Source organism: Triticum aestivum, chromosome 4A, assembly GCF_018294505.1.
Source record: "Triticum aestivum cultivar Chinese Spring chromosome 4A, IWGSC CS RefSeq v2.1, whole genome shotgun sequence".
Lineage (NCBI taxonomy): Eukaryota > Viridiplantae > Streptophyta > Magnoliopsida > Poales > Poaceae > Triticum > Triticum aestivum.
The window spans coordinates 95,763,157-95,835,245 of NC_057803.1; positions in this window are offsets into that span (position 1 = coordinate 95,763,157).

Sequence of the window (72,089 nt, forward strand, 5' to 3'; positions counted from 1 at the left end):
AAATAAGAACAGAGGATATCTCTATGATACGGTGGTCAAAACCTTGGGAAGTATATATTACACGACAAGTAAATGGAAGAAAAAAGGAGTCGCAAAGTCCACAAGGGGGCCAAAAGCCTGGGGGGCACACCCAGGGGTGGGTCGCGCCCCTAGGGCTTGTCGCTCCCTCGTACACATTTTGGACTGTTTATTATTTTCCTAATTTTTTAAATATTCCAAAACAGACAGAAAGTACTTTTACGGAACTTTTCGAGTCGGTTTACTTACCGTACCACATACCTACCCCTTTTTCAGGTCTCTGGAGCATCCCAGAAGGTTTCCCTTATGTGTTCCTCTAGTGTCAGAGTTTGGACAATATTAGTTTCAACATTAATGGGCGTACCTGATACGTCCATTTTGCATCATGTTTTTACGTTGATATTTATTGCACTTTGGGCTATTGTTACACTTTAAGATACAATTATTGTGCCTTTTTCTCTCTTATTTTACAAGGTTTACATGAATAGGGAGAATGCCGACAGCTGGAATTCTGGACCTGGAAGGAGAAAATCTGAGATAAGTATTCTGCACAACTCCAAATGTCCTGAAACTTTATGGAGAATTGTTTTGGAATAAATAAAAAATATTGGGTGCGAAAACAACAAAAGGGGACCCACTAGGTGGCCACAAGCCTGGGGAGCGCACCCTACCCCCAGGGCACGCCTCCCGAGCTTGTAGGCCCCCTAGTCAGCCCCCGATGTCCATCATCTACTATATGGAGGGTTTTGACCAAGAAAAAATCACAAGGAGGCTTCAGGACGAAGCACCGCCGTCTTGAGGCGGAACCTGGGTAGAAGAAATCTAGGGCTCTGACATAGTGATTCTGCGAGGGAAACTTTCCTCCATGAGGGGGAAATCGAAGCCATTGTCATCACCAATGATCCTCTCATCATGGGAGGGTCAATCTTCATCAACGTCTTCACGAGCACCATCTCCTCTGAAACCCTAGTTCATCTCTTGTAATCAATCTTTGCCTCAAAACCTTAGATTGGTACCTATGGGTTGCTAGTAGTGTTGATTACTCCTTGTAGTTTATGCTAGTTGATTTATTTGGTGGAAGATCATATGTTCAGATCCTTAATGATATTTGTTAACCCTCTAATCTTGAACATGAACATGTTTTGTGAGTATTTACTTTTTTCCTGAGGACATGGGAGAAGTCATCATGTGAATTTGGTATTCGTTCGATATTTTGATGAGATGTATGTTGTCTTTCCTCTAGTGGTGTTATGTGAACGTCAACTACATGACACTTCACCATGATTTGGGCCTATGTGAAGGCATTGGGAAGTAATAAATAGATGATGTGTTGCTAGAGTGACAAAAGCTTAAACCCTAGTTTATGTATTGCTTTGTAAGGGGCTGGTTTGGATCCACACGTTTCATGCTATGGTTAGTTTTATCTTAATTCTTATTTTGTAGTTGCGGATGCTTGCGAGAGGGGTTAATAATAAGTGGGAGGCTTGTCCAAGTAAGGACATCACCCAAGCACTGGCCCACCTACATATCAAATTATCAAAGTAACGAACACAAATCATATGAGCATGATGAAAACTAGCTTGACGATAATTCCCATGTGTCCTCGGGAGAACTTTGCTTTATATAAGAGTTCGTCTAGGCTTGTCCTTTGCTATAAAAGGGATTGGGCAACCTTTCTGCACCTTTGTTACACTTGTTACTTGTTACTTGTGACGAATTATCTTATTACCAAACTATCTTTTACTGATAATTTCAGTGCCTGCAGAAAATACCTTGTTGAAAACCGCTTGTCATTTCCTTCTGCTCCTCGCTGGGTTCGACACTCTTACTTATCGAAAGGACTACGATTGATCCCCTATACTTGTGGGTCATCAAGACTCTTTTCTGGCGGCGTTACCGGGGAGTGAAGTGCCTTTAGTGAGTGGAATTTGGTAAGGAAACATTTATATTATGTGTTGAAATTTATTGTTACTTGTCACTATGGAAAATAATCCTTTGAGGGGCTTGTTCGGGGTATATTCACCTCGATCGGAAGCTCAAAGAGTTGCTCCTCAACCTACTGCACCTACTGAAAATATTTATTATGAGATTCCTTTGGGTATGATAGAGAAACTACTAGTTAATCCTTATGCAGGAGATGGAACACTACATCTTAATATGCATCTAATCTATGTGGATGAAGTTTGTGGATTATTTAAGCTTGCAGGTTCACCCGAAGATGAAGTCAAGAAGAAGGTCTTCCCTTTATCTTTGAAGGGAAAGGCATTGACATGGTATAGGCTATGTGATGATATTGGAGCTTGGAATTACAACCGATTAAAATTGGAATTTGATCATAAGTTTTATGCTATGCATTTGGTTCATCGGATCGGAATTATATATATCATTTTTGGCCTCGTGAAAGAGAAAGTATCGCTCAAGCTTGGGGGAGGCTTAAGTCAATGTTATATTCATGCCCCAATCATGAGCTCTCAATAGACATTATTATACAGAGTTTTTATGCTTGGCTTTCTCGTAATGATCAATCCATGCTCGATACATCTTGTACTATTTCTTTCATGAAGAAAACTATTGAATTCAAATGGGATCTCTTGGAAAGAATTAAACGCAACTCTGAAGATTGGGAGCTCAATGAAGGTAAGGAGTCAGGTATAAAGCTTTAGTTTCATTGTGTTAAAACTTTTATGGATACCCACACTTTTCATAATTTTAGCACTAAAGATGGATCTGACTCCGAGATAGTAGCTCCTTTTTGTGAACAATTTGCTACTCATATTGATCTCCCTAAGGAGAAGTGGTTTAAATATAATCCTCCCATTGAAGTAAAAATAGTAGACCCCCTTGAATCTAGAGAAGAAACTACTACTTCTAATGTTAATCCAGTTATTCCTACTGCTTACATTGAGAAACCACCTTTTCTTGTTAGGATAAAATAACATGCTAAAGCTTTAGCTGTGGTTCGCAAAAGTTATACAAGAACATCTACACCCTCTGAACAAATTAAAGTTAAACCTAATGTTGCTATGGTTAAAGATTTCTTTGTAACTTCCCAAATTTTCAATTTGGAATGTTATACATTAGATCATCATTGCATATCATAATTTATTTGCTTTTGGTTTTGATCCTAGAAATTCTACGCAATTCAAGGACCCACGGAGAGAGTTGGGGATTTCGTTATTTTCATAATTGAGTTTTCTCAAATTTTGAGAATAGGATCATTTGATTTTAATTATTTTATCATCAATTATTTCTATTACAAAAATATGAGAGAGGGAATAAAATGACTTTACCAAAATAAAGAAATATTGAGGATTTAATAATAAAATCAAATAAGATTTTATTTCGATGTTTTTCGATATTTTATTTGAATTTAGGAAAAATGTGCGTTTTTCGAAATTGCATTTAGGCCCCAAATAAATGTTCACATTGTGCGGCTTGATTTTAGAAGCCGGGGAAAATTTATTTCGGGATTTTTGGAGTCCGTTTAGTATTTCTTTTATTTGTTTTTCTGCACAGAATAATTAAAAAAAACGCAACCGACCTACGGGCCGTGTCCGACCCGGATACTAGGCCCGTCCAGGCTTTATAAGCCGGGGAGCCCAGCCCGGGGCCTCCAAACCCTAGCGCCCGACCGCCGCCGCCCCAGCGCTGCCGCCGGATCCGTCGCCGGAGTTGCCGGGGTAGTTTTTTTTAGTCGCCGGTTTTTTTCCCGAAAAACCGTTTGGTTTTTCCAACGGTTTTGTTCGTTTTTTTAGTTTTGTTTTTTAAATAGATCGGTTTTTCCGATTTATTTAAATAGCGAGCGTTCGTTCGTTCGTTCGTTCGTTCTAGCGAACGTTCGTCGTTTTTCTCTTTTCTCGGATAAATCCGCGATTTTCCTGATCGCGATTCCTGATCCGATTTTCATTTTAGTATAACTTTTCGCTCGTTTATAGGAATCAGGCGATTCAAGCGCCTGGAGTTTCGTCCCGAAACCCTCTATCCGTTTAACCAACTTAAACAGGTTTTTGCCACTGTAAAAATTGCCCTAGATCCAGAATAGTAAACAAAGTCTATTTCTTTTCCCGTTTGACTTTCGTTGCTTCGTTTGATTTGATTCTTTTTGCAAACCAGAGTTCTTAAGTTGAACTTTCTGGTTAGATCTCTTATTTGAGTTTTACCTGTGCATTAGATGAATACTTATTAAATGCTTGTTTGTTTGTCTGCGATAGAATACCCGGAGTGCGCCGCCTGTTACTTCGAATCTCTAGGTGTCGTGGATCATCACCAAGGCAAGTAACACTTTGATCATACCTCCTACTACTCAGTTTTGTTGCATTAGATCAATCCTCAAACATTGCATGATTAGAATCTAATTAAATTGTGGGATGGGAAGTAGTTGAGGTAGTACCTATTACTTGTTGTATTATCAAACCTTTGGGAGTTACTTTTACGTTTGCCTATTATGCCATGCTATGCTAGTAGACGTGGATTGGGTGAGTGATATCATGACAGATGTGAGTTTGTTAATTAATGGTTTATCTAAGGTGGCAACTTAAACACACATCTGGGTGGATTGAGGTACCTGGGTATTCTAGGATTGCCTGTTTTTCTTTATGAACCGCCACCCAGGCCCAAAGGGATCATGTGATTTTTCATACTAGAAACTTCCGTGTGCAGCCACAAGCTATTATGGGCTCTAGCATAGTTGATTAAGTCGTGCGAACTCTTACAGGGTGGACTAGCAGATGTAGGGGAAAGTAGGTGTAACAGTCTATCCATCGTAAGGTGCTAGCGCTTCTGAAAGACTATGTCTCGGTCATCCGTTTCTCAAACACCGTGTAGTGCGAGAAACCAAACGGAGGCGATCGAGTCTTGTGGGGAAAAGTGCGCAAACCTCTGCAGAGTGTATAAACTAATGATGGTTAGCCGTGTCCCCGGTTATGGACATCTTGAGTATCTAGTACTTGGATTATCATGTGAATCTCAACATGTTACTCTAAAATTTAATTTTGATGGGTTTTGTTTAATGATGATGCTTAATTGGGATTGAGAATGTTGTCAACCATTCTCAATGTTTAACAACTACCATGATAGTTAAATAAAATTTATTCCTTTGCAGTAGGGAAAAATTAGCTTTACGCAAAATTGTAACCATAGAGCTTTCCACCAGCCAAATATGCATATAGTATAGCTGTTTCATTCCATTACTCTCTATGTGTTATTTTGCCAGCATATTCCATGTGCTGACCCATTTCGGGCTGTAACGTTAATGTTGCAGACTTTTCAGACGACGATTAAGGAGTTTTAGGTCGTGGTTCTATACTTAGTGATGCCGTTGGAGTTGACGGACTCATTTATCTTCTAAGCCTTCCGCTGTTATCGTTATTAGATGGCCTTAAGCCATATTTATTGTAATAAGTTCTCTATTGAGACGCTCGATGTAATGAGTGTGTGATTGCTACTCTGTTATAAATCCTTCAAGTATTGTGTGGTGTCAGCATTACTGATCCAGGGATGACACATGAGCATAGAGATCAGACTGTTTGAGGTCTGGTCGCTACAAAGATGGTATCAGAGCATACGCTGACTGTAGGACACGACCACTAAGCTAAAGACCTAGATCACTATTCACTCTCTTCTCTTCTGACCTCTCATCTTTTCTACTCTTTAGGATGGCGGATGCAAGGAACAAGTTCACGCAACCGGATGAAGATACATCCTTTGGACGTCACCTGAAGGAAGTCACTAGATACCTGAACATAGGAGTACCAAGCTTCATCGGAACCTACAACGCCACCTTACCTGAAGAAGAATGCTGGATGATTCAAGTTCAAGTTCCAGGAAGGACGTTCATGCCAGTCACTGAGCCCATAGAGTTTTCTTTTGATGCACCAACTTGGAGTCTAGGAAAGAGCATGGCAGCTCACATCGCCATGGGACGCATTGGAGAAGTCTACCGCAATGATCTCAAGGATACTATCTACCAGATTTGTGGGCGCCAAGACGAGCATTGGGAGATGATCAGCACCAGAAAGGATAGATCAATTGCAGCTTTTATCCAGGAATTAAACCAGCACATTCGACGTCAGGAGAACCAGATGTGCGCCGACATGATAGACCTGAAGAAGGCAAGGACAAGAATCAAGGAACTGGAGGAAGAACTCAAGGCTACACGTGAAGATTATGAAGAAGAAATTGAAGTATTAGTGGATAAGAATGCCGACCTAACAATGAAGATCGGGATATTTATGGGAGGCCCTACACTAGTAGATGAAGACAAAGAACCCAAGGAGATTCGCCCGGAATACTACATCATCATCGACGACACTGACTCGGACCCAGATGATAGCGATGATGACTATGTTGATGAAGACGGAGCAGATATCATGGAGTCTACAACCAAAGAATATTTCTAGTAGACCACCTCATCAGTAGTAGTAGTCCACCATGTAAATACAGTAATCCGAGCACTTTTGCGATAGTTAGATCGATTGTATGCCCTTGTTTGATTGAATGAAGTGAATTGTTTGCTTTTGCCTCATGTGCATATGGGTAGTGTTTTCTCTTTAGACCCCCTCTATTCTTAAATCTCATATTTTCTAAACCCTCAGATGCCTCCGAGACATGACCTCGGATTTACCTTTCCACTGGAGCTCACCCAGTTGATCCAGCAGCAGAACACATTAATGCAGTTGCTAGTCCAGAATCAGAATCAGGGGAACAACAACAACAACCCACCACCACCACCACCACTTGTTGATCACTTAGCCCATTTTCTTAGGCTGAATCCACCGGTGTTTTCCAGTAGCACCGAGCCGATAGTAGCAGATGATTGGCTCCGCAAGACAGCTAGAGAGTTGACCACAACAGGATGCACAGATGCGGAGAAGGTGAAGTTTGCCGCACATCAGCTTGAAGGACCCGCAACATCATGGTGGGAAAATTTCACAGCCACTTTCCCTGTCGACACTGTCACATGGGACCAGTTTCAGCAAGCTTTTCGAACTGCCCATGTTTCAGCAGGAGCTATGGCCTTGAAGAAGCGAGAGTTTCTCAACTTGCGCCAAGGAGGATGGACAGTTGGCCAGTATGTGGAGGACTTTAGTAAATTAGCACGTTATGCCCCAGATGACGTTGCTACGGATGCAGCTAAGTAGGAGAAGTTTCTAGAAGGACTGAATGATGAGTTGAGCATGCAGTTGATGGTAGAAACCTTCAACAACTACCAGGAGTTGGTAGATCGTGCTCTTATGATTTAAGGGAAGCGGCAGCAAATTGAAAATCGCAAGAGGAAGTATGCACAAGGAAAGTACAATTAAGGAGCTCAGCAGAAGCCACGATTTACCCCTAGATCGGGAGGACATTTTCAGCATACCCATGGAGGAGGTACCTCGTACAATCACAATGGCACCAAGAATGGTAATGGTAATGGAGGAAGCAACAACCAGAACCGTACCAACCCATCAACCCTAGCCAAGAAAGACCTGAGCCAAGTCACTTGCTTTAAGTGTCAGAAGACCGGACATTATGCTAATGAATGTCCTGAAGGCCAGAATGGCAATGGAAGCTCTGGGAAGAAGCCAAACCCTTTCAACAGGGGACAGGTGAACCACGTTAATGTGGAGGAGGTTGAAGAGCAGCCGGATGCAGTAATCGGTAAGTTTTTGGTTAAGTCATTTACTGCACTCGTTCTTTTTGATACTGGTGCATCGCATTCATACATATCAAGGGTATTTGTGGATAAGTATAACTTGCCCACTAAGGTTCTTAGAACACCTATGCTAGTAAGCTCACCAGGAGCGGAGTATATGGCCAGTCAAGGATGTTTCCAAGTGCCATTAAGTATAGGAAGGCATATTTTCCCAATGGATTTAATTATTCTGGAATCCCAAGGTTTGGATGTAATTCTCGGTATGGATTGGCTGTCGATGTATGGGTGAAACATCGATTGCGCCAGTAAGACAATTTTGCTTATGACGCTAGAAGGAAGAAGGATCAAGTATGTATCCCGGCATGCGCCAAATAGGACACAAGTAAATTCCTTATCAGGAGTTGTGTAGGAGGAAGTACCAGTGGTAAGGGATTTCCCTGACGTATTTCCCGAAGAGTTGCCAGGCATGCCATCGGATAGAGATATTGAGTTTTTGATTGAGCTATTGCCAGGCACAGGGCCAATATCAAAGACACCATACAGGATGCTCGCAAAGGATTTGGTGGAGATTAAGAAGCAGATTAAGGAGTTACTGGATAAAGGTTACATTCGCCCAAGTTTGTTGCCTTGGGGATCACCAGTACTTCTAGTGGAGAAAAAGGATGGATCGTTAAGGATGGTTGTTGACTATCGTGGGTTGAATGAAGTAACGATCAATAACAAGTACCCACTACCAATGATCAATGATCTGTTTGATCAATTGCAAGGAGCTAAGGTATTTTCCAAGATTGATCTGCGATCAGGATACCACCAGTTGAAGATTCGAGAACAGGATATACCTAAGACAGCTTTTACCACCAGGTATGGGCTGTATGAGTATACCGTTATGTCATTTGGTCTGACTAATGCACCTGCCTATTTTATGAACATGATGAACAAAGTATTTATGGAGTTCTTGGATAAGTTCGTCATGGTGTTCATTGATGATATTCTGGTTTACCCGAAGAATGAAGAGGAGCATAAGGAACATTTGTGTTTGGTTCTTGGAAAGCTCAGGGAACATCAACTATATGCCAAGTTTAGCAAATGTGAGTTTTGGTTGAAGGAAGTAGGATTCCCCGGACACGTTATATCCGGAGAAGGAATAGCAGTTGATCCCACTAAAGTTGATACCGTGACCAAGTGGGAGGCACCAACAACAGTTGGAGAGATCCGGAGTTTCCTTGGACTCGCAGGATACTACCGGAGATTTATTGAGAATTTCTCCAAAATTGCAAAACTATGACGGACTTGTTAAAGAAGGATACCAAGTTCATATGGACTGAGGAGTGTGAGGCTAGTTTCCAGGAGTTGAAGAAACGCTTGGTTACTTCACCAGTGTTGATTTTGCCAGACCAGACCAAGGATTATGAGGTGTATTGCGACGCTTCACGACAAGGACTTGGAGCAGTGCTTATGCAGGAAGGGAGAGTTGTTTCATATGCCTCATGACAACTGAAACCCCACGAATTGAATTATGCCACGCATGATTTGGAGTTAGCAGCCGTAGTGCATGCATTGAAAACATGGAGACATTTCCTCATTGGAAATCATTGCGAGGTGTACACGGATCACAAGAGTTTGAAATACATTTTCACGCAGAAGGAGTTAAACCTCAGACAAAGGAGATGGTTGGAGCTCATCAAGGATTATGATATGAGATTGCATTACCATCCCGGAAAGGCTAATGTAGTAGCTGACGCATTGAGCCATAAGAGCCATGTCAATACACTAATGACGGGAGAAATACCAAAGGTGTTAGTCGAGCATCTTCGTGAGCTATGTTTGGAAATAGTTCCGAGAGGCTATGTAGCAGCATTGGAGATTCAGTCAACTTTGATGGATAGCATCAGAGAAGCTCAGAAGACTGACAAGGAGATTGCCTCTATAAAGGAGAGAATGAGCGAAGGAAAGGCTAAAGGATTTCGTGAGGATGAGCACAACACCCTATGGTTTGAAGACCGTGTTTATGTGCCCAATGACCCAGAGATCAGGAAGTTGATTCTGCATGAGGCACATGATTCACCATATTCGATTCACCCAGGAAATACCAAGATGTATTTGGATTTGAAGGATACCTTCTGGTGGACCGGAATGAAGAAAGATATTGCGGAGTATGTAGCGGTTTGTGACGTATGTCAGAGAGTAAAGGCAGAGCATCAGAAGCCAGCAGGATTGCTACAACCATTGCCGATACCCGAATGGAAGTGGGATAAGTTAGGCATGGATTTTATCACGGGATTACCCAGGACTCGTTCAGGCTATGACTCAATTTGGGTTGTAGTTGATCGGTTGACGAAAGTAGCTCATTTCATCCCGGTAAAGACAACTTACACCAGTGCTAAGTTGGCAAAGATATACATGACCAGGATTGTATGCTTACATGGAGTTCCGAGGAGTATAGTATCAGATAGAGGAACCCAGTTTACCTCAAAGTTTTGGAATCAGTTGCACGAAACTTTGGGTACCAGGCTAGAGTTCAGCACAACTTTTCATCCACAGACAGATGGACAGACCGGAGAGTCAATCAGATTTTGGAGGACATGCTGAGAGCTTGTGCGCTAGATTATGGATCTAGTTGGGACGACAATTGCCATATGCAGAATTCTCTTACAACAACAGCTATCAATCCAGTTTAAAGATGGCCCCTTTCGAAGCCTTGTACGGAAGAAGGTGCAGGACCCCATTGTCCTGGGATGAAGTTGGAGACCGCCAGCTGTTTGGACCTGATTTGATTAAGGAGTCTGAACAGAAGGTGAAATTGATTCGCGATAGGCTCAAGGTAGCTCAATCCAGGCAGAAGAGTTATGCAGATTCAAAACGCAAGGAGACAGTTTACGAAGTCGGATACAAAGTTTATCTTCGAGTATCCCCACTTTGGGGAATAAAGCGCTTTGGTGTTAAGGGAAAGTTAGCGCCACGATTTGTAGGACCATACCGAGTATTGGAACGTATGGGAGAAGTGGCCTACAAGTTGGAATTGCCCGAAGGATTGTCAGGAGTTCATGATGTGTTCCATGTTTCTCAGCTAAAGAAGTGCCATGCAGAGATGGCTGACATACCCTTGAGAGACACAGTGCCATTGGAAGCAATTCAGTTGGATAATAATATGACCTATGAGGAGAAACCAGTTAAGATTCTCGAGTTTGCCAGCCGAGTCACTCACAGCAAGGTTATAAAGTTTTGTAAGGTTCAGTGGAGCCACCACACGGAGGATGAAGCCACCTGGGAGCGAGAGGAAGATTTGCTCAAGGACCACCCTCACCTATTTTCTAGCCAACCCGAATCTCGAGGGCGAGATTCATCTTAAGGGGGGTAGGTTTGTAACATCCCAAATTTTCAATTTGGAATGTTATACATTAGATCATCATTGCATATCATAATTTATTTGCTTTTGGTTTTGATCCTAGAAATTCTACGCAACTCAAGGACCCACGGAGAGAGTTGGGGATTTCGTTATTTTCATAATTGAGTTTTCTCAAATTTTGAGAATAGGATCATTTGATTTTAATTATTTTATCATCAATTATTTCTATTACAAAAATATGAGAGAGGGAATAAAATGACTTTCCCAAAATAAAGATATATTGAGGATTTAATAATAAATTCAAATAAGATTTTATTTCGGAGTTTTTCAATATTTTATTTGAATTTAGGAAAAATGTGCGTTTTTCAAAATTGCATTTAGGCCCCAAATAAATGTTCACCTTGTGCGACTTGATTTTAGAAGCCGGGGAAAATTTATTTCGGGATTATTGGAGTCCGTTTAGTATTTCTTTTATTTGTTTTTCTTTGCGGAATAATTTAAAAAAACGCAACCGACCTACGGGCCATGTCCGACCCGGACACTAGGCCCGTCCACGCTTTATAAGTCGGGGAGCCCAGCCCGGGGCCTCCAAACCCTAGCGCCCCGACCGCCGTCGCCCCAGCGCCGCCGCCACCGCTGCCGCCGACCGCCGCCGCCGACCGCCGCCACTGCCGGATCCGTCGCCGGAGTAGTTTTTTTTAGTCTCCGTTTTTTTCCGAAAAACCGTTCGGTTTTTCCAACGGTTTTGTTCGCTTTTTTTAGTTTCGGTTTTTTTAAAATAGATCGGTTTTTCTGATTTATTTAAATAGCGAGCGTTCGTTCGTTCGTTCTAGCGAACGTTCATCGTTTTTCTTTTCTCGGATTAAATCCGCGATTTTTCTGATCGCGATTCCTGATCCAATTTTCGTTTTAGTATAACTTTTAGCTCGTTTATCGGAATCAGGCGATTCAAGCGCCTGAAGTTTCGTCTTGAAACCCTCTATCTGTTTAACCAACTTAAACAAGTTTTTGCCACTGTAAAAATTGCCCTAGATCCAGAATAGTAAACGAAGCCTGTTTCTTTTGCCGTTTGACTTTCGTTGCTTCGTTTGATTCGATTCTTTTTGCAAACCGGAGTTCTTAAGTTAAACTTGGTTAGATCTCTTATTTGAGTTTTACCTGTGCATTAGATGAATACTTATTGAATGCTTGTTTGTTTGTCTGCGATAGAATACCCGGAGTGCGCCGCCTGTTACTTCGAATCTCTAGGTTTCGCGGATCATCAGCAAGGCAAGTAACACTTTGATCATACCTCCTACTACCCAGTTTTATTGCATTAGATCAATCCTCAAACATTGCATGATTAGGATCTAATTAAATTGTGGGATGGGAAGTAGTTGAGGTAGTACCTATTACTTGTTGTATTATCAAACCTTTGGGAGTTACTTTTACGTTTGCCTATTATGCCATGCTATGCTAGTAGACGTGGATTGGGTGAGTGATATCCATGATAGATGTGAGTTTGTTAATTAATGGTTTATCTAAGGTGGCAACTTAAACACACATCTGGGTGGATTGAGGTACCTGGGTATTCCAGGATTGCCTGTTTTTCTTTATGGACCGCCACCCAGGCCCAAAGGGATCATGTGATTTTTCATACTAGAAACTTCCGTGTGCAGCCACAAGCTATTATGGGCTCTAGCATAGTTGATTAAGTCGTGCGAACTCTTACAGGGTGGACTAGCAGATGTAGGGGAAAGTAGGTGTAACGGTCTATCCATCGTAAGGTGCTAGCGCTTCTGAAAGACTATGTCTCGGTCATCCGTTTCTCAAACACCGTGTAGTGCGAGAAACCAAACGGAGGCGATCGAGTCTTGTTGGGAAAAGTGCGCAAACCTCTGCAGAGTGTATAAACTAATGATGGTTAGCCGTGTCCCCGGTTATGGACATCTTGAGTATCTAGTACTTGGATTATCATGTGAATCTCAACATGTTACTCTAAAATTTAATTTTGATGGGTTTTGTTTAATGATGATGCTTAATTGGGATTGAGAATGCTGTCAACCATTCTCAATGTTTAACAACTACCATGATAGTTAAATAAAATTTATTCCTTTGCAGTAGGGAAAAATTAGCTTTACGCAAAACTGCAACCATAGAGCTTTCCACCAGCCAAATATGCATATAGTATAGCTATTTCATTCCATTACTCTCTATGTGTTACTTTGCCAACATATTCCATGTGCTGACCCGTTTCGGGCTGCAACGTTAATGTTGCAGACTTTTCAGACGATGATTAAGGAGTTTTAGGTCGTGGTTCTATACTCAGTGATGCCGTTGGAGTTGATGGAATCACTTATCTTCTAAGCCTTCTGCTGGTATCGTTATTAGATGGCCTTAAGCCATATTTATTGTAATAAGTTCTCTATTGAGACGCTCAATGTAATGAGTGTGTGATTGCTACTCTGTTATAAATCCTTCAAGTATTGTGTGGTGTCAGCATTACTGATCCAGGGATGACACCTGAGCACAGAGATCAGACTGTTTGAGGTCTGCTCGCTACATTCTTGGTTGAAAATATTGATGGGCATGTTATTTATTTTTGTGATGAAGCCACTAGAATTGCTGAAGCCGATGAAAAAGGTAAACATAGACCTGTTGTTGGCATGCCTATTGTCTGTGTTAAAATAGGAGATCATTGTTATCATGGCTTATGTGATTTGGATGCTAGTGTGAGTGCTATCCCGTTTACTCTATATCAGGAAATTATGAATGAAATTACACCTGCTGAAATAGAAGACATTGATCTTACTATTAATCTTGGTAATGGAGATACTATTACACCACTTGGGATTGTTGGAGATGTTGAAGTCTTGTGAGGGAAAATAAAATACCTTACTGATTTTCTAGTTCTTGGTTCTCCACAAGATGATGTTTGTCCCATTATATTTGGTAGACCTTTTCGGAACATGGTAAATGCTAAGATAGATTGTGAGAAAGAAACTGTTAGTGTAACTTTTGGTGATGTGTCTCATGAGTTTAATTTCTCCAAATTTCGTAGACAATCCCGTGATAATGAACTACCTAGTAAAGATGAAATAATTGGTCTTTCTTCTATTGATGTGCCTCCTACTAATTCTTTAGAACAATATTTGCAAGACCATGAAAATGATATGCATATGAATGAAACAAAATGAAATAGATGAGATATTCTTTGAACAAATGCCTGTTTTGAAACACAACTTGCATGTTGAGACTCTTGGAGATACACTCCCACCCAAGAGTGATCCTGTGTTTGAGCTGAAACAATTACCTGATTCTTTGAAATATGCTTATCTTGATGAAAAGGAAATATATCATGTCATTATTAGTGCTAACCTTTCAGAGCATGAAGAAAAAAGATAATTGAAAACTCTGAGGAAGCACTGAGCCGCTATTGGATATACTCTTGATGATCTTAAGGGCATTAGTCCCACTCTATGTCAGCATAAAATTGATATGGAACCTGATGCTAAACCAGTTGTTGATCACCAACGACGGTTAAATCCAAAGATGAAGGAAGTGGTAAGAAATGAAATATTAAAGCTTCTGGAAGGAGGTATAATCTATCCTCTAGCTGATAGTAGATGGGTAAGTCATGTTCATTGTGTCCCTGGAAGGGAGGTATTACTATTGTTCCTAATGATAAAAATCAACTCATCCCACAAAGAATTATCACAAGTTATAGAATGGTAATTGATTTTAGAAAATTAAACAAAGCTACTAGGAAAGAACATTATGCTCTAGCTTTCATTGATCAAAGGCTAGAAAGACTATCAAAACATACACATTTCTTCTTTCAAGATGGATATTCTGGTTTTCCCAAATACCTGTGACACAAGAGGATCAAGAAAAAACTACTTTTACATGCCCTTTTGGTACTTTTGCTTACATGCCCTTTCATTGATCACATGTGATACCTTTCAAAGATGTATGACTGCTACATTCTCTAACTTGTGTGAAAATATTGTTGAGGTTTTCATGGATGATTTTTCCGTTTATGGAACTTCTTTTGATGATTGATTAAGCAACCTTGATCGAGTTTTGCAGAGATGTGAAGAAACTAATCTTGTCTTGAATTGGGAGAAGTGCCACTTTATGGTTAATGAAGGTATTGTCTTGGGGAATAATGTCACCAAAATAGGTATTTAAGTGGATAAAGCTAAAGTTGATGCAATTGAGAAAATGCCGTGTCCTAAAGATATCAAAGGTGTAAGAAGTTTCCTTGGTCATGCTGGTTTCTATAGGATATTTATTAAAGACTTCTCTAAAATTTCTAGGTCTCTTACTAATATTTTGCAGAAAGATGTTCCATTTGTTTTTGATGATGATTGTGGAGAAGCATTTGAAATACTTAAGAAAGCCTTAATCTCTGCACCTATTGTTCAACCACCTAATTAGAACCTACCCTTTGAAATTATGTGTGATGCTAGTGATTATGTTGTTGGTGTTGTTCTAGGGCAAAGAGTTGATAAGAAATTGAATGTTATCCATTATGCTAACAAAACTCTAGACAGATCTCAAAGAAATTATGCTAATACCAAAAAAGAATTTTTAGCAGTTGTGTTCGGTTGTCACAAATTTAGATCTTGCATAGTTGATTCTAAACTAATTGTTCACGCTGATCATGCTGCTATTAAGTACCTTATGGAAAAGAAAGATGCTAAACCTAGACTCATTAGGTGGGTTCTCTTGCTACAAGAATTTGATTTACATATTACTGGTAGGAAAGGAGCTGAGACCCATAGCAGACAACTTGTCTAGGTTAAGAAATATTCTTGATGACCTACTACCTATGGATGATAGCTTTCCTGATGGACAATTAGCTGTCATAAATGATTCTCGTAGTACTCCTTGGTGTGCAGACTATGCTAATTATATCGTTGGTAAATTTATACCACCTAGTTTCACATACCAACAAAATAAGAAGTTCTTCTTTGATTTAAGACATTACTTCTGGGATGACCAACACCTTCATAAAGGAGTAGATGGTGTTATTAGACGTTGTGTACCTGAGCATGAACAGGAACAAATCTTACGCGAGTGTCACTACGAGGCTTACGGAGGACACCATGTTGGAGACAGAACTGCACACAATGTATTGCAATCTGGTTTTTACTGGCCTACTCTTTTCAAAGATGCCCATAAGTTTGTTTTGTCTTGTGATGAATGTCAAAGGATTGGTAACATAAGTAGATGTCAGGAAATGCCTATGAATTATTCACTTGTTATGTAACTATTTGATGTTTGGGGACTTGAATATATGGGACCTTTTCCTTCCTTAAATGGGTATACACATATTTTGGTTGCTATTAATTATGTTACTAAGTGGGTAGAATCTATTCCAACTAATAGTGCTGATCATAACACCTCCATTAAAATGCTTAAAGAAGTTATTTCTCCAAGGTTTGGAGTCCCTAGATATTTACTGACTAATGGTGGTTCACACTTTATTCATGGTGGTTTCCGTAAATTGCTTGCTAAGTATGATGTTAACCATAGAATTGCATCTCCTTATCATCCTCGATCTAGTGGTCAAGTAGAATTAAGTAATAGTAAAATTGATCTTGCAAAATACTGTTGATAGGTATCGAGAAACTTGATGATGCATTATGGGCTTATAGAACTGCTTATAAGAATCCTATGGGGATGTCTCCATATAAAATGATATATGGAACATCATGTCACCTACCTCTCGAATTAGATTATAAAGCTTATTGGGCAATTAAAGAACTCAAATATCATTTTAAACTTGCCAATGAAAAGAGGTTATTTGACATTAGCTCACTTCATGAATGGAGATCCCAAGCCTATGAAAATGCTAAATTGTTTAAAGAAAAGGTTAAAATATGGCATGACAAAAGAATACAAAAGAAGGAATTTAATGTAGGTGACGACGTCTTGCTATACAATTCTCATTTAAGATTTATTGCAGGAAAACTTCTCTCCAAATGGGAAGGGCCTTACATTATCGAAGAAGTTTATCATTCCAATACCATCAAGATCAAAAATGTCAAAGGAAACAAACCGAAGGTGGTGAATGGGCAAAGAATCAAACATTATATCTCAGGTATGCCCATAAATGTTGAAACTAATATTATTCATTCAATAACACCAGAGGAGTATGATACGTCCATTTTGCATCATGTTTTCCTACTGTTATTTATGATGTTTTTATACATAATAATGCTTTTTGGAGTAATTCTAATGCCTTTTCTCTCATAATTTGCAAGGTACACACAAAGAGGGAGAATTCCGGTAGATGGAAATCTGGACCGGGAAAAGCTACGTCAGGCTACCTATTCTACACAACTCCAAACAGGCTGAAACTTCACGGAATTGTTTTATGGAATATATGATCAATATTGGAGCAAATAAGTACCAGAGGAGGCCCACCAGGTGGGCACAACCCACCTGGGCGCGCTAGGGAGCCCAGGCGCGCCCTGGTGGATTGTGCTCACCCAGGCCCACCTCCGGTGCCCATCTTCTGTTATATAAGTCATTTTGACCTAGAAAAAAAATAAAGAGATGACTTTCGGGACGGAGCGCCACCATCTCGAGGCGGAACTTGGGCAGGAGCACTTTTGCCCTCTAGCGGAGCGATTCCGCCGAGGGAACTTCCCTCCCGGAGGGGGAAATCATCATCATCATCATCACCAACAACTCTCCCATCTTGGGGAGGGCAATCTCCATCAAGATCTTCAACAACACCATCTCGTCTCAAACCCTAGTTCATCTCTTGTGTTCAATCTTGTTACCGGAACTATAGATTGGTGCTTCAGGGTGACTAGTAGTGTTGATTACATCTTGTAGTTGATTACTATATGGTTTATTTGGTGGAATATTATATGTTCAGATTCATTATGCTATTTAATACCCCTCTGATCTTGAGCATGTTTATCACTTGTGAGTAGTTACTTTTGTTCTTGAGGTCACGGGAGAAATCATGTTGCAAGTAATCATGTGACCTTGATATGTGTTTGATATTTTGATAGTATGTATGTTGTGATTCCCTTAGTGGAGTCATGTGAACGTCAACTACACAACACTTCACCATATTTGGGCCTAAGGGAATGCATTGTGGAGTAGCAATTAGATGATGGGTTGTGAGAATAACAGAAGCTTAAACCCCAGTTTATGCGCTATTCCATAAGTGACCGATTGGATCCAAAAGTTTAATGCTATGGTTAGAATTTATTCTTAATACCTTTCTCGTAGTTGCGGATGCTTGCGGGAGGGTTAATCATAAGTAGGTGGTTTGTTCAAGTAAGAATAACACCTAAGAACCGGTCCACCCACATATCAAATTATCAAAGTAGCGAACACAAATCGAACCAACATGGTGAAAGTGACTAGATGAAATTCCCGTGTACCCTCAAGAACGCTTTGCTTATCATAACTGACCGTTTTGGCATGTCCTTTGCCTCAAAAGGATTGGGCTACCTTGCTGCACTTTTGCTACTATCATCGTTGCTTGATCGTTACAAATTATCTTGCTATCAAACTACTTTGTTACTTACAATTTCAGCACTTGCAGACATTACCTTGCTGAAAACCACTTGTCATTTCCTTCCGCTCCTCGTTGGGTTTGACATTCTTAATTATCAAAAAGAGCTACAATTGATCCCATATACTTGTGGGTCATCAGAGTACATAAAGGAATCCTTCCAGAATGCTCCAGAACCCTGAAAAGGAATAGGTATGTGATACGGTAAGTAAACCGACTCCAAAAGTTTCCCAAAAGCAATTCTACTCTATTTTGGAATATTTAAAAAATTAGGATAAAAAGTAGTACGAAAAGTGCACGAGCAGGCGACAAGATTGGGGGCACGTCCTAACCCCCTGGGCGCGCCTCCCGAGATTGTGGCCACCTCGTGTACCTCCGGACTCCATTTTCTCCCAGAATACTTGTTTTTCTTGGTAAAAAATCATTATATAATCTCTCGAAGGTTTTGACCACCGTATTACTACGATATCATATGTTCTTGTTTCTAGCTATTTTTCTGACATATCTGAAAGCATGTCATCGCAAGATTCAAATGGATATAGCTATGTTTCCCATTATACTGCGGATCCAAAGATCTTTGGGGAGATTTATCCCTACCTATGGTCCACGGATGAGGAGCAATATTCCGACACGGAGGAGGAAAAAGATGCGAGCTTAGAGGAAGACGATGCCCCCTACCTCAACCAGCGGATATGCACGTCGAGTTCAAGAAGTCAAGCCAGCTGAACAGATCAAACAAATCTGAGGTTCAATTTATCTCGTCCCATTTTTTGCAGGAACGTAAGGCGACGTTATGCAAAAAGATATTGAAGCTTGATCAAGAAAATGATGACTTGAGGGAGGAAAGGTTCATCCTCAAATGTAGGTTGGAGAAGCTCGCCGCCGCATCATCAACTCCATCACCACCACCTCCGAAGAAGGAGACTTGAGTAGATGGGTATGGGCACTCCCCTCGTCTTATGCCAAGCTTGGGGGAGGTGCCCTGATATCGTATCACCATGACATCTTTATCTTTATCATTTATTTTAGTTTGATACTTTTGGTTAAATCTTGATCTAGTAGAATAAAGTTTTAGTATGATCTAGTCTTTGAGTTTTGCTTTGTGTTCTATCTATGTAATTGATGTCTGCTAGACTACATCGGTATTTCCCCAAAGAGGAAGGGATGAAGCAGCGCAGCAACGGTAGGTATTTCCCTCAGTGATGGGACCAAGGTTATTGAACTATTAGGAGAACCAAGTAACACTACGTAAACAACACCTGCACACAAATAACAAGTACTCGCAACCCAACGTGTAAAAGGGGTTGTCAATCCCTTTCGGGTAACGGCGCCAGAAATTGGCAAACAGACATGATAAAAATATGATAGATGGGATAAATAGATCTCGAATAAAATAAATTGCAGCAAGGTATTTTTGTATTTTTGGTTTAATAGATCTGAAAATAAAATCAAAGGAAAATAAATCGCCAAGGCAAATATATTAAAGAAGAGACCCGGGGATCGTAGGTTTCACTAGTGGCATCTCTCGAGAAAAATAGCAAACGGTGGGTGAACAAATTACTATTGGGAAATTGATAGAACTTCAAATAATCATGACGATATCCAGGCAATGCTCATTATATAGGCATCACGTCAAAGATTAGTAGACCTACTCCTGCCTGCATCTACTACTATTACTCCACACATTGACCGCTATCCAACATGCATCTAGTGTATTTAAGTTCATGGAGAAACGGAGTAATGCAATAAGAAAGATGACACGATGTAGACAAGATCTATTTATGTGGAAATAGACCCCATCTTATTATCCTTAATGGCCATGATACATATGTGTCGGTTCCCCTTCTGTCACTAGGATCAAGCACCGTAAGATCGAACCCATCACAAAGCACCTCTTCCCATTGCAAGATAAATAGATCAAGTTGGCCAAATAAAACCCAAATATAGGGGAAGAAATACGAGGCTATAAGCAATCATGCATATAAGGGATCAAAGAAGACTCAAATAACTTTCATGGATAAAAAGAGATAGATCTGATCATAAACTCAAAGTTCATCGGATCCCAACAAACACACTGCAAAAGAATTACATCATATGGATCTCCAAGGGACCATTGTATTGAGAATCAAACGAGAGAGAGGAAGCCATCTCTAGCTACTAACTACGGACCCGTAGGTCTACAAAAGACTACTCACGCATCATCCGAGAGGTACCAATGGACATGATGAACCCCTTTGTGATGGTGTCTAGATTGGATCTGGTGTTTCTAGAACTTGCAGCGGCTGGAATTGATTTTCGTTGACTCCCCTAGGGTTTCTGGAATATTTGGGTATTTATATAGTAAAGAGGCGGTCTGGGGGCACCCGAGGTGGGCACAACCCACCAGGGCGCGACTGGGCCTCCAGGCGCGCCCTGGTGGGTTGTGCTCCCCTCGAAGCACCCCCCAGGTGCTTCTCCGGCCTTTGGATGTCTTCTGGTACAAAAAATCCACAAAAAGTTCCACTGCATTTGGACTCCATTTGATATTGATTACCTGGGATGTAAAAAACATGCAAAATAGCAACTGTCACTTGGCACACTATGTCAATAGGTTAGTACCAAAAAATGATATAAAATGATTATAAAACATCCAAGAATGATAATATAACAGCATGGAATAATAAAAAATTATTGATACGTTGGAGACGTATCAGTAATCGAGTGCGAGAGTTATATAATAAAAATTAGTTTTGAGTTGAGGGCTTTGCTTTCTTGCTTTGATCTTGGAATAGAAAAAGAATAAAATAAATAAATAGATTATACAATAATCTTATGGAGAATGATGACTTCACATATAAGAAGTATGATGCATGAAATTTGTTGAGGATTCACAAACATAGTATTGATCATTGTTGCAATTAATAGGAAGTAATAAAGAAAGAGAGGTTTTACATATGAATACACCATCTTGGACATCTTCTGTGATTGTGAGCACTCATTAAAATATTATTTGCTAATAAGTTGATGTTAGACAAGGAAGACAACATAATGTGTTATGTTCCCTTATATCCGAATAGAAGTTATATTATCATGGATCCTCCAACATGTTGAGCTTGCTTCTCATCCTTTGCTAGCCAAAAGATCTGGACTAAGTACAGATACTACTTGTGCATTCAAAACCATCAATCTAGTTTCATTTCATGAGAGTCCACTGTATCTACCTATGGATTGAGTAAGATCCTTCAAGAAAGTTTTCTTCAGTGCAAGCAATAAAAATTGCTCTTTAAATATGCATGATCTTTTAGTGTGAAGAAAATAATCTTTAGACAAACTTGTGATGGTGTCGGGGGAAATCGACACCTATGGGATCACTGGGATCCCTTCTACGGTTGGCTGGCACGGGGTTGTGAAAAGAGCGGGTCTGACAGGAAGCACACGGATCGTTTACCCAGGTTCGGGCCACAAAGATGCGTAATACCCTAGTCCTGCTTTGGTGGATGTATTGAGAGTGTTCTTGTGTTCTTGAGCTAGCTACGGGGTGCAACTTTTCCCAAAAGATCTGCATCCTCCTCCTGGTCGCCTCGGGCCTCCTTTTATAAGAAAAGGGGATTGCCACAGTGGCACACAGGAGGCAGAAATATGTACAGTGGATGCGTCTATCCTCTGGCATAGTTGGACAAAGCATTTAATGCGCTACCGACGTGGCCCTCTCACTTTATCGGGGACGGCAAGGAAGCACGTCCCAGCTGTCACAGCCACGCCTGGCTTCGACACGCGTCTGAGCTGACGAGCTGTCGTGGTGCCACGTTGGCTGGCTGCTGGGCTGGCGCGGTGGTGGAGCCTTCAAGAAGACTTGCATGCTACCATGCAGGTGCTTGCTGGGTCGGTGTAGAGGACGCTCGTTGCCACGCAGCTGCCCGCCCAGCTGGTTGAGCTAGCAACTGCTTGGGGACGGCAGTGGAGCTTTGGTAGACGCGGGCCTGGCTGCGGCCCTGCTGGTGTCCTCGGCAAGGGTCTTGCAAGGCCCCCGGCAAGGGTCTTGCCGTGGCGTCTCGGTCATCCCCGGCAAGGATCTCACCGGGGGTCGTTGTCTTCTGGTCCTCATCTGATCTTGCGTGTTCATGATCTTGACAAAGATTTGCATGTCACCGCGGAGGTGCCTCCCGAGCCTTGGTTCCAATGTAGTCGTCGGCGGTGTTTGGAACTCCTGGGCTCAAGGGTGGCTCGCTCTACTGGTGTTGGGCAAGTTGCCCTGGCAAGGCTCTTGCCGGGGCCGCAGAGGTCACCCCGGCAAGGGTCTTGCCGGGGGAGTCCACCTTGCTCCTTAGTTCTTCAGTGTTTATGGCCTTGGCGTTGCTTTTTTTGTCTTATGCTTCGGTTTCCCTCCGGCTTCCCTCCTCTGCCTTGTTAAGTGTGGCCACGGGCACGGCTCTGATTGCGCGTGCACAAGTAAAGGGGTCAAAAGGAGAGCCCCTACTTTTGTACACCGATAGGAGCCCCCAGGCCTGGGCCACACATAAGGGCGCCGCGTTGTTGGGCTAGGCCCAAAACGGTGCGCGGGCAGGTGGGGTGGATTTTACCGTAGTAACTTCTTGTCCATTGCGCTTCCCCACAACATGCACGATGTGGAGGGGTGTGCGTGACGTGGGGGTCATGCGTGGGGCGGTTCCCACACGCATGCGTCACATCATGGTTAACGGTAAAAGAGGCGGCTCACGCCTTCCCCATAAAAAGTGGGAGGCGCAGAGGCGCGGCTCATTTACTTGGGAGGACTCGGGTCGTGGTCTTTAAGGCGTCAGTGCGCCAGGATCACAGGGTGGGGAACGGTTGCCCCACCCGTCCCTTCGATTCTGCTCGCTTGCCACATGTCCCCCATGCAGGTGGCAGGCTGTGGAGGCGGGAAACCGGGCCGTCGCTGATTGGGGCAGCGGGTCGGTCCTGATCCCCTGCGCCCCCGATGGCCGGATTGGCCGAGTGGGGCGGCCGAGCCCCGACCCCACTCCTTTATAAGGAGGGGGAGGGGATGGCATCCCACATCCTTTCATCATTCGGCTCCATTCACTTCGGCTCCTTTCTTCCATCTGCCGTGGCGAGAGGAGGTGTCGGCCCTCCGACGGTGGCGGCAAGGGTTGCTGCTCGTCAGCGTGTCCTCCCTTCCCAAGAGCGCATGGCGGCAAAGCCGGCCACAAGAGGAAGGGGGAGGGGGCGAGGCGGAGGTCGCCGTGGCGCTCGGGGGAGAGGGGGCGGGGCGGCGCATCGGCCTCGCCTCCGCCAGTGATGCCTCCCCTGATGGAGGGCCACATCGGGGACCAGCCCAGCGAGTTCTTAATCAGGCTGCACCGGCCACCGCGTCGCCGCCTCCGTATCCCTACCCCATTTGCTCGGGAGATGGAGCTCAATGCACCCCAGACCCTCAGGTTGCACATGAGGGGCTGCGGGAACAGCAGCACGCGGGTCGACGTCGACTTCCCCGCTCCTCACGTCATGTACCTCCGTCGCGGATGGAAGACATTCGCTTGTGTCCACAGCCTGACGGCGGGGCTTGTCCTCTACTTCAAGTTAATGGAGGGCGGCCTGCTCTCCATCAAGGTCTTTGGAGACCTTGGAACTCGCCTAAAGTGCTGCGTGGAGAGCTCCTGCGACGATGAAGACTCCTCTTCAAGCGAGAGTGATGAGGAGGGTAGCGACAGCGACGATGAGAGCGTCGAGCAAGGTCACGTCGACCTCGTCTCCTACTGAACGCGTCGCCCCTCCCTACGTCGTGCAGCCTGCCGAGGTCCTTCCTCGTCAAGCTCTCCATCGGCGTGTCCCCCGTCGCCTCCTTGGGCGGCTGGCGTAGGAGGGTTGGAGAAGGCGGAGAAGGCGGGTGGCAGCCGTCAAATCGAAGTACGCGGGAACCGAAACCTTCGTCGCGTATTGCCGGCCCGCTGCCTCATCTTCCAGCTCCCCTTCTGGAACCGGGACGTTCTCTTGGTGCCTTCTGATCCTCGCACCTCACCCCACTCTTTTTCCCTCCTGCTATCGTGTTCCACCTTCTGAGGAGAGGGACAAGAAAGGGACTACGGGCATATTATCTCTTTTTAGTTTGTAAGCCTGCGGGCACTTGTTAGATTTAAAATTTGTAATCCCCTTGCTCATGTTTTTCATCCCGTACGAACTGTACCTATATGGGACGTTTTTAATGAAAAGGGGTGCCTGCCGGGTTCTTTGTGCGTGAGAGAGGCTCATGCCAAGGAATGAATCCTTGTTATTTTTAAGACAAACACTGACGCCCGGCAACAGGCCTTGCCGTCCTCTTGCTTCAGCCGACCATCCTCACGCTCTTGGCGGAGGCAGGGGCGAAGTAGAGTTAGGCCCCTTGTTCATTTCCTCGTTGCCGCGGCTACGACCCGGTTCCGACCCAGGGACTTGGGTACAGGGAAAAAAGGGGGAGCACGGTGGTCAAGGGGCAAAATGAGGTTTCATACGCCCCAATCTTCATACGGAAATACACAACAGAGGATGAAAGACTTATCTGAATCTGCAGCCCCCGGTAGCCTTGGCTTGCCGCAGTTGGATTCTTGTATCTGCAGCCCCCGGCAACCTTGGCTTGCCGAGGCTGTTGCACCGGCTCGTTCTATTTCTTCCAAACAGCTCAGCAGAAACGTCCAAGTACCCTGCGAACCAAAGAGGATGGTGTCGGTGTCAAAACCGGCGGATCTCGTGTAGGGGGTCCCGAACTGTGCATCTAGGTGGATGGTAACAGGAGGCAGGGAACACGATGTTTTACCCAGGTTCGGGCCCTCTTGATGGAGGTAAAACCCTACGTCCTGCTTGATTAGTATTGATGATATGGGTAGTACAAGAGTAGATCTACCACGATATCAGAGAGGCTAAACCCTAGAAGCTAGCCTATGGTATGATTGTATGTTATTGTTGTTGTCCTACAGACTAAAACCCTCCGGTTTATATAGACCGGATAGGGCTAGGGTTACACAAGGTCGGTTACAAAGGAGGAGATATACATATCTGTATTGCCTAGCTTGCCTTCCACGCCAAGGAGAGTCCCATTCGGACACGGGACGAAGTCTTCAATCTTGTATCTTCATAGTCCAACAGTCCGGCCAAAGGATATTGTCTGGCTGTCCGGAGACCCCCTAATCTAGGACTCCCTCAGTATCCCCTGAACCAGGCTTTCAATGACGATGAGTCCGGCGTGCAGTATTGTCTTCGGCATTCCAAGGCGGGTTCCTCCTCCGAATACATCATGGAAGAATTTGAATACAAGGATAGTGTCCGACCCTAGAAAATAAGTTCCACATTCCACCATAGAGAGAATAATATTTCCACAAATCTAATTTGTTGACTTATTTTGGCAACACGACATTATGTCATGGCTCGGTGATTATTCGAACCGTTTCCTTTGACTAGCCCTGCACATAACGCGAGCCAGTTTTTTGACACGTCTTGTCAAAGCAGAGATCGTGTCCCCTTATCATGGGATTCTCATCAATACGGGCGTGGGTAACCCAACCGCGCCATCAATTACGGCGCTTGGGGGATAAGCGAGTTTTACCAGGCTAGTGGGGACGCATAGTTTCGTCCGCCCATATAAAGGGATAAGGATTCACCTCTTCATCCACGTCTTCTTCCTCCTTTGCTCATCCATTTTCGTGCACTCGAGCTCCAACACCCAAGTCCACATCCTTTCCTTCAATCTTCTCCAAACATGTCCGGAGCGGGAGGCAAATGGATGGCTTCCTCCATCATGGAGGGGCATATCAAGAAGCTGCGCGGAGCCGGATACTTAGCCGCGAATATCGCACATCGACTGCCCGCTGCGGGGCAGATCATCCCTACCCCGGAACCTCATGAGAGGGTAGTTTTCCTCCACCACTTCCTCCGCGGACTGGGGTTTCCCCTCCATCCATTCGTTCGTGGTCTCATGTTCTACTACGGGCTGGACTTTCATGATCTGGCCCCAAACTTCGTCCTCAACATTTCGGTGTTCATCGCCGTGTGTGAGGCTTTCCTCCGCATCCGGCCCCACTTCGGCCTGTGGTTAAAGACCTTCAATATCAAGCCAAAGGTGGTGGGAGGCCAACAAGCAGAATGCGGTGGAGCCATGGTGGGCAAGATGCCCAATGTTATATGGCTTGAAGGCTCCTTTGTGGAGACCATAAAGGGGTGGCAATCGGCGTGGTTCTACATCACTGAGCCGCGCGACGCCAAATGGACGGCGGCCCCCGAGTTTCGATCTGGATTCCCTACACGGCTCACTTCCTGGAAAGAGAAGGGCTTGTCGTGGGGTTCATCGGTGGAGCTGGATGGACTCCAGAAATGTATCCGGAGTATGGTAAGCAAGAAGCTCAAGCTTGTCAACATAGTCCAGGTCATGCTCATCCGCCGGATCCTCCCGTGTCAACAACGGGATTTTAACTTGTGGGAGTTCGACCCGGCCCAGCACCAGACTCTGAGCGAGCTCTTCGATACGATGCACAAGGACGTCTAGAAGGTGCTGTTCAAGGGCGCCGAGGTCCCTCCTTCTCTCGCCGGGGACCGCGGGCTAAGCGCAAAGCGCCTAGCGCGTCCGGTGAGTTCAATACGTCCCGTAGGATATATATTTCCCCTAGCTTAATCATGTGCGGGGTCTGATCTCCATGCCTTTGACAGGACTGGGTGGAGACGTCGGGGCAGATTAACTGTCCAGCCCCATTGCCCGAAGACACCGCGGGCGCTCTCCTGACGGAGATGCTGACTCCGGCTCCTTACAAGGTGCCGGAGAAGACCAAGAAGGCCAAGGGAACCCGAAAGAGTTCCCGACGCCAGGCGTCATCGGACTCACCGTTCGATGACTCTGCGGCACACTCCTCCCCCGAAGACGAGGAAGAAGAAGAAGATACTCCCCCTGTAGTTGGGGGAGATAAGAAAAGGAAGGCCGCCCCAACTAGGGAGGCTGGAGGGTCCAAGAAGGGAAGGACTCTCCTTCCGGACAGTTCCACCACTGCCGCCGAAGGCGAAGACGAGTGGTTACCCAGGGCCAAGCCCCTGGGGAGGTCGTAAGTATTCGGATACCAGAGTAACTCATAGTATCCTTTTGCGCACCGCTTCCCCTAACGCCGAATATGATTATGCGGGCCGCCACGAGCCCGTATCGATGTATCATCGGATGGCTCCCTGGGCTCGTCGGATATGGATAGCGACCCACTTCCGACCGCCACCTCCCCTGCCCTGCGGACGACACCGAGGTATTGTCTCAAGAGGCATCGGGTCGAGGGGAGACAGTCCCGGAGGCGCCTCAAGGCGACCTTCCGGACTCCGGGGGCAGGGGGACAAGGCCCCTGAGGGCTCCAAATTCGGCCCTCAGCCGAACACCGTGCCGGAACCTCTAGTGGTTCTGGACTTGGGCAAGCGGCCTCCTTCCAAGAGGGGCAAGACGCCTGTGCCGGTGACCTCTGTCCATCCAGAGGCACCGGACAATCTGCTGGAAGCGCTTCGCAACGCTTCCATCGACGAGGAGCACTGTACTATTATGAGTGCGGTGGTCCAGAAGGTTCAATCCGCCCAGAGCGGATTGACTGAAGCCTGTGCCAGCCTTCTAACAGGCTTTGAGGTAAGTGTTAAAATATAGGAAAAATATTACCGCATAGACAGTAGCCCCTGATGCTCTGTTCGGTGTTACAAAGAAAAGCCGAACAGAGGATCAAACAATATCGCAGGAGTCTAATATAAGTATGTCAATATGCGTATGCAGGTTTTGCTGCTGGCATTTGCCACACTGACTGCGGAGGTCGCTGCACTGAAGCAGGACCTTAAAGGGTCCAAGGACGAGCTTGGCCTTGCCAAGAGGCAGCTCGAGGAGAACAAAGGTAAGTAATACCCTGTCTATATATATGTATATATAAAAGAAGACGCGATTGCAAAATGATAGGATCATCGTATGTTTGCCAGGGGCCGCGACCGAAGTGGCGACCCTAAAGCAAGCGCTGTCCAAGGCCGAAGATAAAGCGGCCATGGAGCGCACCGAGCGGGAAAAGCAAGAGGCTCGGGTGGGCGAGGTGTAGCAAGAGCTCCAGGCTCTCGAGACGAAGCACGAGGCGTTGGAGCTTGACTCGAAGACGCGAGAGTCTGAGCTTGCTGTGGCCCTCGAGAGCACAAAAAGTGCCAAGACCGAAGCCCAAAAGGCCCTCCAGGAGATTGACGCGATGAAGAAAATAGCGGCGGGTAAGGCATTCTATATGCAAAGCAAGCATGTGAAAGTAAATTACCTAGTACTTACCCAAATCCGGAGCTCTCCAGGAGCATTCGCAGATTTTCCCCGCAGCATGTCAGATGCCACACAGTTTTACCAGGCCGAGGAGGGGAGCTCAACAGAGAAGTTGTTCTGGTCTCAGTATACTGGGACCGAACAGCCGGTGCCTATGAGCCACCAGCTGAAGCAGCTGGTCGAGCTACACAAAGCAGCCGAACAGGCCATGAAGGGATTTATAGTCCGGCTGTGGCCTCGCGACGCCCTTCCGAACAGCTACTTCGGCCTTGTGAGGCGGCTTGTGGACGCCTGCCCACGGCTGGAGGTCGTCAAGCGGTCTGTCTGCATCGAAGGTGCACGCCGGGCTTTTGCCCGCGTGAAGGTGCAATGGGCCAAGCTAGACGCCGTGAAGCTGATCAAGGAGGGACCGCCGCAGGGCAAGGAGCATCGCACCCCTGAAATTTATTATGAGGGTGTCCTGAAGGGTGCCCGTCTTGTAGCGGACAAATGTTCAAAGGATGTAATATTTGAGTAAACTTGCTCATGTGATCCTGTATGATGAAAACTTGTTTCATATGCGCTATGCAACGCTTGTTTGAATTTAAATATTACCTTCTGTTTGGCTATTTATCCAATATGAGAGATGGCTAGTCCTCGGCTTCTGCCCCCATGCTACGAGTGCTGGGGTGTTCGGGATAAACCTGAGCACTCTTGTTCCCATGTTTGGGTCCTTCGAGGGAGGTGCTCAGCACAACGAACAAGGCAACCCGACTAATAATGCTTTATCACTCTCACTTAGCCATAGAATTCTATAATTTTAAATTTCGGCGAAGCCCTTGGTATTCGGAAGGCCGAATTCGGGGCGCTATACACACCTTTAAGCCGGTTAGGACCGGCTCCTCGCTCTAAGCGGCATAAGTCTATAGGGACTCGAAACCTCGCCGAACAGCGACCAGTCTCTCGCCTTATCATGACAGTCAGTTTTAGCTTTCTCTACTGAGGTGCCTAGCCCAGCAGAACCGGGGCACAATCGCAGTAGTTCTCCTAGCGCTACCTTAGCCGATGAGCGGAACGTAAGGTACCAAAACATAGGAGCCGGGCAAACCCAACATTTGACCAAAGACATGATTCGGAGCTGATGCATATAATGCTATAAGTTCAGGGTGCCGCACTTGTGAAAGTGTTTGGACTTCTCACACCATATTGTGGGGTACTTAAGCCCCTAGTGTGTTGGCCGTACCAAAGTGTACGTTTGCAGGGTGTCATTAATGATCACATATATATAAAACAAGAATGCAATAATAGTCGTAATGTTATGTGTTGTTTATTCAAAGAGGTGCGTTAAAGCAGAATGATACAGATACTGCGATAAGCAAAAAGTAGGACTATGTCCCTTCCAAGGGCAAGCTGAGGAATAGTATTAAAGAAAATATTTCACTCGCTATCGTAATCCACCTAGGAGTTCCATGGTGTGACGTAGCTTTCTGCCTCTCTTGGTTGCTGCATCATGTGTTCGGCAATCATGCTGCCGGACAAGGTTTCCAGAGATTAAAGTCCTGAAAGAGAAAAATAACAAAGCGGGAAGCCCCTAGTGCGGTTTAGGCCGCGTCTTGGAGCGTGTCGTAGTTGTGCCCCCCTCCCGACCTATGCCCATGGTATTTTTAATGCGTAATTATGTATGCGTGGCATGAATTTCGCCGTTTGGCTTGGGCCGGGGTGGGGGCTGCATTGCTACGCGAGCTCAGACCGTGCCAGGCGGTCTAGTTGCCGATTACTCCGAGCGCGTTTGAAGGTGTCCGGGTCTTGAAACACCGAACTGGTGGATTGCCTTGAGAGGCTGCTTTGCGCTTCTGTTGCGAGTGCCGTAGTGTGCTCCTCCGTGCGGAGAGAGCGCTCTGTGTTTCCATTAACTGTGATAACCCCACGAGGTCCTGGCATCTTGAGCTTGAGGTATGCATAATGCGGTACCGCATTGAATCTCGCAAATGCGGTTCGTCCGAGCAGTGCATGATAACCACTGCGGAACGGGACTATATCGAAGATTAATTCTTTGCTTCGAAAGTTATCCGGGGATCCGAAGACCACTTCCAGTGTAATTGAGCCTGTGCAATGGGCCTCTACACCTGGAATGACGCCTTTAAAGGTTGTTTTTGTGGGTTTGATCCTTGAGGGGTCTATACCCATTTTGCGCACTGTGTCCTGATAAACCAGGTTCAGGCAGCTGCCGCCATCCATAAGGACTCGAGTGAGGTGAAATCCGTCAATGATTGGGTCTAGGACCAGTGCGGCGAATCCTCCATGACGGATACTAGTGGGGTGGTCCCTGCGATCGAAGGTGATCGGACAGGAGGACCATGGGTTGAACTTTGGGGCGACTGGCTCCAACACATATACGTCCCTGAGCGCACGCTTCCGCTCCCTCTTGGGGATGTGGGTTGCGTATATCATGTTCACCGTCCACACTTGTGGGGGGAACCTCTTCTGTCCTCCGGTGTTCGGCTGCCGGGGCTCTTCCTCGTCATCGCTTTGTGGCCCCTTATCTTTGTCTTCGACAATTAACTTGCCGGCCTGCTTGAACACCCAACAATCCCTGTTGGTGAGGTTGGCTGACTTGTCGGGGGTGCCGTGTATTTGACACGAGCGATCGAGTATACGGTCCAAACTGGACGGGCCCGGAGTGCTTCTTTTGAATGGCTTTTTCCGCTGACCGGGTTTAGAGCCTTTGAATCCAGCATTGACTGCCGTATCTTCAGTATTATCATTGTTAATGCGGCGCTTATGTTTGTTGCGACGTGACCTGCTATTGCCGTCCTTGATATCCGAAGTACCATGGTTCTTTGACATGTTGTTACTTGAAAGTGCTAGTGATCGACTAGAGGGGGGGTGAATAGGCAATTTTTATGAATGTCTTCAAAACATGGAAGTTTCGAAGACAAACGATAGAAATAAACCTATTACCATACAGCAGAAGGTAGACTACGCTAGGCAAACCATAGTCAAGTATTCAATGAAGTGAAAGCATAATGACTAATAGCAGCTAGGCAGTAAGGATCAGGTAGGAAGATATTGTGAAGCCAATCAGAACAAGTAGTCACTCAGTGAAGACAAAAGATAATGCAATCATACAATGACTTCACAAGAACCAACAGTAAGCAAAGGGAAGGGAAGGATGAAACCAATGACTCGTTGAAGACAGTGATTTGTTGGACCAGTTCTAGTTGCTGTGACAACTGTACGTCTGGTTAGGGAGGCTGAGATTCAACTCAGAAGACCTCGTCTTCACCTTATTCCCCTTGAGCTAAGGACACCCAGTCCTCGCCCAATAACTCTGGTAAGTCTTCAAGGTAGACTTCCAAACCTTCACAGACTTCGTTCACCGGCGATCCACAATGACTCTTGGATGCTCAGAACGCGATGCCTAACCGGCTGGAGGATTCACAGTCCTCAAGTGTAATAAGTCTTCAGATCACACAGACATGAAGACTTAAGTGATGCCTAACACTCTTTGGCTCTGGGTGTTTAGGGATTTATCCTCGCAAGGAATTCTCTCTCAAAGGCTTCGAGGTGGGTTGCTCTCAAACGACAAAAGCCGTACTCTAACTCTGAGCAGCCAACCGTTTATGGTTGTAGGGGGTGGGCTATTTATAGCCACTAGGCAACCCGACCTGATTTGTCCGAAATGACCCTGGGTCACTAAGGAACTGACACGTGTTCCAACGGTCAGATTTCAAACACACACAACAACTGTACTTGGGCTACAAGCCAAGCTGACTTATCCAACTCTAGACAAGATTTGCTCTCATAGTCTTCACTCGAAGACATAGGATTTTGGTTAGGCATCACTTTAGTCATTCTGACTGGTTCTCTTGGACCCCACTTAACAGTACGGTGGTTCCTATGACTCAACAAAGAAGAAAAAGAACGATGAAAGAACTAAGTCTTCGCGCTCCATAGTCTTCACGCGATGTCTTCTCATGTCATAGTCTTCAATGTGAATGTCTTCACATACCACCTTTGACTTCAATGTCTTCTTACATTTTTAGGGGTCATCTCTGGTAGGAAAACCGAATCAATGAGGGACTTCTACCTGTGTTATCCTGCAATTCTCACAAACACATTAGTCCCTCCACTAGGTTTGTCGTCAATACTCCAAAACCAACTAGGGGTGGCACTAGATGCACTTCCAATCTCCCCCTTTTTGGTGATTGATGACAAACTAGTTGAAGTTTTCAACGGGGAATAAAATATGTGAAATTGTATAGGATAGGTTATTGTCTTCATAAGTGGAAAAGGCTCCCCCCTGAAGATGTGCATATAAGTAATTTGCTTTTGGTATGCAAATGCACATGGCAGGTTGTACTTGTGGAGATCATCTTCAACTTATGATGACAATTCATCATGCATGAAAAGTATGTGAAGATAATGACATGCATAATGAAAAATGGATGTCTGCAAAATGATCTAAGTGCGGAATTTATCATCGCACATGCGGAATTTATCATCGCATCACAGTAAAGCAAATAAGTAGCAGACGACCACCGAGTTTGAGTGTTACAACTCAAAGAACCAAATGTATCAAAATGCAAGAGTTGTAAACACTAGGCAAAATATAAAACCACCGCCCATACGGACCCGCTTGAAGACTATCAAACTCATATGCTTCTCCCCTTTTGTCAGTAAGGACCAAAAAGGTTTGAAGACATAGATCATCTACTCGTTCCCATGAGGAGTAGGTGAAGCAACAGGGTCGTCGGTGTTGATAGGCGGTGCAGACGAGCTTGGGGCAGTGTCGATGCGTGCAGAAGTAGGGGGCGGTGAAGTAGCATCGTCTTCATCATCGATCACTCTGGTATTCATAGTTGCCGCGGAGGAAGAGAACTCAGAGTCTTCAAGAGACGCAGTTCGTCGCAGCACAGTCCTTCTTGGAGGTGTGGAGTCAAACTTGAAGCGTTCAGAGAAGCCATCCTCTTGAAGATCATCCTCAGAGCACATAAGCGTCAGCCCTTTCCATGTGCGCTGACAGGTTTCATGGGCAACAAAGGCATTCTTGGTGGCAAGATTGCGAATCTTGTTTACGTCCACCAAGAGGCTTTGCATTTGGCGCTTCAGCCAGTCATGATGCTTATCCTGTTTCTGATGAAGGGCAACCAGAAGCTCTCGGTCATTGAGAACACGAGATCGCTTCTTGGGCCGTTGGGCAATGGTGCTTTCAGTGGCTCCAGTGAGGGCACGATGAGGTGCACGTGTAGTACCAGCCAGAGGATAAACACGAGTGACTGCTTGAACTCCTTCAATGTTTTGAGAGAAGCTTTGATTCTCAACATTTTGAAGACTAAGGGGCTCCTTGGCAGGCTCTGGATAGATGGCTTCAACTGACATATCAATGTCAGGCAGAAAGATCCGATGATTGCGAGTAGAGGGCTGATAGGTGACAGCTGAGTGTAGTTTGATCAGCCGCATAATCCATGGAGCGTAAAACTTCAAGCCAAAAATGTCAGATCCTGATGCAGCAAGCTGGCGAATGAAGAAATCTTGTGCATTGAAGCTTTTGCCATGAAGAATATGAAAGACCAAAGTCTTCATTGCGCCTTCTAGCTTGGCATGAGGAGAATGTCCTTTGATGGGCCAAAGAGTTCGCCTTATGATGTGATAGATAGTACGTGGCAGATACTCAAGGTCTTCAACAAAGAACTCCTTAGGATATTCAGCATCTGGAGGCAAAGGCTTCATCATGCTGAGCATCTGACTCATATTGGGCTCAGGCTTGTGGAAGATGCTTTCCATAGCAGCACTATGAAGCTGACAACCAGGTTCATACAGATCTCCTGGAGTGGGCAGGCCAGTAAGCTCAATGATATCAAAGGCTTTGGCTTCATGATGAACATTTGTCACGACCGGTTTTCCGGGTAATAAATTTCCAGAAAAGACCGTCGTGCTCATCAGCCCCAGGATTACTGTTAGCTGATGAGGCTCCAACTTGATACAGAAACTCCAAGCAAAAATACAAAATATGTAGTACAAGACCATTCTGGCCTGTGGGTACAACAAATGGTTTCTAGTGGTTGATGGCGGAAGCGGGTTGTGAAACATCTGTGTCTATGGGACTCCATTCCCCACGGGAACAGCTGACCAGGTTAAATTCCTATCTTCGCGAGGCTGCTATCTCCATTGAGTGGTTTCCGGGGCTGGCATCGCGTTGCTCCTCTCCGTGCAAGAAAAATCTGGCCAAGACAATAGCCAGGGACAAGCCAGTGAGTACTTTGAATGTACTCGCAAACATTATGAACACAGGTATAATATAACAATGATGTGCAAAAAAATATATATTTTATGCTCATGACGTCAGTCACAAAGGATAAATGAAACTTTGATGCATGCAAGCAAGTTATTTATAAAAATGCAATAACATGGTAGTATAAAAATTTATGAAAACAAATAACAAGTAATGCCACAGTCGGGCGTCTGAGCGACACCACATAAAGGGCTTTAAAAGAAATACCACAGTCGGGTGTCTGAGCGACACCACATAAAGGGCTTTAAAAGAAATGCCACAATCGGGCGTCTGAGCGACACCACATAAAGGGCTTTAAAAGAAATACCACAGTCGGGTGTCTGAGTGACACCACATAAAGGGCTTTAAAAGAAATTCCACAATCGGGCGTCTGAGCGACACCACATAAAGGGCTTTTAAAAGAAATGCCACAATCGGGCGTCCAAACGACACCACATAAGGGCTTTTAAAAAGAAACAATCATAATGAATATCCCGGAGGTAGAACCATCCCCGAGATACACGATAATAACAATAATATCATGGGTTAGTCAACAATAATAATAATCATAGTTATCACAAGTCACAAGTAGTAATTCCATTTCTGGATTAACAGTTTCACCTCCGAAGACCGACACTAAGACCGACACTTGACCCATCCCAGACTGTAATCCTTAACCATGGACACGGCTATTCGAATAGGTTTATTCTCTGCAGAGGGTGTACTCTTTACCCACAAGTAACGGATTTCTTTAGTCCAGCAGGACTAATTCCGTCTACGGTCTTTTTGTTGAAAACACACCTAACTTGCACACACCAGCTTATCACACACGTGTCTGGAATCACCCACGGCACCTGTTAAGCAAACTCTAAGTGGGGAGGCTACAACCTCGCGTAGCATGGGATCAAATTTATATCGCGCGCTCTAAGGGGTGGCCTCCCCTCTCGGTCCCAACCGAAAACACCCATGCCCCCGGACCAGGTGGCCTGCCTACCAGTTACAACCAGTATCTTCCACCATGGCCTCTCTGTACGGTGTGTGCTAGAAAGAGGTTGACAACTTACTGAACCGTACTCTACTTGCTGTAAAGACGAGTGGTAGTACGAAACAAGTATGGGGGTTACTGGAACAAGACTCGATCTACGGTCGACTCAGGAGGTTCAAGTATTCCCTGCATGATTAGTATAACAAATATATTTCATCAAACAGAGTCACCACTCATATCACCTTACCATGCCATACCAGACAGAACCGTCCCGACGGAGACCGGCGACAAACTCATACCTACCCAAGGCAGAGGTTTTCCCGGTTTCCTGCCGGTATGCATGTAAAGCTCATGAGGGTGATTATCATCACAAGTGTGTCCATTACCAACAGCATGGAAATCAATAACATGCACCCATGCATACGATCATATCACATGAAATAACAAGTCCTTCGAAATGCGGTGGTGTTATAAATGCATCAACGATCACTCCAAAATTATTATGCCGGGGTTCAGAATGCTTGCCTTGAATGTGTGGAAAGGCAGGGTGCTCTCCAAACTTTTGAAAGTTTCTTCTCTCTCCCAAAAATCCTATTTGAAAAATATATTTGAATTAACACACACTTCAAAAACAGAACCAAAAAGTTGTTTGAAATTTTTTCGAATAAATCTTAAAATAAACTAGATCAAATTTGAAGAAGGTAGGAAAAAGAATCAACTCATTTGGACTTATATTTAAAAAGTTATAGCTAGTCAAAGTTATGGTCAAAACTGTTATTTAAATTAAAACAGAAAAGAAAACGCTTCGGAAGGGAATACGTTTTTGGAGCGGGGAAAGCGTAATGGGGAAAATACGCCTTCACTTAACCGACGTGGATAGGCGCAGGGTCACTGACAGTGGGTCCAAGGGGCCCACTGGTCAGGTTTGACCGGTCTATCCCTCCCTCCTCTTCTTCTGCCCGAACAGAGGCGAGGCAACGGCGATCATCGCCGGCGAACGGCGGCTCCCCGCGGGGCTCAGAGAGCGGGGATGGATCCGCCACTCCAGAGCGGTCCTCCCGATGGTCGCCAGGTAGGTGGGGACGGAGGGAGCTGCCGGCGGCGAGCTTCTCGGCGGAGGTGGCCTCGGGAGCAAGGTGATTTTTCTCCCGCGGTGTGTCCCGATCAAAATTGAGTAGTGGGAATGGCTCACGGGAGGATGAGGGGGCTCTTGGTGGAGAGAACGGAGAGTGGGAGGCCCTGGTGGTGCCGAATTGGCCGGGGCAGTGGTGGCGGCTGCCGTTGCCGGAGATGGGGAAGAAGACCTTCCCCGAGTCGATTGGCTGCCATGGGAGGACTAGGGGAGCATTCTAAGGCTTCCTGTGTGCACGGGGAGGCTCGGGGGCCTCCTTTTATAGCTCGTCAAGGTCGGTTCCGCGGCGGCCGGATAAGCTCTCCGGCGAACCGCCTCTCTGTAGCTTGCAGGGTAACGTGGCGTGGCTGGGGATGACGGCAAGAGCTAGTGGACGAGAGGGCACTGCTCCAGGGGCCAGGTGGCGAGCCGGGGTGGCTTGGGCGGCGCTGCACGGCGCAGGGCTGTCGGGCGGCGGTGGCGGCTAGCGCTTGGCCTGTCGGGCGCGGCGGGGCTGCTTGGCGCGTAGCTGAGAGAAGGGGAGTGCGTGGCGAGGTTCTGCAGAGCGGGCCAAAGCCGTGGGGGCCAGCGTGTCGGCTCGGCCGCGTGGCTGCAATACGCGCGCTCTAGGCGCGTCCAGTGCACGCACTGAGTGTGCTCGACGAAATGCCAGAGCATGCTAGAGGTCGCGGTTGAGGCTGGCAAATAACAGACCTAGGTTAGGAGCAACTGGAATCCTAGTGGACATGCTAGTATGATCCGAGGTGCAAGGTCACAATGCAAAGACAAAATCATGTCAAAACTGGCCATGCACACCAGGTGTTTGACAAAATGCCAAGGGCACTTAGGCATTTCTTGGAGCGGCCAAAATCTCCAGATCAGTGTCTCTGTGGATGAAAGAGAGAGTGGTGATGTTAGTTGGACAAAAGAAGAAACTTGTTAGTGCAAGTTTCACAAAACCTCAATTCTGGACAGGAAATAAATAGCATTATTTCATGAACCAAAAATGATCCAAAAGGTGCATGCTCCTGGACTTTAAGGGTTTAACATGGGGGACTACAAGTAGAAGAAATAATTAAAGGTTAAAGAGCAAGTAAAAACATGGTTGCTGTACAAACCATCAAGTTGGTCCAGAATGAAGATGAGGTTGATTCACTCAAATTTTTCAAAGGACACAAATAGGTTTTTGCACAAAGTGGGATAATAGGCTCCTACTGACCTCCCTTAATTTTGGTAGAAGTTTTAAATGAATATTTAAATAGGTTGTAGTGCAAAATGCACTCTGGACCAGAGAAGAAAAATTGAGAGTAGGGCTCAAAATATTTCGTGAATGAAATATATTTTTGCATAAAAGTGATTTAAAAACATCACATGACATCTCCAAATTTTTGTGGAAATTTTAAGTGAAATTATCAAATGGTTGTAGTTCAAATATGGCCATTTAACCTTGAAAAATCATTTTCAAAAAAAAAGGATCAAGCAATTAATTTAGTTAATTAGTTACACTGATAAAAGGAAAGTCTTTCTTGAGAGGTTAAACAAGTCCAATAACACCTTAGAAAAGTTTTCTCTCGGGAAAAACTCAACATAACAAGGAAGGAAAAGATTTTAAAAACCAAAATGGAGCTCAGAAATCCAAGTTTTTAATTCCTGGAAAAAAATTTGTTTAATAAAACAAGGCCAAATTTTTGGGGGTGTCACAACATTGCCTGTCATCCACTCAAGGACCCAAGTCTTTGGATCCCTGTTGTAGCCACGGATATGAAGAGTGGCATAGAATTGGAGCAGCAGTTCTTCATTCCAGTGCTCCTTATCAGTGACGAACTACAGCAAGCCAGACTCTCTGAAGCAATCCAGAGCTTCTTCCAAACAGGGCAGACCAGTTATGGCTTCAGTGTCAAGACACATATGTGGGAAAATGCGACCTTGATTGTACATGATGCATGAGTAATAACTTCGTTGTTGATAACTCCAGAACCGATCAGAAGATATTCTTGCCTTGGTGTAGGGGTTCTTGGCGCTATCAAAGAAGGTGTTGTGTGCCTTGAAGCCATTGATATTGAACGATCCGGGTGCAGATGCGGTGCCTAGAGACCTGGGCAACCTTGGTATTGGCTTCTGAACCGGAGGCCTGTGCTCAACGTGATAGTCAAACTGAGGACCAGCAGCAGGCGGAGGAGTCAGAAAAGGCCATTTGAAAGTGACAAGTTGGCCATAGTTGAATGCTTGCTCGATAGTGTGGGGCCTTGGTGGTGGAACAGGAGCAGTGGCATCAACAGAGGCGTTAGGCTGCACAACAGAGGCTTCAGGAGCAGTTGCATCATTGGCTTCATTGACTTCTGGCACATTGGTTGGTGCAGGCTCCACATTTGCTTCAGCCATGACTACGTCATTGGCTTCATTTGTGTTGGTGGTGGCAGGCTCAAGATTCTCAACCTCCACTTGATGAGTTGGAGGGTCGGGCACAGACACGTTCTCCTCAAGAACAGCTTCTTCAGTAATGGGGGGAGTAGGGACACGTTCTTCTTCTTGTTTGTCGTCGGCTGATGCAGCCGGAATGTCTTCAACATCTTTAGCCTCAGACTCAGAGACATTCACAGTAGGAGTGGCATCTGGAAACACTTGACGTGCAACAGATTGGTGGGGCACTTCTCCTTCTGGAACGCTCGAAAGAGGGACTTGAGGCCTTGGTCCTTTGCGAAGCCTGCGTAGCGCTGGCGACGCCTGTGGAGATGGAGTTGGCTGGTCCTCAGAGTCATCTTCTTCTTGCACTGATGGGGTTGCTTGCAGTTGGGGAGAGCTTGGAGTATCTTGTCTCTGTGGGTGATCAGCCCACGATGCATCCTGAGCAGTTGGCATCAGAGGATGACCAATGCTGATGAGTTCGCTGTGCGTAAGCACAGGCGATGATACCAGTTGGTGCTCGATCTGAGGAAGGACTTCATCATCTTCAACATTGTCATGGTGACCAATGTCTTCAGCAGCGGTGGGGTCAACTGCTGGAATGTCTTCAGCATCAGGAGCCTCTGTGGAAGCAGGCTCATGAACAATCAGTTGGCGCTCGTGGTGTTCAGATGCAGGGCAAACCATTGAGATAGGTTCAACAACTAAGGGCTCTGTGGGAGCAGCCCGATCCTTCTTGGTTTTGCGCTTCTTCTTAGAGGGAGCGACATCAGAAGCTTCAGGATTTTTCCTTTTTCTGGCTTCAGCCTCACCAATCCTTGTCTTTTTCAGTTCTGAAGCAGTTGACCTGACCTTTGGCTTCGAGCCAGTCATGCTGCTTGGGAAGACTATGCGAGGTTCTTCCTACCTCGAAGGTGCAGATTGGTCAGTTGAGGGCTTCTTCTTCTTTGCAGCCATTCTTGGGTCGATGCCAGGACGACCAAGAGCCTTGCGCTTCTCAGCTTCATTGTAGGCTTGCACACACTTGTCAGCCAGGCTCTTCATGCGCTCACGAGAACCTTGAGCTTCTTCACGCTTCTTGAGAAAGGCTTCTTTGAGCTCATGCAGCATGATCTTGAATTTTTTGACATCTTGCACGCTGAGCTTGGCCATGTGCTTCTTGAACTGGGCTTTCTCATAGTCAATCTTTTGCTTCAGTTCAACGATGCGCTGAGCTAGAGCTAGCTCAGAAGCAATGGCGCCAGTGAAGGCGACACTGAGGCCAATTGGAAGTTGCAGGTCTTCAAAGCTGAGGTTGGGCGTGTCAAACCACTCATCGACGAAGTTATGGATGATTGCCACATCAAAGAGATGCAAATCATTGAAGATCTCTGCTTCTTCCTTGCTCTTGATCAGTTGCTCAAGAGCGTCATCTGCAAGATCTTCATCGTTGGACAGATCAATGGCGTCATTGCGCAGAATAGCAGCAGCAGTCCGTGCCTGATCAGTATTCTGTCTCATCTCAGTCTTCTTGGAGATACGTGATAGATCTTCAGACTGCACACTGTCTTCAGGAGGTGCAGTAGCCAGTGGCTTCACATGTAAGACCTTTGGTGCAGGAGCAGGCTTTGAAGCTTTAGGCTTCTTCAGTTTCTTTGGCTTCGGCGGTGCAGGCGCTTCATCAGATTCAGCGTCATCTGCAGGCTCATCCACGACTGTCCCTTGAACCATGATATGAGTGATGAGACCTTCCAGGTTGTAGAAGGGCCCAACAAGATTGGGTTCAGCTTCGCGGGTGCCATCGGCACGGGGAGCAGAAGGACCAGGGTTGAAGTCTAGTCCCAATGACTTCTTGTTCTGCTTAGCCGAATTCTTGGCAAACTGGAAGTTGCGCTTGAACAGATTGTCGTCACGACACAATAGCAATGACGATGGGTCAGCATCTGCAGGCTGTGGTCCATGGACCATGCAGGGATAGAAGCCTTGTTCAATGGCTTCATCCCTAGACCTGGGTTGAAGATTTCTGTATAGGATGTCTCCCCATGGTCGCTTGATGGCATTCTTCTCTGCATATTCCTGGGTCACAAACCTGTACTTGAACCATTGCTCAGCCCAGTACCTTCAAATCCATTGGATTCGTGTCTTGCGCTGATTGTAATCCTCTTCTGGGTCTGTCTTGTACAGCTCTGAGAGGTCATCAGGCAGATCTCTTGATGTCCCCCCTCGACGCCGTCGGCCACCCTTCGTTGCTGATTTCTCTGTAGCCATGAGCTTCAAACTCAATGGTTTCAACATGTTCAAAGGTTTCAAAGGCTTCCTCTTGCCGATCAAACAAGAACTGGCTTCGGAAGAATTTATATGATGCTGTAAGAATTCTGCAAATGAATGCAGACTATGAGAACTAAGGGATTCTCCCATGGACATGTACCTATGACAGCATTAAGGTGCGAAGGAAGGGGAAGAGGTCATATGCATTCTCAGAAGATTTTGAAGATAAATCAGTTTAGAAGACATTGACCTCATAGTGCGAAGACATTCACTCATAGATAGAGAGTTGGTTCCAGATTTGTACGAATCCACGAATAAGTACAAGTGAGGAATCTAACTACTTTGTGAAGCATAAGTGAACATACTAGGCAAATTATGAGATGCAGTATGAAATAGATCCAACTTGTGTGAACAGAAACTGCTTGTGGTAGAAAGTGATGGATCTATTGAATCAAAGGGGCCGTAAAAAGGAAGTTTTATTTACCACATGAAGAACTGCTAGACGGAGTGGGAGAGGAGGCCGAGCAGATCGATCGTCCGTGCCCTAACTTGGCGACGGAGGACACCTACGGCGATGGCGGAGAAGATGATGTCCGCGGCCGGCGTGAAGATGGCATCGGTGAGGTTGCGGTAACTAAGCGCTTCGTCGCCGGCGTTGTCAAGGGTGAGCGGTGGCACTAGGGTTTGTGCGAGAGTGGAAGAAAGGATAATGACTGTGGTGAGGCGTGTATTTATAGAGACAGGGACGGCACAGTGTTATTACACAGGTGCCCCTGGCGATTCACATTTAAAGGACACGTGGCCATCATGCAACATATCATAGGTTGTTCCACGTTCCCACGCACGCCTGGATTGTCGGGTGGTCGTTCCCGCTTCTCCGGGTTTCAGGTGAAGGAATTAGCATTGAAAACAGACTTAATGTTTGTCTCTGAATCTTCTACTGACAAGGACGCAGAGTAGATATTCGACAGTTTCAATAGAATGCATATGATTTGGAGAGATAGAGTTTGAGATAGAAAGCATAGAGAGGTTAGGGTCCAATCACATTCACTTAGTTCAAAAGATTCAACAAGAAAACATAGCTATAAGTGAATGCTGTAGAGGACAGAACACTAGTACATATATATATATATATATATATATATATATATATATATATATATATATATATATATATATATATATATATATATATGAGAAGGACAGTCAAATCAACATAGTGAAGATAAACATGAAGACAAGTTGAGATTGAAGCCAAACCAAATGTGAAGACATACCAAATGTAACGCCATGAGTGAAGCACTTTAAACAGAAAAATTTGGTGGTGGCGTTACCCACCGTATAGGAAGTATTAGACTCAGACACGGCGCACAATTATCGTGGCGCTTCGAAGTCAAATTCCACATTAATGTATTCACACTTAGAATGTAAGTCTTCATTGATTGAAGATATACTTTACTTCGTGTGTTGCACATCTAAGTCATCAATATGCATAAGTGTTAGGATGTGTGCCTGATCACAGGACATTTGAGGATTCCAAGATATTTAGCTCACACCGTAACTTGCAAAACCTCTTCTCATCCAAGGGCTTGGCGAAGATATCTGCCAATTGCTCTTCAGTGTTGACATGTATGATATCAATATCTTCCTTCACAACATGATCTCTAAGAAAGTGATGACGAATTTCAATGTGCTTTGTCTTCGAGTGCTGAACTGGGTTGTTGGCAATCTTGATGGGCTTTTGTTGTTGCAGTAGAGTGGCACTTGCTTCAGATGAATGCCATAATCTTTGAGTGTTTGCTTCATCCATAGAAGCTGAGCGCAGCAAGATCCAGCAGCAATGTATTCAGATTCAGCAGTGGAGAGAGATACACAGTTCTGCTTCTTTGAAGACCAACATACAAGTGATCGTCCCTGAAAATGACATGTGCCTGATGTAGACTTGCGATCCACCTTGTCACCAGCATAATCAGCATCCGAGAATCCAACCAGATCAAACTCTGAGCCCTTTGGATACCATAATCCTAATGTTGGGGTGTGAGCCAAATATCGAAGAATTCGCTTCACAGCTAAGTGATGCGATTCCTTTGGTGCCGCTTGGAATCGAGCACAGATGCAAACACTAAGCATAATATCTGGCCTAGATGCACATAGATAAAGTAAAGAACCAATCATGGAGCGGTATACCTTTTGATCGAACTCTTTACCATTGTCGTCAGGACCCAGATGATGTTTGGCTGGCATTGGAGTCGTGAAGCCTTTGCAGTCTTGCATCCCAAATTTCTTCAGGCAATCTTTGAGGTACTTCTCTTGAGATATGAAGATGCCGTTGCGTTGCTGACGTATTTGAAGACCAAGGAAGAACTTCTGCTCACCCATCATGGACATCTGATATTGCTCTTGCATCATATATCCAAACTCGTCTGTGTATTTCTGATTGGTGCAGCCGAAGATAATGTCATCCACATATATTTGGCACACAAACAGTTCACCATCATATGTCTTCGTGAAGAGAGTGGGGTCGAGGGAAACAGGTTTGAAGCCTTTGCTCTTCAGGAAGTATTTGAGTGTGTCATACCAATCCCAAGGGGCTTGTTTGAGGCCATACAACGCCTTGTTGAGCTTGTACACCATGTCAGGATGTTTTGGATCTTCAAAGCCAGGCGGTTGTGCAACATACACTTCTTCGTCAATCTTGCCATTGAGAAAAGCGCTCTTCACATCCATTTGATACAGAAGAATGTTATGATGATTTGCATAGGCCAGCAGTATGCGTATGGCTTCAAGTCTGGCCACAGGAGCAAATGTTTCATCGAAGTCAATCCCTTCAACTTGAGTGTACCCTTGAGCAACGAGACGAGCTTTGTTTTTGACAACTTGAGCATGCTCATCTTGCTTGTTGCGATATATCCATTTGGTGCCTATTATATTGTGCTTGCGGGGATCAGGACGCTTAACCAGTTCCCATACATTATTCAGCTCAAACTGTTGAAGCTCTTCTTGCATAGCTTGAATCCATTCAGGTTCCATGAAGGCTTCTTCAACTTTCTTGGGTTCAGATATTGAGACAAATGCGAAGTGCCCACAGAAATTTGCTAGCTGTGTTGCCCTTGAACGAGTGAGTGGACCTGGTGCATTGATGCTATCAATTATTCTCTCAATCTGTACTTAATTTGCGACACGAGGATGTACAGGACGAAGATTTTGCTCTTGCTGATCATTGTCATCGTTAGAAGGATTGTCTTCAGGCTGAGCATTGTCTTCAGTTTGATCATTGTCTTCAGGTTGATCAGGTGTGGAGATGACAAGTTCCTCTTCAGGCTGAGTTTCAGAAGGTATGATTTCTCCAGTTCCCATAAGTTTGATTGATTCACTGGATGGAACTTCATCTAGCACATTTGGCAGGTGCTCTCTTTGTGATCCGTTAGTCTCATCGAACCGCACATCCACTGTTTCAACCACTTTATAATGAAAGAGGTTGAAGACTCTGTAGGAGTGCGAATCCTTTCCATATCCAAGCATAAAACCTTCATGTGCTTTTGGTGCAAATTTTGAAGTGTGATGTGGATCCTTGATCCAGCACCTGGCACCAAATACTCTGAAGTAACTGACATTTGGCTTCTTGCCAGTAAGGATCTCATAGGATGTCTTGTTGAGAAGCTTGTGAAGATAAACACGGTTGATGATATGGCATGCAGTATCAATGGCTTCAGGCCAGAACTTTCTTGGAGTCTTGTATTCATCAAGCATCGTCCGGGCCATCTCAATAAGTGTTCTGTTCTTGTGTTCCATGACACCATTCTTCTGCGGTGTGTACGGAGCTGAGAATTCATGTGTAATGCCCAAAGTATCAAGATAAGTGTCTAGACCAGTGTTCTTGAATTTAGTGCCATTATCACTTCTGATGTGCTTGATCTTGACGCCATAGTTGTTCATGGCTCGATTGGCGAAGCGTCTGAAGACATCCTGCACTTCAGTCTTGTAGAGGATTATATGCACCCAAGTATATCTTGAATAATCATCAACAATGACAAAGCCATAGAGACAAGCAGTAGTAGTAAGAGTTGAGTAATGAGTGGGACCGAAAAGATCCATGTGGAGCAGTTCGAAGGGTTGAGTCGTTGTCATGATTGTCTTCGAGGGATGCTTGGCTTTGGAGCCCTAGCAAAAAGTCTTGCAGGTGGACAATAGTACTCATAAGAATAAGTAGAATAGTTCTTGGTCTTATGAACATGGCGTTTGGTGAAACGCGCTCATATTCACAGGCCTGAGTACGGTTTCCCTACAAAACATTTGCGTTAGTGCGACTCAGGTGAGTCCTCTGTCTGTATGAAGCCTTTGGACCGTATGAAGCCTGTGGTCTGTGGTTTGTCTTCTTCACCTGTGGTGTCATGATGACATTCACATGAAGATTCTCCAAACACCTTTTCGGCACCCAGACCTTCTTCATAGGCGGTCCATTCCTGCAGTTAGTACAAATATACCTGGCAAACACTTCACCATTCTGATTCTTAAACAGTTTATAGTTTGCATCAAAGGATTCATCAATAACAATGGGATTAGCACAAGTGAAGCCAGATAGAGTGGATGGATCCGTTGAAGGTTCCTTTGTAGCAACCCATGTGGTTTTGGGGTACTGCTCAGGTTTCCAGTAAGAGCCATCAGCATTCATTTTCCTTTCGAACCCAACACCCTCTTTCCTTGGGTTTCGGTTCAGGATCTGCCTTTTGAGGGCATCACATAGTGTCTGATGCCCTTTGAGACTTTTGTACATCCTTGTTTCAAGCAATGTCTTCAACCTAGCATTCTCATCAGCAATAGTAGTGGTATCCTCAGCAGAGGGGTTAGTTACCACATCAACAGTTGAAGATATTGCAACAGTAGAACACTCAGCAACAGAAGTAGCGTTGTCACGCTCGATGCATTTAAGACATGGTGGTTCAAATCCTTCCTGAGCGGAACTGATCTGTTCAGCGCGAAGTGACTCGTTTTCCTTTTGAAGATCTTCATGAGCCGCTCTCAATTTCTCAAGATCTTGCTTCCTTTGAATATAATCATAGGAAAGCTTTTCATGAGTTGTTGAGAGTGTTTCATGACGACTTTCAAGTTCCTCATACTTAACGTGAAGATTTTTTATGTCTTCAATTAAGGACTGAGATCGAGTCATTTCAGCATCTAACAAATCATCGCTTTTGTCTAACAGTTTTTGAATATGTTCCATAGCTTTCTGTTGTTCAGTTGCAATTTTAGCAAGTGTTTTGTAGCTGGGTTTTGAACCACAATCAGAGTCATCTTCACTAGATGTTTGATAGTGAGTAGTGCGTGTGTTTACCTTGGCACCGCGTGCCATGAAGCAGTAGGTAGGAGCGAAGTAGTCCTTGTCATTTGCATCGGTGTCGGTGATGAAGTCATTGTCATCAGTGTTGAAGATGGACTTGGCAATGTATGCTGTAGCTAGACTAGCAACACCAGAATCGGACTCCTCCTCAGACTCCACCTCCGCCTCCTCAGAAGCGGACTCCTCCTCTGAATCCATTTCCTTGCCAACAAACGCACGTGCCTTGCCAGATGAGCTCTTCTTGTGTGATGAAGACTTTGAGGAAGACTTGGAAGAAGACTTTGAGTATTTCTTCTTCTTCTCGTCGTCAGAGTCATATTCCTTGCTCTTGTGGCATGTTCTCTTCTTGTAGTCATGAGCAGAAGCTTCATCACTCCTTGAGCTTGATCGTGAAGACTTTCTGAAGCCTTTCTTCTTGGTGAATTTTTGGATCTTCTTCACAAGCATAGCAAGCTCCTTTCCAATGTCTTCAGGATCATCAGAACTGCTGTCAGATTCTTCTTCAGATGAGGAGACAGCTTTTGCCTTTAAGGCACGAGTTCGCCCATAGTTGGGACCGTAGATGTCTCTTTTCTCAGAAAGCTGAAACTCATGTGTGTTGAGCCTCTCAAGTATGTCAGACGGATCGAGTGTCTTGAAATCAGGACGTTCTTGAATCATCAGAGCTAGGGTGTCAAACGAGCTGTCAAGTGATCTCAAGAGTGTCTTGACGACTTCATGCTTGGTGATCTCAGTGGCGCCGAGAGCTTGAAGCTCATTTGTGATGTCAGTGAGTCGATCAAACGTAAGCTATACGTTCTCATTGTCATTTCTCTTGAAGCGGTTGAAGAGGTTGCGAAGGACACTGATTCTCTGATCTCTCTGGGTTGAGACGCCTTCATTGACCTTGGAGAGCCAGTCCTAGACTAGCTTAGATGTTTCCAAAGCACTCACGCGGCCATACTGTCCTTTGGTCAGATGACCATAGATGATGTTCTTGGCAGTGGAGTCCAGTTGAACGAACTTCTTGACATCAACAGTGGTGACATCTTCACCAGCCTTGGGAACGCCATTCTTGATGACATACCATAGGTCGACATCAATGGCTTCAAGATGCATGCGCATCTTATTCTTCCAGTAGGGATATTCAGTTCCATCGAAGACGGGGCAAACAGCGGAGACTTTAATTATCCCTGCAGTCGACATAGCTAAAACTCCAAGTGGTTAAACCGAATCACACAGAACAAGGGAGTACCTTGCTCTGATACCAATTGAAAGTGCTAGTGATCGACTAGAGGGGGGGGGGGGTGAATAGGCAATTTTTATGAATGTCTTCAAAACATGGAAGTTTCGAAGACAAACGATAGAAATAAACCTATTACCATACAATGGAAGGTAGACTACGCTAGGCAAACCATAGTCAAGTATTCAATGAAGTGAAAGCATAATGACTAATAGCAGCTAGATAGTAAGGATCAGGTAGGAAGATATTGTGAAGCCAATCAGAACAAGTAGTCACTCAGTGAAGACAAAAGATAATGCAATCATATAATGACTTCACAAGAACCAACAGTAAGCAAAGGGAAGGGAAGGATGAAACCAGTGACTCGTTGAAGACAATGATTTGTTGGACTAGTTCCAGTTGCTGTGACAACTGTACGCCTGGTTAGGGAGGCTGAGATTCAACTCAGAAGACCTCGTCTTCACCTTATTCCCCTTGAGCTAAGGACACCCAGTCCTCGCCCAATCACTCTGGTAAGTCTTCAAGGTAGACTTCCAAACCTTCACAGACTTCGTTCACCGGCGATCCACAATGACTCTTGGATGCTCAGAACGCGATGCCTAACCGGCTGGAGGATTCACAGTCCTCAAGTGTAATAAGTCTTTAGATCACACAGACAGGAAGACTTAAGTGATGCCTAACACTCTTTGGCTCTGGGTGTTTTGGGATTTATCCTCGCAAGGAATTCTCTCTCAAAGGCTTCGAGGTGGGTTGCTCTCAAACGACAAAAGCCGTACTCTAACTCTGAGCAGCCAACCGTTTATGGTTGTAGGGGGTGGGCTATTTATAGCCACTAGGCAACCCGACCTGATTTGTCCGAAATGACCCTGGGTCACTAAGGAACTGACACGTGTTCCAACGGTCAGATTTCAAACACACACAACAACTTTACTTGGGCTACAAGCAAAGCTGACTTATCCAACTCTAGACAAGATTTGCTCTCATAGTCTTCACTCGAAGACATAGGATTTTGGTTAGACATCACTTCAGTCATTCTAACTGGTTCTCTTGGACCCCACTTAACAGTACGGTGGTTCCTATGACTCATCAAAGAAGAAAAAGAACGACGAAAGAACTAAGTCTTCGCGCTCCATAGTCTTCATGCGATGTCTTCTCATGTCATAGTCTTCAATGTGAATGTCTTCACATACCACCTTTGACTTTAGTGTCTTCATACATTTTAGGGGTCATCGTTGGTAGGAAAACCGAATCAATGAGGGACTTCTACCTGTGTTATCCTGCAATTCTCACAAACACATTAGTCCCTCAACTAGGTTTGTCCTCAATGCTCCAAAACCAACTAGGGGTGGCACTAGATGCACTTACATTACTGCGAGCCAGCCAGCTGTCTTCTCCCGCACAAAAGTGGGTCATGAGTGTCGTGAGGGCTGCCATAGATTTCGGCTTTTCCTATCCAAGGTGCCGGGCAAGCCACTCGTCGCGGATGTTATGCTTGAAGGCTACTAGGGCCTCTGCATCCGGACAGTCGACGATTTGATTTTTGTTTGTTAGGAACCGTGTCTAGAATTGCCTGGCCGATTCTTCCGGCTGCTGAATTATGTGGCTCAAGTCATCGGCGTTTGGTGGTCGCACATAAGTGCCCTGAAAGTTGTCGAGGAATGCAGCTTCCAGATCGTCCCAACAGCTAATGGATTCTGCTGGCAAGCTGTTAAGCCAATGCCGCGCTGGTCCTTTGAGCTTTAGTGGGAGGTATTTGATGGTGTGTAAGTCATCGCCGCGGGCCATGTGGATGTGGAGGAGGAAATCCTCGATCCATATTGCAGGATCTGTTGTGCTGTCGTATGATTCAATATTTACGGGTTTGAAACTCTCTGGGATTTGATGATCCATTACTTTGTCTGTGAAGCATAGGGGGTGTGCAGCGCCTCTGTATTGGGCTATATCACGACGCAGCTCGAATGGGTCTTGCCCGCTGTGTTCGGCCCGGCCGGATTGACTTTTACTGTATCCGGCGTGACGTTTATCGTCTCGCATAGTGGCACACCCTCGTGATCCGTAGATCGATCTTGCATGTTTTTCTTTGCCCTCCAATACGTCTCGTAGGTCTGGCGTATTTCCCCATGTCTTTTTACTTGAATGGCGTCGGGGTGCAGGCCGAGTTTTTAGCTGGAATGCCTCTCTATCGCGGCCACGAGGTGGCCGATCAGCTGCGTCATACGCTTCTTCCTCTAGTCGGGGTAGCAACCTGCATTTTGGGTAACTCTTGGAGGGGCACTCGAGTTTATATTCCTCGGCCGCGAGGACTTCAGTTCATCTGTCAGCTAGCAGATCTTGACCAGCTTGAAGCTGCTGCTGCTTTTTCTTAAGGCTATTTTCCGTGGCCATAAGCCGGCGCTTGAAGGGCTCTTGTTCAACGGGATCCTCTGGCACGGCAAATTTGTCATCGCCGAGGCTTGCCTCGTCTTCGGAGGGGGCATGTAATTATCATCCTCCGCTTCTCCATCTGCCGCTCTCTCAGGAGGGCTAGCTCTTCCACCCTCCTGCTCTAACTATTGTTGGAGGGGGTTATTGTTGTCTTCGGCACTATCCGAAGTGTTATTACCTCCTGTGCCGGTATCACCACTTTTTCTTTGGCAGGACTTAGAGAGGCGCTGCTGACGTCGGTGTTTGGGTTGCTTTTTGGAGGGGTCATCCTTTGCTGTCTCGTCGCCATTGCCTTCTTTGGGTGTATCCACCATGTATATATCATATGATGAGGTGGCTGTCCAGTGCCCTGTGGGCAGTGGTTCCTCTTCGTCTCCCGCATTGTCGTCCATACTGTCAATGTCTTCGGAGTCAAAGTCGAGCATGTCGGTTAAGTCATCGACAGTGGCTACTAAGTGGGTGGTGGGTGGGCCGTGAATTTCTTCGTCGTCCGCATCCCAGTCCTGCCGGACATAGTTCGGCCAAGATCCTCCTGACAAGGAGAGAGACCTTAATGAGTTCAGTATGTCGCCGAAGGGAGAGTGCTGAAAGATATCCACGGAGGTAAACTCCATGATTGGCGCCCAATCGGATTCGATAGGAACGGGCGCAGGCGGTTCGGAGTCCGTGGCCGGAGAAAGATTCGATAGTTTAACAATACGGCTCTCGTGCAAGGTAAGGTCAATGTTCGGCTCGATCGCCACTGAGGGTAAGGCCTCCGTGGCGGGGTCCATCCACCCGTCCATGGACGGCACAACTGGCTCCGAATTGAGGGTCGGGGCGGCTGCCGGTGCGATCTCCTGAACACTGTCTGATGGTAGAGCTAAATCGTACTCATCGTGACCGCGTGACGCACAACGCAGAGGCTCAAATTCGTCAAAGATCAAGTCTCCGCGGACATCGGCCGTGTAGTTTAAGCTTCCCAACCTGACCTGGTGGCCAGGGGCATAGCTTTCAATCTGCTCCAATTGGCCAAGCGAATTGGCCCGCAGTGCAAAGCCGTCGAACACAAAGATCTGTCTGGGGAGGAAAGTCTCACCCTGGACTGCATCGCTATCGATGATAGTAGGAGCCATCAAGCCTAACAGCGACGACACAAAGGAACTCTCAATGAAAGCACCAATGTCGGTGTCAAAACCGGCGGATCTTGGGTAGGGGGTCCCGAATTCTGCGTCTAGGCGGATGGTAACAGGAGGCAGGGAACACGATGTTTTACCCATTTTCGGGCCCTCTTGATGGAGGTAAAACCCTACGTCCTGCTTGATAAGTATTGATGATATGGGTAGTACAAGAGCAGATCTACCACGAGATCAGAGAGGCTAAACCCTAGAAGCTAGCCTATGGTATGATTGTATATTATTGTTGTTGTCCTACGGACTAAAACCCTCCGGTGTATATAGACACCGGAGAGGGCTAGGGTTACACAAGGTCGGCTACAAAGGAGGAGATATACATATCCGTATTGCCTAGCTTGCCTTCCACGCTAAGGAGAGTCCCATTCGGACACGGGACGAAGTCTTCAATCTTGTATCTTCATAGTCCAACAGTCCGGCCAAAGGATATAGTCCGGCTGTCCGGAGACCCCCTAATCCAGGACTCCCCAGATGGAAAGGAACAGAGGAACGCACACTCGACCTCTATGCTAGGGGTTAGTCGCTGCTAAGCACTATCAATCCTAACTGAGGGAGAGACTTAACCTAGCATGCAAGCTAAAACTTAGGGCGCCAACGCTTCATTTATTTATGCTCAGGGTATGCACCTGGCTTTGCACAGAGGGTTACATGCCTTGCCGATAAGGCTTGTACAAAAGGTGGTTTGCCGGGGGGCCGACAACCGCGCCTTAAGGGTAAAACTTACGAAGATGTTCAATGTTCCAGGAGTTACTCACTGGAACAACATCTTCGGTCTCCAGGCGGACTGCGCCGGGTCTGGTGACTCGTATTACCCAATAAGGGCCTTCCGACTTCGGCGTTAACTTGTTGGAATTCTTGGCTGATTGAACGCGCCGAAGAATAAGGTCGTCTTCCTCAAAGCTTCGGGCATGAACCCTATGGATATGGTAGCGGCGCAAGGCTTGTTGGTAGCGTGCTACTCTCACAGCTGCCCGAAGACGATCTTCCTCAAGGAGTGTTGCAACATCTTGCCGCAATTGCTCTTGCTCAAGATCGTCATAAGCGAGCACTCGAGGTGACCTATATGTGAGTTCCATGGGGAGAACTGCTTCTCACCTGTATACCAGGGCAAAGGGTGTCTGGCCGGTGGCTCGATTTGGCGTCGTTCTGATCGACCAAAGAACCGCCGGCAACTCATCAATCCTGCGCCTTCCGCTCTTGTGCATCTTTTCAAAAGTCTTTGTTCTCAGGCCTTGCGGTACTTCAACATTTGCCCTCTCCGCTTGGCCATTGCTCCGTGAGTGTGTCACGGAAGCAAAACAAACCATGCTACCAAGGTCTTGGAAGTACTGCATGAAGGTGTGGTTTGTGAACGCATGTCGTTGTCGGTGATGACCCTTTTGGGCACACCAAAATGGCAGACTAGCCCCTAGAAGAACTTGACGGCTGACTGTGCTGTCACCTTTCTCATTGCCTCCACCTCTGGCCACTTTGTGAACTTGTCGATTGCAATGTACAAATACTCAAAGCCCCCGACAGCGCGGGGGAAAGGGCCCAGTATGTCGAGCCCCCAGACCGAGAATGGCCAGGAGAGAGGAATTGTTTGAAGGGCTTGAGGTGGTTGATGAAGCTTCTTCAAATGGAACTGACACGCTTCACACTTGGCTACTAGTGCCATTGCATCCTGGAGGGCAGTGGGCCAGAAGAAACCTTGCCGGAACGCCTTGCCGGCGAGGGCCCTCGACCCTATGTGGGAGCCACATATGCCTCCGTGTATCTCTGCCAACAGCTCCAGTCCTTCCTCCCGGGGAGTGCACTTCAATTTCACACCGTTCGGCCTTTTCCTGTACAGGACGTCATTGAGGAACTGATACATAGCGGACCAACAAGCTACTTTCTCCGCTTCTTCCTGCTCCTCAGGAAGCTCCCCTGTTTGGAGGAATCAGACAGTATGTTGTGCCCACGCCGGAGCCTGGGGCTCGACGGCAAGGACCAAAGGCATTTCCTCTGCCATGGGGCCATCTCTATGGCTAGGGCTTGATGCCTTGCCGGAGTCGGCTGCCCCCTGACAGGCTCAGTATCCATGGCAACATCCTTGCCGGCGGCCCCAGGGGGCTCGGCGGGAAAGTACTTGTCGGGGCCTGATTTCCTCCGCTTGTTCTGCTCTATTGATGGTTCAACGGATGGTTGTGTTAACTGAAGCACAAAAGTACCTGGTTCCACAGGTAATTTGAAGGCAGCGCGCTCCGACAGGTAGTCGGCGATGTCGTTCTCCGCCCGGGGAACGTGCTCCGCTTGTATACCATCAAAGCGCTCCTCCAGCTTCCTCACCTCATCTACGTAGGCCTCCATCAACGTACTTTGATAATCTTTGTTGACTTGCCTGATGACAAGCTGTGAATCACCCCTGACGATGAGCTTCTTTACCCCGAGGTCCGCCGCGATCCTGAGACCGGCAAGCAACCCCTCGTATTCAGTAGTGTTGTTCATGGACATCTCCCTGGGGAAGTGCATCTGGATTACATACTTGAGGTGCTCTCTAGTGGGTGCGGCAAGCAGCACACCAGCACCGGCACCTTGCAGCGAGAAAGCCCCGACAAAGTACATGATCCAGTTGCGACTTGCCACCCCGCCGGGAAGAGTGGTCTCCTGGATATCTTCGTCGGGCGTTGAGGTCCATTCCACAATGAACTCCGCCAAGCCTCTGCTCTGGATTGTCGAAGTACTTTCAAACTTCAAACCAAAGCTTGACAACTCCAAGGCCCACTCCACGATCCTCCCGGTCACGTCCGGGTTATGCAGTATCTGTTGCAGCTGGTGGCGGGTGACGACGGTGATTTCATGTGCCTAGAAGTAATGACGCAGCTTCCTCGAGGCCATAAGGAGGCCGAAGAGCAATTTCTGCACACCGGAGTACCTTGACCTAGCCCCCTGCAAGAGGGAGCTGACAAAGTAAACCGGGTGTTGCATCATCTTCTTCCTCCACGCCACTTCATCTGGTTGTACGGGACCTGTCCCGACGGCGTCAGACTCTGCCGGGGCCTTGCCTTGCCGGCGCCAGGCCCTACCGGGGGAATCTCTTGCTTGCCATCCGCCAGCATCACCGTTGCCACCGCCTCTTTGTCGACCTCCCTCTGTGCCACTAGTGCGGCGCTGACCACTTGATTCGTTGCTGCCAGATACAGCAGCAACAACTCTTGTGGTTTAGGCGTAGCTAGTATCGGTGTAGAGGAGAGGTATTTCTTCAAATCCTGCAGCGCTGCCTCGGCCTCTGGGGTCCACTCCATTGGGCCCTCCTTTTTCAAGATTTTGAAAAAGGGAAGGGCACACTCAGTAGACTTGGAGATGAATCTGCTCATGGCGGCAATGCATCCAGTGAGCCGACGCACATCCTTGATCCGCTTGGGCGCCTCGATCTGCTCAATAGCCTTGATCTTGTCTGGATTTGCCTCGATCCCACGATGTGACACGAAGAACCCGAGAAGTTTTCCAGACAGAACGCCAAAGACACACTTCTCAGGGTTCAACTTGAGGTTGTTCTTGCACAGGTTGGCAAACATCTCTTCTAAGTCTTGCACAAGAGTTGCCTTGTCCTTGGTTTTGACCACTATGTCATCCATACAAGCTTCCATATTTCTATGTAGTTGGGGCTCAAAACCAATTTGGACTACTCTTGCAAACGTTGAGCCAGCACTCTTCAACCCGAAAGGCATCCGTAAAAAGCAATACTTACCACATGGGGTGATGAATGATGTCTTCTCTTCATCTTCTCTTGTCATGAAGATCTGGTGGTAGCCCGAGTAGGCGTCGAGGAATGATAACAGATCACACCCGGCTGTGGAGTCGACAATCTGGTCGATGCACGGCAACTAGAAGGGCTCCTTGGGACAAGGCTTATTGATATCTGTGTAGTCAATACATAACCTCTACTTCCCATTCGCCTTGGGCACCACTACCGGATTGGCCAACCACGTCGGATGGAGCACTCCTCTCACCAAGCCTGCCGCTTCCAACTTCCTGATCTCCTCTGTGATGAACTCTTGCCGTTCCAAAGCTTGCTTCCTGACCTTCTTCTTGACGAGTCACGCATGGGGAAAGACAGCAAGATGGTGCTCAATCACTTCCCTGGGAACTCCGGGGATGTCGGATGCTTGCCATGCAAACACATCGACATTCGCCCGCAGGAAAGTGACGAGCGCGCTGTTCTATTTGCTGTCGAGGGTGGAGCTTATGGTGAAAGCCCCTCCCGTGCCATCCTCCTTGACGAACACCTTCTTGGTCTCTGGTGACACAGCTCTGGATTTCTTGCTCTTTCCGGTGGAGCTCTCTGGAACGTTCTCGACGGTAGCACAACACTCCAAAGAGGTGCGCTTGCCAGAGTGGGTGCGAGAGGTCCTGCCGGCCTTCTTCCTCCCTCCCAGGACTTTGGTGGCAGGAGCAAGCGCCTTGGCGGCAGCTGCTGCAACTGCTTCCTGGTAGAGTAGGTCGGTGCAAATCAGCGCATCCTTCTTGTTGCAGGGAACGGTGATGATGGTCATCGGTCCAGGCATCTTCAGCGTGTTGTAGGCGTAATGTGATGCCGCCATGAACTTGGCTAGTGCCGGACAGTCGAGAATCCCGTTGTAGGGCAAGGGAATCTCGGCTACATCAAAGACAATCTTCTCCGTCCTGTAGTTCAGCTCGCCTCCAAACGTCACAGGTAGCGTGACCTTGCCCTTCGGCTAACTCCTTCCCGGGTTAACCCCTTGAAACGTACCCGTCTCCTTGAGGTATCCATCAGGAATTTGTAGCCTTTCGATCACAACGGGTGAGATCAAGTTCAGGCCGGCCCCGCCGTCAACCAGCATCTTGTTCACCCTGAGGTTGCATATCATTGGCGAAACCAACAACGGCAAACACCCAACCGCAGCCGTGCGATCAGGGTGGTCCTCGGCGTCAAAGATGATGGTCGTGCTGGACCACTTCAGCGGCTTCTGAGCGTCAAACGATGGCTCTGCTGCTGTGATCTCGTGCGCCCACTGCTTGAGCTGGCGGTGAGAGTATGCAGCGAGGCACCACCATCGACGCACATGGCCTCTGTAGCCTTCTGGAACTCATGCTCACCGGACTCGTCGTCCTCGTCATGATCGTCGTCTTCCTGCTTCTTGTCACGGCCCCGAGCGGGCCTCTCTTGCTGTTTATCCTTGCCGAATACTGCTAGTCGGAGCCCCCTGGCTTGTCGGCAGCCGCCAAGGCCGGGCAAGCGGCGCACCCGGCAATCTCCTTGCCGGCATCATCTGCCTTGGCCTTCTTGGTGGTGCCCGTGTCGTCGGATCCCTCGACGGCAAGCATGGCCTTGCCCTTGCGTTTCTTGTTGCGACGCCAACCCTTCTTCGTCGGGGCGGCGGTGTCTTCATTGGTAGAGTTGGTTTCCGCACCGGCGTCTTTGCTAGGGTACTTCCTTCCCTCTTCAACCAAGGCGCATCTATCTGCCAGAACGTAAAGTTCGGCCACATTCTTGACCTTGTTCATTGCCAGCTCTTCACGCATCTTGCGGTTACGCACATTCTGATGGAATGCGCTGATCACGGCGGCAGGATGAACATCCTGGATGTTGTATTGCACTTGACTGAACCTTTGTATGTACTTGCGTAGGTTTTCGCCTTCCTTCTGGGGAATGATATGCAAATCACTCGCCTGCCCATGAGATTGGTGGCCTCCAATGAAGGCCCCAATGAACTCATGACACAGATCCGACCAAGAAGAAATGGAATCTGCCGGCAAGTGCATCAACCAAGACATGACATTGGGTTTCAGGGCCAACGGGAAGTAGTTGGCAAGAACCTTGTTGTCACGAGCTCCAGCGGCTTGCATCGCGATGGTGTAGATGCTGAGGAACTCTAACGGATGGGTCTTGTCGTTGTACTTCTAGCCGACGTCGGGCTTGAACATGCGGTGGGACGGCCACTGGAACTGCCGCAGCTCATGGGTAAAGGCTGGGCAACCCACCTCGTAAGGTAGGCTGCCGGAGCCTCCTGGTGCTGGGTGGTCCATAGCGGGCCCTGCCCGCCTGTCTGACTGGTGGCGCGTATCGCGCCAGCGCTCGATGGTGGTTCGAGCGTCTTCGTGGGCTCGTTCCCGAAGAACTTGGCGCTGGTCGCGGTGGGTCCGTGGATCAGACGATGCTATGGAAATGTTATCACAAGCGTCATCATGATGGATCGACACCCGCGGCAGCTGGCGTGGAGGAGGAGAGTGCACTGTGGCCGCAACACCTCCCCCCACCGCTGGTGTGCGGTGGTTCGATGGAGCACCGGCCTGAGGGCCCCGCTGGCCATGGCTCGTCTTTGTTGGCGACGCCGATGAGGCTCCAGATGGTGGCTCTCCACTCGTCGAGCTTTTCTGCGGAAGGAGGGAAGTCGAGGAGCAGCTGCGCGCGCGCCAAAGCTTCTGCTGGCGTGGGTGGCGGCGAAATCTGTGTGGACCATGGCGTGCTCCGACTTCTAACCACGTTAGAAGGAGCTCTATCACGGCCCAGCGGCTATGTGCCATCTTCACCAGCACTTCGGCGGGCATGCTGGCTTCCTCCATCCCTCAAGTGATGCACGAGACTCTTCCCACGGCGGTGCCCGGGGTCCCCAGCATGGTGGCACTGCTCGTCGCGTGCATCCTGAGAAGAGCACGTCGTGTGCGCCGGCGTTGGCGACTCGAAGGTCGCCATGCCGCCCGTAGGTGGCACGATGCCACCCTTGGAGGGCCCCGTGCCGCCTGCGAGGGGCCCCGCGCCACCTGTGAGGGGCCCAGCTCCATCTTTGGATTTGGCGGCGTGCGGCTCGTGTCTCACGCGCGAACAACGCTGCTTGCCAGGCTCTGGCTGCCAAAGCAATGTTGGTGCTCGCGGGCCGCGCCTCAGGTTCTGTCCGTGACCGGTCCGCTGCTCACCCACACTAGTACAGGTTGTCCGGCTCCCGACGAACCGATCACTGTGACCTCCTTCTTCTTGGGAGACATGACGATGAAGAACTACTAGGCTGACTGTTAGACCAGATTTTCACAACTGCGCCACCCCTACCAGGCGCGCCAAAGATGTCAGGGGAAATCGACACCTATGGGATCACTAGGATCCCTTCTACGGTTGGCGGGCACGGGGTTGTGAAAAGAGTGGGTCTGACAGGAAGCACACAGATCATTTACCCAGGCTCGGGCCGCAAAGATGTATAATACCCTAGTCCTGCTTTGGTGGATGTATTGAGAGTGTTCTTGTGTTCTTGAGCTAGCTACGGGGTGCAACTTTGCCCAAAAGATCCGAATCCTCCTCCTGGTAGCCTCGGGCCTCCTTTTATAAGAAAAAGGGGTTGTCACAGTGGCACACAGGAGGTGGAAAGATGTATAGTGGATGAGCCTATCCTCTGGCACCGTTGGACAAACGCATTTAATGCGTTGCCGACATGCCCCTCTCACTATCTCGGGGACGGCAAGGAAGCACGTCCCAGCTATTGCTGCCACGCCTGGCTTCGACACGCATCTGAGCTGACAAGGTGTCGTGGCGCCACGTTGGCTAGCTGCTGGGCTGGCGCGGTGGTGGATCCTTTAGGAATACTTGCATGCCACCACGCAGGTGCTTGCTAGGTCGGTGTAGAGGCCGCTTGTTGCCACGCAGCTGCCCACCCAACTGGTTGAGCTAGCAGCTGCTTGGGGACGGCGGTGGAGCTTTGGCAGACGCGAGCTTGGCTGCGGCCCTGTTGGTGTCCTCGGCAAGGGTCTTGCAGGGCCGCCAGCAAGGGTCTTGCCGTGGCATCGCGGTCGTCCCCGGCAAGGATCTCGCCGGGGGTCATCGTCTTCTGGTCATCATCTGATCTTGCGTGTTCATGATCTTGACAAAGATCTGCATGTCACCACGGAGGTGTCTCACGAGCCTTGGTTCCAATGTAGTCGTCGGCGGTGTTTGGAACTCCTAGGCTCAAGGGTGGCTCGCACTGCTGGTGTTGGGCAAGTTGCCCCGGCAAGGCTCTTGCCGAGGCCGCGGAGGTCGCCCCGGCAAGGGTCTTGCCAGGGGAGTCCACCTTGCTCCTTAGTTCTTCAGTGTTTCTGGCCTTGGCGTTGCTTTGTTTGTCTTATGCTTCGGTTTCCCTCCGGCTTCCCTCCTCTACCTTGTTAAGTGTAGCCGCGGGCGCGGCTCTGACTGCCCGTGCACAAGTAAAGAGGTCAAAAGGGGAGCCCCTACTTTTGTACACCAACAGATGGGGAAGAAATAAAAGTGATGGACTGCATAATAAAGTTCTCTACCACAAGTGGCAATATAAAGTGACATTCTTTTGCATTAAGATTTCGTCCATCCACATAAAAAGCACATGAAAACCTCTACTTCTCTCTATGAAGGGCCCATCTTTTATTTTACTTTCTATCTTTATGCAAGAATCATGGTGGTCTTCACCCTTCCTTTTATATTTTCTCTTTTTGGCAAGCACTATGTGTTGGAGAAAGATCCAGACATACATATCCACTCGGATGTAGGTGATCATAAATTATTATTGTCGATGTTACCCTTGAGGTAAATGGTTGGGAGGCGAAACTATAAGCTTCTATCTTCCTATGTGTCTAATTGAAGCTTTGATCTCATAAGTATCATGTGAGTGTTTGTAATTATGAAAGATTAAATGATGGTTGAGTATGTGAACTTGCTAAATAAGAGCTCTTGCATTGACTCTTTCTGAGGTTATGAAAAATTGTAATTGCTTCAATGACCGAGATCATAGTTTGTTAGTTTTCAATAAACTTTTTGGTCCATACTTTACCTTGTGAATGAATTACCACTTTAGCATAAGAAGTTGTATGACAATATGTTGTTGTTCTAAAGATGATCATGATGCCCTCATGTCCGTATTTTATTTTATTGACACCTCCATCTCTAAACATGTGGACATGATCATCGATAATGGCTTTTGCTTGAGGACAAGCGAGGTCTAAGCTTGGGGGAGTTGATACGTCCATTTTGCATCATGTTTTTATGTTGATAGTTATTGCATTATGGGCTGTTATTACACTTTAAGATACAATTCTTATGTCTTTTCTCTCTCTTATTTTAGAAGGTTTACATGAAGAGGGAGAACGCCGACAGCTGGAATTCTGGGCCGAAAGGAGCAAATCTGAGATACCTATTATGCACAACTCCAAATGTCCTAAAACTTTACGAACAACTGATTTGGAATATATATAAAATATTGGGCGAAGAAACAATAGAAGGGGACACACCAGGTGGCCACAAGCCTGGGGCGCGCCCTACCCCCAGGGTGCGCCTCCCGAACTTGTGGGGCCCCTTGCCAGCCCCCGGTGTCCATCTTCTGCTATATGAAGGGTTTTGACCTAGGAAAAATCATAAGAGGCTTTCGGGATGAAACGCCGCCGTCTTGAGGTGGAACCTGGGTAGAAGCAACCTAGGGCTCCGACGGAGCGATTCTACTAGGGAAACTTCCCTCCGGGAGGGGGAAATCGAAGCCATCGTCATCACCGACGATCCTCTCATTGTGGGAGGGTCAATCTTCATCAACAACTTGAACAGCACCATCTCCTCTCAAAACCTAGTTCATCTCTTGTATTCAATCTTTGCCTCAAAACCTTGGATTGTTACCCGTGGGTTGCTAGTAGTGTTGATTACTCCTTGTAGCTGATGCTAGTTGGTTTATTTGGTGGAAGATCATATGTTCAGATCCTAAATGATATTTATTACCCCTCTGATCTTGAACATGAACATGGAGTAGTTAATTTGTTCCTAAGGACATGGGAGAACTCTTGTTATAAGTAATCATGTGAATTTGGTATTCATTCATTTGATGAGATGTATGTTGTCTTTCCTTTAGTGGTGTTATGTGAACGCCGACTACATGACACATCACCATCATTTGGTCCTAGGGGAAGGCATTGGGAAGTAATAATTAAATGATGGGTTGCTAGAGTGACAGAAGCTTAAACCCTGGTTTATGTGTTGCTTCGTAAGGAGCTGATTTGGATCCACACCTTTCATGTTATGGTTAGATTTATCTTAATTCTTCTTTCATAGTTGCGGATGCTTGCAAGAGGGGTTAATCATAGGTGGGAGGCTTGTACAAGTAAGGACATCACCCAAGCACCGGTCCACCCACATATCAAATTATCAAAGTAACGAACGTGAATCATATGAGCATGATGAAAACTAGCTTGACGATAATTTCCATGGGTCCTTGGAAACACTTTGTTTTATATAAGAGTTCGTCCAGGCTTGTCCTTTGCTATAAAAGGGATTGGGCCACCTTGTTGCACCTTTGTTACACTTGTTACTTGTTACTCATTATGAATTATCTTATTATCAAACTATCTGTTACCGATAATTTTAGTGCCTGCAGAAAATACCTTGCTAAAAACCGCTTGCCATTTCCGTCTGCTCCTCGTTGGGTTCGACACTCTTACTTAACGAAAGGACTACGATTGACCCCTGATGTTGCTTGAAACTGCATCGGTATTTCCCTAAAGAGGAAGGGATGATGCAGTACAACTACAGTAGGTATTTCCCTCAGTTATGAAACCAAGGTATCAATCCAGTAGGAGAACCAAGCAACACTATGTAAACGGTACCTGCACACAAAGAACAAATACTTGCAACCCGACACGTATGAGGGGTTGTCGATCCCTACTGGGTAACGGCGCCAGAAATTGTCAAGTTGACAGTAGAAATATTTGTGATAGATTGGATACATAGCTCTCGATAAAATGCGAAATAAAGGATGCAAATAAAAAGTGCAGCAAATTATTTTTTGGCTTTTAGAATAATTGATCTGGAAATAAAAGTGAATAAACATAGATCTCAATGCAAATAATAGATTGGAAAGAAAATATGTTGAGAATAGACCAGGGGGCGTAGATTTCACTAGTGGCTTCTCTCAAGAAATAGCACGCGGTGGGTAAACAAATTACTATTGGGTAATTGATAGAAGATTGGATAATTATGATGATATCCAAGGCAACGATCAATATATAGGCATCACGTCCAAGATTAGTAGACCGACTCCTACCTGCATTTACTACTATTACTCCACACATCGACCGCTATCCATCATGTATCTAGTATATTAAGTTCATGGAGAAATGGGGTAATGCAATAAGAATGATGACATGGTGTAGACGTGATCTATTCATGTAGGAATAGCCCCCATCTTGTTATCCTTAATAGCAATGATACATGCGTGTCTTGTTGCCCCTTCTGTCACTGGGAAAGAACACTACAAGATCGAACCCATCACAAAGCACCTCTTCCCATGGCAAGAAAAATCGATCTAGATGGCCTAACTAAACCAAAGATTCGAAGAAGAAATACAAGGCTATAAATAATCATGCATATAAGAGATCAAAGAAAACTCAAATAATATTCATGGATATAGATCTGATCATAAACTCAAAGTTCATGGGATCCCAACAAACACACCGCAAAAGGAGTTACATCAAATAGATCTCCAAGAGACCATTGTATTGAGAATCAAAAGAGAGAGAGGAAGCCATCTAGCTACTTCCTACGGACCCGTAGGTCTATGGTGGACTACTCACGCATCATCATAGAGGCACCAATGAGGATGATGAACCCCTCCATGATGGTGTTAGATTAGATCTCATGGTTGTGGAACTTGCGGCGGCTGGAGTTGTGTTTCGTCGACTCCCCTAGGGTTTCTGGAATATTTGGGAATTTATAGGGCGAAGAGGTGGTGCAGGGGGGCTCCGTGGGGGGCACAACCCCCCTGGCCGCGCTCTGGTGGATTGTGCTCCCCACGGGCTTCCCCCTGGCACATCTTTGGCCCACTGGGTGTCTTCTGGTCCAGAAAAAATCACCAAAAAGTTTCGCTGCGTTTGGACTCCGTTTGGTACTAATATTCTACGAAGTAAAAAACAAGCAAAAAACAACAACTAGCATTGGGCACTATATCAATAGATTATTCCTAAAAAATTATAAAGTTGCTATAAAATGATTGTAAAACATCCAAGAATGATAATATAACAGCATGGAACAATAAAAAAATTATAGATACGTTGCAGATGTATCAATCCCCTATACTTGTGGGTCATCAGTACCTGAGATAATTTTTAATTATTTGCCCATTAACCACCCTCAGATTGGTGCCTTCGGTGTTTTTATCTTGATGGCTCCGGAATGATAAACTTCTTCTACAATATACGGTCCTTCGCATTTAGAGAGAAGCTTTCCTGCAAAGAATCTTAAACTATAGTTGTATAATAAAACTTGATCACCTATTTTATTCCCGTTTTTGGATTCTTTTATCAGGCCATCTTTTAACTTTTTCCTTAAATAACTTAGTATTTTCAAAAGCTTGTGTCCTCCATTCATCCAGAGAACTAAATATCAAATAACCTCTTTTCACCGACATGTTTGAAATCATAGTCAAGTTCTTTGATCGCCCAATATGCTTTATGATCTAACTCAAGAGGTAAATGACATGCTTTTCCATAGACCATTTTATAAGAGGATATAACCATAGGATTTTTATAAGCAGTTCTATATGCCCACAATGCATCATCAAGTTTCTTAGACCAATTTTTTCTAGATCTATTGACTGTCTTCTGTAAAATTAGCTTTATTTCTCTATTGCTCAACTTGACATGACCACTAGACTGAGGATGAAAAGGTGATGCAATTCTATGGTTGACATCATATTTAGCAAGGAGTTTACGGAATGCACCATGAATAAAATCTGAACTACCATCAATCATTAAATATCTAGGGACTCCAAACCTCGGGAAAATGGCTTAAGCATTTTAATATATGTGTTGTGATCAGCAGAACTAGTTGGATAGCTTCTACCCACTTAGTAATGTAATCAAAAACAACTAAAATATGAGTATACCAGTTAGAGGAAGGAAAATGTCCCATATAATCAAATACTCAAACATCATATGGTTCAATAACAAGTGAATAATTCATAGGCATTTCCTGATGTCTACTAATATTACCAATTCTTTGACATTCATCACACGATAAGGAAAATTTACGTGCATCCTTGAAGAGAGTAGGCCAATAAAAACCAGATTGTAATACCTTATGTGCAATTCTGTCTCCAACATGGTGTCCTCCGTATGCCTCGGAATGACACTTCCATAGGATTTGTTCCTATTCATGCTCAGGTATACAACGTTTAATAATACCATCTACTCCTTTATAAAGATGTGGGTCATCCCAAAAGTAATGTCCCAAATCAAAGAAGAATGTTTTATTTTGTTGGTATGTAAAACTAGGTCGTATATATTTAGCAACAATGTAATTAACGTAATCTGCATACCAACACTACAAAAAGAGACACATCTGTGACATTTTGGACCGAACAAATTTTTTTCTGTCATACTTATGACACTTCTATGACGATAATTGTGACAAAACCCGGTATCACCGTAGATGTGGTGGGGTCCTACTTCTATGACAAAAAATCATGACAGAAAATGGGCTTTTCATCCTAGGAGGGCCGGAGACGCAGCTGCATGACATTCTTTGGGCCGTCCATGACGGAAAAAACCATGGTAGAAGCGAGGGCGAGGAAAATATTGGGGAGATCCTGGTTATGGTGGGTGGTCGGGGGCTGAGCGATGCGCGTTTCTCTCGTACGTACACGCGTGTGTGCAAGGCGTTGGGCTCTAACTGAACCCGAGCGAGGCGTTGGCTCTCACTGAACCCGAGCGAGGCGTTGGACTCTAACTGAACATGAGCAATTGCACTGCAGGCTACACATTACTGAACCCGAGCGATCGATCGATCCCTTGTTGTTAACCGAACCCGAGTGATTCCTTCGCTAATGCTGCTAACTGAAGTCGGTCGATGCTGCCTCTGCATGAACAGTGAGCGTTGTTGGGGGGTTTGGATGAACGGTTCCCGATGGGGGGTTGGATGAACAGGCCCCCGTGGTAGTAGAGGACGTTGCCGCTGGATGAACAATACCCCGATCGATCAAGCCGGTGGATGAACAGGAGCCCGTGGAGGGCTGGATGAACATGACCCCATGGAGGGCTGGATGAATAGTAGTCGGTGGAGGGCCGGTTGAACAGTAGCCGGTGGAGGGCTGGATGAACAGTAACCCGGGGAGGGGTGGTTGAACAGGACCCCATGGAGAGGGCTCGTTGAACAGTAGCCAGTGGAGGAGCACGCGGTGGAGGCTAGGTGAACAGGAGCCCGTAGATGAACAGTCACAGGTGGAGGCTGGAGGAGGTCAATAGTGGATGAACAATACCCCGTGGAGGCAGTCAACGGTGGAGATGAACAGTATCCCGTGGAGTCCCGTTTTGCGATACGCCACACCCCTCCTGATGAACAGGACCCCCGTTTTGACCGTAGCGCTCCAACACAAGTCCGTTTCCTCCATTTTGCGGTATGCCACACCACTCCCGATCAACAGGACCCCGTTTCCACCATAGGAGGTCTGTTTCCTCTGTTTTGCGGTACGCTAGACCCCTCCTGATGAACAGGATCCCATTTTGACCGTGGCCCTCAAAGACAAGGTTGTTTCCTCCGCTCTGTGGTACGCCAGGCGTCGTTTCCATCGGATGTTCCATCCAAGCCGGTTGGCTCCCGATGAACAGCACACATTCCATTGCCTCCGGATGAACACGAAGCATTCCGTTGCCTCCCCATGAACACGACGACGACGTAGTTTCTCCGTTTAGACCCAGCCATGTACAGGAGCCCTGGCCATATGTATGCGCGAGTAGACATTCGAGACCCCTCCCGTATGTACACACGTGGTCGTATTTACTTTCTTGCACCCTGGCTGATGTACATACGTGTACATGCTACGTGCATGCCTCTACTACGACACATGTGCGCCTCTACATCGACCAGTATGTACATACACGTTCGCGACCAGAATGACAACGCTACTTATGCTTCGACCAGGTGGGTCCCGACTGTGAGGCACTTCCTTGCGTGCAACGATGTAGCTGGTGGGTCCCAGCAGTCATCGGGACGAATCATTTTTTTGCACGTAATATGGACGCACTTCCTTTTGTGCGAAGATTTAACTGGTGGGTCCCAGCGGTCAGGGGGAAATGTTTTTTTTGCTAAATACGGTGGCCCGTCCGGTGGGTCCCTACTATCGGGTGGAGGAATCATTATTTTCCGCATAATAAGGAGGCACTTCCTTGTTGCGGCCATGGACCCAGCTGTCAGCCTCTCCACGTACAGTACTCTTCTGATGGAAGTCGGTCATTGACCACATTGACCACGCCGCGCCGAGAGAACCAAGGCGGTGGACGACAGTGACGCCTAGGAAGGGGACGACGCAGAGCCGGGGAAGACGCGGTAGTGGAAGCCCACGGGGACAGGAGTACGAGGGTTCACTAGTTCGGCTACGGTGTGAGCCTGCCGTCGCCGCAGGGCCTGGCCAGCGGTGGGAATAGTAGGGGGTGCTGAGGCCTCCGCGATAGCACAGCCAGCCATGGGAGGCAGGAGCAGGCGGCACGACCGTCGCTGCTTTGGGCGGCTGGAGCAAGAATACTAGAGGTTTAAGAAGCACTATGGCCGTTGGATGGACACCGTACGGTCACTAGAGCTAGAATTGTTCATATTGACTAAGTTGACAAAGCCCTCCATCCCCGTCAACTTAGTAGGCCCACAAGTCAGCCTCCCATTATGCTGGGTCCCAGCTAGCAGGGGAGTGTTCATTTTTTATGTGTAATAAGGAGGCACTTCCTTGCATGCGAAGATATAGCTGGTGGGTCCGAGCTGTCAGCGGCGGGAATGTTTTTTTTCACAAAATACAGAGGTCCTTTCGGTGGGTCCCAGATGTCAGGTGGAGGAATCATTATTTTGCGCGTGATAAGGAGGCATTTCCTTGCGTGCGGCCGTGGACCTAGTTGTCAGCCTCTCCATGTATAGTCCACTTCAGATGCATGTCGGTCGTTAACCACGTTGACCACGTCGCGCCGAGAGCACCAGGGCGGTGGACGACGGCAAGGCCTAGGAAGGGAACGACACGGAGCCAGGGAAGACTCGGTAGTTGTTTCCCACACGGAGGGGAGTACGAGGGTTTACTGGTTCGTCTGCCGTCGCCGGAGAATAACAGCAGGTGTGGGTGAGTAGAGGGATGGCTAGGCCAGCAACGGGAGTACGGTGGGGCGGTGAGGCCTGCGCGGTAGAACAGCTAGCCACGGGAGGAGGGAGCAGGCAGTCCCGCCGGCACTTGTTTGAGCGGCTGGAGTGGGAAGAGCAAAGATTGAAGAAGCATGACGGCCGTTGGATGGACATCCAACAGTCACAGCTTGTGTGTCAACCTTTTTTTAGGAAAGCCTCAAATCTGTGGAAAACAGCATACAACCCATCTGTCATTATTTATAATAATTTACAACCCATTTGCTAATTCTTAAGGTTTTTTTGATCCCATATATTTTTGTTAGCATTGCAGCCCATATTGTGCTCAAGGTTAAAAAATTATATGAAATTTTGCATATTTCGGTGCGATCTGAACTGTTTTTTAATCCCGAAATTTCGAGTCACATTCAAACTGATTTTAAAAATAAATGTATATCAATATAAAATCCAACAAATTGTCCACGCATAAAAATCAATGCAATTTAAAATCTCGAAATGAAAAAAATTGAAACTAATTGTCGATTTGATGTGTTTTAAAAATGTACAACCCATTTCTCATTGCTAGTAGGCCATTTTCTCGGCCAGCCGAATGAAGCTCTCCTCGTCTTGAAAGATTTGCAGCCCAACAGGCCTGATAAAGCGACTTACTTGACAAATCACAAAAAAAACTGGGCTAGCCATTTTCAGAAAGAAGGAAAAAACTAATGGGCTGGTCTGTGGTAAACATAAAAGAAAAGGTTGTCTAGACAGGCCAGAGTGCCTCGCACAGCCCCGTAGACACCCTGCTTCCGTCTCAAAAACAAATTAGATAAATGCCACTCTAATTATGGTGATTCATAAAAATGCCACTGTAATTTCCAAACTTTGAAAAATACCACTTCAATTTTTGCACACTTTGAAAAATGCCACTGCAATTTTTGCAAACTTCAAAAAAATGCTACTCTAGACTTCGAAAAATGCCACTGGAAATGGCATGAAATGGCATTTTTCAAAGTTTGGAAATTGCAGTGGCATTGCTCACAATCACCAGATCTGGAGTGGCATTTATCAAATTAACCCAAAACAAAAATAACTAGGCGAGCTGCTGGGTCCCTGGTGTCAGCCGCTCGTTGTGCAATTCTCTTGTTTATTGACTACGTTGACAATGGCATGGGACCCAGATGTCAGAAATCTATTAGGACGAGCTATTTTTTTATTGGCTTGAAATAAGGAGGCACTTGCTTGCGTACTGCCATGACCTTGGTGGGTCCCTGCTGTAATCCTCTCCACATACAATCATCTCCTGATTGTGTACGCGTCAACCTGGTAGGCCCACAAGTCAGACTCTAAACCCATGGCGGACAAATACAACCCATTTAAAAAAATAACAGTCCATTCCATACCTTCAAACAGAAAGTTCAACATTCAGAGCAAAGTAACAGGTCTGATCCAGATATAGAGTACTGAACTTCCACGTTGATAACCATCATAGCCAAGTTTACTATCTACTCCCACTAATACTCTAGTAGTGTACAAGTACTAACTTACTCTATAACTAACTAGACGATGCCAGATGCCATCTGCGGTACATGCTAAATGCCAGCACCGGCATCCTCCGCCTCGCCTCGGACTTGCCAGAGGTGCGATAGGGCGCGTTGCTCGCGCGCGTTGGCCATTTCCATGCCGGCGTGGTCCACCGAAGCTTTGGCTTCTAAGTGGGAAACCCACTTGACGAGCTTGTAGTAAAATTCGGTGTTGTGAATGCGTGTGTGCCTGACAGCCTCCAGGGCTATTTGCCCGGCGCTTGCCACCATGAAGTCGGCCCAGTTGCGGGCGCTCTGCTTGCGACTCAGAGCATCGGTGTGCTGCTGCTCCATGTCCCACTGGCGGCGCAAATTGGCGATACGCTGCTCCTCCGCCAGGCAGTCGCGCTATGACAACTCCTCATACTCTGCATTTCCATCTAAAGACCGATAGAATGCCTCCTCCTTCCGTCTGCCTTTCTGTGAAAAACCGAACACTACTTCCGGCGGTGACCACCTTCGGCGTCGCCTATTGCGGACGGGCGTGGGCATGGCGGATGTGGCGAGAGTGAGGATAAGTGGCGAGCGACCTTGGGCTGGTGGGGGCTTATGAGGATAGGGCGAGTTGGGTGATGGTGCCACCGGAGGAGCACGGGAAACAATAATTATAGGCGGAAGGTAGGCGAACCAGCATATCGCGGGAAACGTGACGGTCATCGCGGTCATCGGAATTCAATGCATAAGCAGGCATGGCTTAGCGCGCTAGCTTGCCATGGAAAACTAGAAAAACTAAAATTATGACTGTGTCGTCCCGTCCCGTCCCGTCAGTGGTGCGTCCTGCGCGTCCGTGCTGAGTCGCACGCCGGCATGACGGTCAAATGAGTGCACTCGAATCATCTAGATGAGGTACTCCCTCCTTGTCAAAAATGATTCCACCACTCAACATCTACCTTGGTTGGTGAGATTTTTGAATTAAGCCCTACAAACCGGAAAGGAGGTAGTACGTGCATGATCCGCTATTTATTCGTGTAGGATCGAGTAGGTTGTTTTTTGAATTGAGCCTTGCAAACCGGAAAGGAGGTAGTGCGTGCGTGATCGCTATTTATCCGTGTAGGATCGGGTAGGTCGGATAGTGTACATGTAGGATCGAGTAGGTCGTATGGTGTACGTGTACGATCACATTAGCTGATGAACATTCGCTGGGAGATAGGGCATTTGCGAACGTTTTTGCTGGCAGTTTCTTCAGATTCGCATGGCATTTTCTTCAGAGCAGCTTGTTAGTTTCTTGAGAGGTAGGCATTTTTATTCAAAAAACCGCCACTTCGGATCTTGCGTCGCAACTAAAACTGCCACGAGCGCATTAGTAGGCTAGCTAGTGATCGATCAGTAACTTGTAAACACTAAGCGGACATAAATAAGGAACTGTTAGTAACTTGTAAACACTGAGAACACAGAAATAAGAATCATGATGTTCACAGCAGTAAGAGCCGATCCATTCGAAATGTTCACACGAGACTCACAGGCCTGGCATTGTAATATGTTCACATTAGTAGCCCAAATTCAAAATCAACTAGTATAATTCCCATACATAAGATCAACATGTTAATGCATCTCAATGATTCACAGATCATATACAAATATGTAGCTCCAAAAGCAAAGATCTAGAAAAAAACATTTGTTCTTCCTACTAACATGGATGCTTCTCTTGGCCAACATTCAGTACAGAGTGAAAGACAAATTTGTTTGTGAAGTCTACAATTCCTCTTGCAAATGTAACTAGTTTCACCAACAGCTGGAACCATGAGAATGAACCACACATGATGGAGGAACATCCACTGCAATATGATTTGGTCTTCTCTCGACCACACGGTGAGACTATTTTCGGAATACAAACTTTAACTTAGGCAAAATGATGCCCATTGTATAATCAGACCAAAGCAATGAAGCACCTAGTGTTGGCCAATAAATAGTACAGTACTACTTTTCTGCAGTCCATGAAGTGACTATACAATCTTTTTGTGTCTATTTTCAAATGGCACTGCATGCAGTGACTATACTATTATCTTGTGCAGTTCAACCAAAATTGCGGTCATTTTGTTTGTTTGCCAAATAGCAACGGACAGACATCTCTGTCTGCACAAATATCAAGCAGCTAGTAAACATATACCCCACCTTGTATTTTCGGTTTAAACATGTCTCTTACGCTTAGCATCTGTCATGTTTTGCACTGGACAATTTGATAGAGTCATGTTTTGCCCTGGACGATTTCATACTTAATTGATTTGTTGGTTTAGAGCAGAAATATAGTGCATATTCTTCATTAGACCAAGGATATCCATGTTCGCAGTGATGGAAGAGGTGACATTGATACAACCAAAATTGAGCATCCAATCATTGAATCTTGTCATGCACCTCCAATGTAGATCTATCCTGCCAATAAATTCACATCCAAACCACTAGTATTACTATCTAATGACAGTACAAAAAGAGTAGCAAGATAGTAGCAAACCATGTACCTTCGTAATGAACAGCTCATAGTGCCACCAATTGGATATAAAGGTTTGGAAGAAAACATGCTCCTAATGTTGAACCATTTGGACTTTTTGTGCAGTTCCA